The 72,089-nt window shown below is 33.0% G+C and overlaps 6 protein-coding genes across 14 annotated transcripts in view; 2 read left to right on the top strand and 4 right to left on the bottom strand.

Annotated features, from left to right (window-relative positions):
- LOC130967820 (uncharacterized) overlaps positions 1-2,712 on the bottom strand; it is a 3,963-nt gene extending 1,251 nt beyond the window's left edge. Inside the window, exons 1-2 of the mRNA XM_057892841.1 lie at positions 1,572-2,712; positions 1-359 (exon numbers count right to left, since the gene is read on the bottom strand). The exon at positions 1-359 is cut by the window's left edge and continues 175 nt beyond it. Of these exons, the coding sequence (XP_057748824.1) occupies positions 1-359; positions 1,572-2,417 (1,205 nt within the window). The 5' untranslated portion in view covers positions 2,418-2,712. The remainder of the gene's footprint in view (positions 360-1,571) is intronic.
- A 16,671-nt stretch (positions 2,713-19,383) lies between these two features.
- Positions 19,384-23,902, bottom strand: LOC130965641 (putative zinc finger protein CONSTANS-LIKE 11). Its single transcript, XM_057890405.1, has 9 exons — positions 23,847-23,902; positions 22,689-23,522; positions 22,231-22,269; positions 21,902-22,120; positions 21,471-21,772; positions 21,110-21,292; positions 20,608-20,693; positions 20,288-20,416; positions 19,384-20,171 (listed from the first exon to the last, which is right to left on the bottom strand). The coding sequence occupies exons 2-6, from the start codon at positions 23,337-23,339 to the stop codon at positions 21,166-21,168; spliced, it is 1,338 nt and encodes a 445-aa protein (XP_057746388.1). The 5' UTR covers positions 23,340-23,522; positions 23,847-23,902; the 3' UTR covers positions 19,384-20,171; positions 20,288-20,416; positions 20,608-20,693; positions 21,110-21,165.
- Positions 23,903-37,049: 13,147 nt separating this feature from the next.
- LOC130969134 (uncharacterized) lies at positions 37,050-52,529 on the bottom strand. Of its 8 annotated transcripts, none has more exons than XM_057894732.1 (11): positions 52,288-52,529; positions 51,242-51,476; positions 50,449-50,667; positions 39,725-39,950; positions 38,658-38,801; positions 38,445-38,560; positions 38,281-38,372; positions 38,141-38,162; positions 37,985-38,053; positions 37,411-37,479; positions 37,050-37,325 (listed from the first exon to the last, which is right to left on the bottom strand). In XM_057894732.1, the coding sequence occupies exons 3-11, from the start codon at positions 50,551-50,553 to the stop codon at positions 37,245-37,247; spliced, it is 924 nt and encodes a 307-aa protein (XP_057750715.1). In that variant the 5' UTR covers positions 50,554-50,667; positions 51,242-51,476; positions 52,288-52,529; the 3' UTR covers positions 37,050-37,244. The 8 variants fall into 8 exon arrangements, with proteins under 8 accessions (XP_057750715.1, XP_057750716.1, XP_057750719.1 ...); XM_057894733.1 differs by having other exon boundaries at positions 51,242-51,471; XM_057894736.1 differs by lacking the exon at positions 50,449-50,667.
- Positions 50,839-60,939, bottom strand: LOC130965640 (uncharacterized). Its single transcript, XM_057890404.1, has 6 exons — positions 59,668-60,939; positions 58,676-59,565; positions 57,223-58,477; positions 52,288-52,542; positions 51,242-51,476; positions 50,839-50,900 (listed from the first exon to the last, which is right to left on the bottom strand). Exons 1-6 carry the CDS (start codon positions 60,937-60,939, stop codon positions 50,839-50,841), a joined length of 3,969 nt encoding a protein of 1,322 aa, XP_057746387.1.
- A 4,304-nt stretch (positions 60,940-65,243) lies between these two features.
- On the top strand, positions 65,244-68,641 carry LOC130965247 (peroxisome biogenesis protein 22-like). Its single transcript, XM_057889985.1, has 8 exons — positions 65,244-65,582; positions 66,353-66,589; positions 66,678-66,725; positions 67,170-67,226; positions 67,313-67,414; positions 67,594-67,659; positions 67,933-68,034; positions 68,187-68,641. The coding sequence occupies exons 1-8, from the start codon at positions 65,490-65,492 to the stop codon at positions 68,289-68,291; spliced, it is 810 nt and encodes a 269-aa protein (XP_057745968.1). The 5' UTR covers positions 65,244-65,489; the 3' UTR covers positions 68,292-68,641.
- Positions 68,642-70,390: 1,749 nt separating this feature from the next.
- LOC130969310 (zinc finger CCCH domain-containing protein 13) overlaps positions 70,391-72,089 on the top strand; it is a 7,628-nt gene continuing 5,929 nt past the window's right edge. For both annotated transcript variants that reach the window (XM_057894976.1, XM_057894975.1), the window contains exons 1-2: positions 70,391-70,502; positions 70,671-70,958. In XM_057894976.1, the coding sequence (XP_057750959.1) occupies positions 70,832-70,958 (127 nt within the window). In that variant the 5' untranslated portion in view covers positions 70,391-70,502; positions 70,671-70,831. The remainder of the gene's footprint in view (positions 70,503-70,670; positions 70,959-72,089) is intronic.

Here is a 72,089-nt window from a genome sequence, read left to right as displayed (position 1 = left end):
TCTCTAGGGTAGTCTCTCGTGTTGAACATAAATTTACCAACAACTTTGCTACCCCTCTTCCACGGCACAAAAGTCCTCTGCACTTGAAGAAGATCGGGGAGAAATTCATTTCCTTCAAAAACTTGGATGGCAAAACCCCATGAAACCGAGAAAGTTAAAGACTTTGAACGATCATAGCACACAGTTTGCTGCAAAATCCTTGCAGGGTCTACGGCTGCAGCTGCCATAAGATGTTCAAGGGCTTGTGTTCTGTTCATGTTGGGAAAGAGAGGTTCCACTGCCTCCAAGTGATGAAGGGACAGCAATGGAGATAATGGATGTGCAGCTAGAATCCCAAACAAATCACCCCGCATATCTAACTGGTATTAAAAGAAGCACGTAAAAGTTATTTCAATAGAGATACAGAAAGGTAACCAGAATTAAAACCATAAAATAGCCTAGGATGTTTGCTTGAAATAGTAATACAGAATTAGTAAGATAAAATCACAAGCCAGATCTTTAACCCAAAAAAAATAAAAAATACAAGCCAGATCAATATAATTATTAATATTATCTGTTCCTTATTTCATGTCCATGGAAGACAAAATTACAGTTTTAGTGTTACAAAGAATAAGTATGAAGAAGGCAAACAACAAATAAACCAGCAAAATTGAACACAAGGTATGTTTAAAAGGACAACACGATGCACAAGCAACCTAACCTGATAATTACATTCTCAGCTTACATAATTACATTTCAGGTTACATAATTCTTAATTCATAACAAGTTTCAACATTCAAGAAGGAATACCGTCGGAAGTGAAACAGATATGGGCATTTCAGTACGTACTAAAGCTCTAGCAGAAAGAAAAACCACATCTAATAGATAACAAGCCTACTCCCCCAACCCCCATTTTTCTTCTTTTATCCCATTTTCATTTTCCAATTTCTTCATTCCACCTTCCCAGCCTAATCAAAGAAGCATACTGTAACAAGATTATGAGTGTTGATTAGGAAAAACCAGGGAAATGAAGGGTTTGAAGTGTAAGCACTTAAGTCCATTTTACACTTCAAGCCCTTTCCTTCCTCTTCCCTTCAAAATAAAAAATCACAAGCATAGCTTAAGAGAGTAGAAAACACCCCACATTGATAGGTTTCTAACGATTAGCCTTGATATCTATATATCCAAATCTAATCACTCTACAAATCATGCACTATTAAAAATAGAGTATTCTTTCAACGGTCGTGCGCTTATAATTAATGTGTTACACTCCACCTCATATTTCGTTTCACCTACTCGTATATGGTTCTTCTCACTACACATCTTACAAATAGTACAATATAACATTTCTCACTACATAGACCAGCCAATTCCACATTAGTCTACCATCAACCACATCAACAATTAACCATCAACGCCTAAACCATCTTACACTTAACATATATAGGATATAGCTTTCAAGTAACTAAAGAGCACTAATCAAGTAAGCAAAAAGAGTAGTAGTTTATTCTATTTCCATGTGATCAGCATCAGAGTAGTTAAAACAACAAAATCATAAAAACAATTACCCAGAAAAGAAAGTTTTTTGGTACCTGATGAAAGCCAGGTTCATGTGTTAATCCAATACCAAGCTCAGCAACACAAGAATAGATCCTAGCATCACTCCCATACAAGTGGCCATACCTCTTCAAGCAAGAATCCAAAACCCTAGCCAAAACCCTACCAAGCGCGTGGCTCACAGCGAAACCGCCACCACCGAACGCCATCTCAAACGAGTACTTCTCATTCTGCTCATAGCTCTCCGAATTGCTCCCAACATAGTACCACCGATCATGATCGTACTTCGACAATACACTCACTACATTCTCCACTAAGAACACTGTGTCGTCGTCGCCGAACACGAACCACCGCACCTCCTTCTCCCCCCTCTCCACTGCCTCTTTCACCACACGCGCCACCCGGATCGCCGACCGGAGCCCTCCCCGGAACGTGTACGGGAACCGTGAGGTATCGCCGTTGATCACCACCGACGGCAACGAAGAAGAGGACGAGGAGGAATCCGAAGCTGGCGGCGAATCGAGGAACGCGAGTGATCGCGTGGTGTTTGGAGAGTACCAGAGGCGGAGGTAGGGATGGCGGCGGGGCCAGGAAACGGAGGAGGAGGCGATCGCGAAGAGGATATGGCGGCGCGTGGTGGGCACGACAGTTGAGGAGCGCGTGGAGATTGTTGGTGGGACTCTTTGGGAGCAGAGGAGGAAGATCAAGTAAAGGTTGAGAAGGAGAGAGAAAGAGAAGAGTAAGGACTTGAAGGTGAGTGAGTCGCAAAACGACGTCGGTTTGGAAGCGGAAGAAGATGATGAAGGCATTGGGGTTTCTAATTCTGGAACCGAGGTTGAAACAGGCAAGTTACCTGTACTAGGTTTTCTTCGCTGAAACATATTGTTGATTCTTTTTCTAAAAATTTATTTATTGTTTATTTTTTTGTGGGGTTTTGAATTTTTTATTTAGATTTAATTAAGGTAAGAGGGATTTTGCGAGTAGCGTAATGATGAAGAAGAAGAGTTAAAGGGACAAAAGAAACCGCTGTTACGGTTACAGTTATTTTTTGGAAGTGAAAGTTGCTGGGACCGTGTGGAAGCAGCCAGCAGGTGTTTTCTGTGCTGAAAGGATACAACAGATTATAGAGAGATCTTTATACAGGAACAAGAACAGTGCTCTGAAAATGGAAGTGTGTTGTGATGTTACTACTTACTACATATACATAATTCGAAGTGAAGTGGGAGCTTTCGAAAATGAAGCCTTTGTTTCTGGATGGATCCTTTCTCATTCCTTACATATTGGCCAAGTCCAGCCCAACAAGAGTAGTTAGGCTTACAATAATACCAAAAACAAACCAAATTTAATTGGTTTAGTAGTTAATTTACTAATCTGTTTAAACCAATGTTAAGAAGTTTAAATCTCACTTGTACATATAGACATAGTAATTGATTGGCACCTTTAAATAAAGTGAAATAATAGACTAATGGGCCACAAAGATTGGTACTGAATGGGGTGAGATTTAATTTTTTTTGGAATAATGGACTAACGCCCCCACAAGAATTGGCAGTGAATGGATTAAAAGTGTGTTTTTTTTTTTGTATATAATTCATTTTTAATAATTTACCTTTAATATAATCACAAAAAAGATTTTTTATTATAATATTCATATTAAAACATTTTTTTAACTATATTTTTTGTCAAAATTAAAATTAACTTTAAAAAAGATATCAATTAATAAATATGTCTTTGTACTTTTAATTAGTTAAAAATAAAAAATTCTATTTAAGTGTGATAATTAATACTTAAGTTGCATATAATACAATAAAAAAATATAAAGTTAGTTATTAGATGCCAAAAAGTTAGAAAAACTAATAAATGAAATTAAAGTAACTAAATCACTCTCTCGTTATTAAGTACTAAAAATACGTCTCTTATATTAACGCAGGGTATATAAAAATAAATTTAATATTTAGTTTTGTAAAATAATTGTTGAGACATGAAATCTTTAAGTTGGTTATATGTTAACTGTCTAATAAAATGTTTGAAATTGATAATTATTCTAATAAAGTAAAAATTGAGTTTAATAAAATAATTTTATAAGATTAATTTAATCAAAACAATAATTTTATATAGAGAGTCATATTCAATAAAATAATTTTTATATATTTATCTAATATGAGGGACAAATTTAACAATTTAATAGGAGCAAATAAATAATAATAGGACAATCCCAGATAGTAGCATATGTATAGATCCGGCGTTGGTAATAATATTGACAAAAAATAAAAAAGTATAATAACAACAATATTTTCATATAATTGTTATAATTAGTTGATAAGGATTTTTTGTGGAAATATTGAATTAATAAAATTATTAAAAAATAACTTTAAAAAATAGTCATTTTGTAGGGACTAAATGTTCTATTAAACCTCTCAATTTAAAACATAACTTTTAAGTTGTGTATTGTAAAGCATTATTTGATTTCGCTAAAATTCAGAACCGTAAAACCTAAATTTCAAAAAATATTAAATCTAAATTATAAACCTTAAACCATAAATTATAAACCCTAAACTCTAAAATATTAATTGTAATCCATAACACATGAACCTTATATTTTTAAACTCTAAATTCTGAATTTTAAACCATAAATTCTAAATCTTAGACTTTAATTTCTAAAATTTAAAACGTGAACCGTAAAGTCTAACATATCAACCTTTAAATTTAAATCGTAAATCTTAAACCATAAAATTTAAACTATTAACCCTAAATACTAAATAATAAATTCTAAACTCTAAAATATGATCTCTAAACTATAAAATATGAACTCTTAAACCCTAAACCATAAAAATCCTAAAGAGTAAAATCTAAATCATAAATCCCAATAAACCAGTAAATCATAAATTTTGAACCAAAATGATAAATTTTAACCCTAAGTGTAAAACACTCATTCCTAAATTATAAAGCATAAATTGTAAATCAAAAACCATAACCTTTAAAATAAAGAAAATAAAATCAAGTTTTTAAGATACATATCTTAAACCCTAATATATATGTAAGAACCGCGATTAATTAACTGTTTAATGAAATAATTAAATTGTCCAAAATAGGATCCAAAAAATTTAGAATGTTAATTAGAAATTTTAAATATGATTTTTGAACTCAGTAGATTTTTCTAAGTTGGAAGATATATTTTTCTGCGAAAAATTGCATAAAAATACGAACCGATAAATTAACCGGTAGTACTGATCTAAATCTGTCCGGTACTGTGCGAGAATAATAAAAACAGTGAAAAACTTAGAAAAATAAATTAAAGTTAAAAACCGGACACTAATTTTAAAGGTTTGGCCTAATTTTGGACTAAACAAACCAAAAACACTAATGGGTTGGATCAAGTCAAGTTAGACCCAAACCCAACATATATAAGTGTGTTAATGAAACCATTCACCCTCATAAACACAAAACATAGCAGCTGAAGTGAGGTTGAGGAAGAGAGAAAATCCTCCATAGTCAGTATTCATCTTCAACTTTCCAAGGTCATAATTTGAGCTACGGAACTCCGATCGTTGCACCGTTTGCGGCCACGCGATTAGAACGAAGAGTTCTACAAAATCCATCCAAAAGATTGGTGAGAAAATCTCATTTTTTTCCTCAGCCTTTCCTTCCAAAAATTCAAAAATTTAGTGTTTAGATTTTTGAAATTTTGATATTTTGATGTGTTTAGGATCAATCTAACTTGAGGAGATTATTGGGTTGTGATCCTATGATATTTGGAGAAGGTAAGAACACTAACCCTCTTGTGAATTTTGATATTTTGAGTTTAGGGGTTAATTGTAATGATATATGTGGTTTAGATTAAATAATTGTTGGTGTAAAAATCAAAGTGGAAGTTGAGCTTGTGGTGTTGGAACTTTGGGAGCTAACTCTTGTGATTGAAAACTTGTTTGGATTCAAATTTGGTGTTTTGCACATATTGAAAATCGGTCAAGGTATGGTTTCAATTTTTTATATGTAATTTACAATATTTCTGAATACTTAGCCTAGTTGACCATAGGATAAGTTTGAATTGTTGATGAATTATAATGATTTTTTTGGTGATTGTAATGAAATTGATGAATTATGAAAATTGTGATAAACTATATTGTGGTTATTGATGAATGGTATTGAATCCTGTGGTTGAGGATGAATGATGCTAATTGTGATGATTGGTAGTGATAGGATAATAATCAAAGAGTGTATTGGTTGAGAAGTGGTTCTAGTATGATGGATTTGGTATAATTGGGGTTGTGAATTTTGAGGATAATGTAAGGTAAGAAGAAGTTTGGTAATAGTGGTAGGTTGACATGAAAATGATAAGTTCCAATGAGAAATGATATATGTTGTGGTTTGGAATTGGTTTGGTTCAAAGTCTTGAAAATTAGAGAATCTTGTAGAATTTTGTGAAACTTGATTTTTGATAAACTTTGATGGATCATATATTGAGCTACGGTTTTTGAAATTGAATAATTTTTGTATCAAATTAAAGATAATTCAAAAAGTTTTTTAAAATAGTATAGATTTCGTAGAAATCGGAATTTTGTAGAAGAAGATATGATCGTTGGATGTTGGTGTTAGGAATTTGAATTCTGTGATGTTGTAGAATTTGTGATTTCTGGTTTGTGTGCACACCTACACTGCTATGTGCGCGCTCTGAACAGTGGCTATATTTTAACTTGTGCGTATGCACAGTCTTGTACGCACATACACCCTGTAAATTTTTTAAAACGTACATACGTACACACCGGTGCACACGCACACACATGGAGATGCCTACTGTTGGGAGCGTTAGCGCACACGCTGGGAAGTGCGTTGTGTTGGGGGCGTTCACACATTTTTGTGCGTGCACTCAACAAAGAAAATTTTGCCTTCTGTGCGTATGCACACTTTGAAAAATTCTTCTGGGAGTGTGTACGCACAACTCTATGCATACGCACACTTCCCTATTTTTCAATAAAAACCTCGTTTTTAACTATTTTACTTTCACGGCAAGCTTGTAAACTTCGGTAACACTTATTTAAGATTCTTTAACTTGAATTTAGGCTTGGAGAAATAGAGAATACCATAAGTAGGTTAACTAGACAAATTCAGGTAAAAATTTTAGAAGATGGAGCCTTAGGTTTCTGGAGTATTGAGGAAGGATCTGTTGAGTGAAATGACGGAGTATGGCAATGACAATTGAGGTAATGAGTTATGAAAATTATGAATTGATGATGGTTGAGATGAGTCAGGGACTCGGAGTGGAATGATGGATTACTGATGTACTGAAAAATGATTTATGAAAACCATTGCTATATTATTTCATACTGAGATTGTTGAGATGCTATGCGCCTGGCAAGGACGGTTGGTTAATCCCGCTTACATTGAGATGAGGTCCATGGCAAGAGTATCCCATTCGCATCCCTTTAGAATCACTAGAGTGTGCAGGTACTATATCATGGACCATGTTCCAGACACGATATCTTGGGGGTTCCCATTCTGAGACCGAAGGGCGACATCTCCATGGAGATGTATTAGATTGGCAGTTGAACCGACGATGTGATATCACAGCTAAATAGGACAGACATTTATCATGTCCATCTTCTATCTGTTTGCTTGCTTTGCCGACTTGAATTGCTAGCCTAATTGTATAACATGATTAATTGCTTCTTGAATTTCCTGATATACATGCTATACTTGTGCTTTACTTGCATTGTTATTACTTGTGTTTTCTACTGGGATTGAGGAGGTTCGGAAGGCGGTGGCGATGGAATCGCATGGCGGTTAGACTGGTGAAGGCTGTGGGACAGCGGCGAATTGATAGTTAGAAATCCCTTAAGATAGTTTATCTCGTTTCATAAAGGATTTAAAGTTATGGTTTTAATTTTAGTTATGCTTTAAGTTGAATCTTGTGTGGATATGAAGTTCTAGGATTGCCTCTGGCGTCCCAGAATCTTATATCTTACATTACTGGACACTGTTACCATATTGAGAACCTCCGGTTCTCATTTCATACTTTGTTATTATTTTTCAAATGCAGGTCGCAACTCACCTCGATGAGTTACTTGATGGTGACAGAGCGGAGGATCTTTATCATGTTTTGGAGTCTTTTGGCTATTCTGCTTTTAAGTTCTCTCACTTTTGTATTTATATTTGTCTTAGAGGCTTACTTTGAAAGAGATATTTTGTATATGCTGTTTTAACTCACAAAATTCTGTATGTTTGTATAACACTAGTCGGCATAAACTCCGCAGGTTGATGCTAGTTCTTTATGACTATTATATCCTCTTATATATTTATATTTTTTTTATCTTATATCTTTATCTTGTGCCTTAAGTTTGTAGTTTCGTATGAACGTTTTGCGCTTTTGTAACTCTATTTTTGAGCATATTCCTTCATCGGGCTTCTAGAATTATTATTCCTTCTATATATATTTATGTATAAGCCTTAGGATTGTCGTGACCTCTGATTAACATTTGCTTTACGACATGAGGTAAGGTTAGGGTAATTAGGGTGTTATAGTATATGTGTTAAATAACAATATATAGAAGCTAATATGTACTGGTAGTGTTGTCGCGATTTACAAGTATGAGTGATGGGACTGTAGCTTCTATTTGTCTCTACCCTTCCCACTCTATATATAACTTATAAACTTTATATTACTAATTTGATAAATCGTGAGATATTCTTTCATTAGAATCAAAATAAATTTATTTTTGCCAAAATTGATAAACTCCCTCTATCATCTTTATTTATCTTTTTCTATCTCTTTTCTCTGTCATTCTGTAATCTCGCTACCTTTCTGTTTTAAAAAAAAATAAAATTAATCAGATAATATAATTTAAATAAATGCATAAAATTATAAAGAATAAATTAAATTTATAATTACATATTATCAAAAAATAATCTCATAATATCATTCACATAAAACATATTTATTTTTAGCTTTTTTTATCTAATCTCCATGACGAACCATAAAAAAAATTCACTCAACTCTATTATATGCTTTACTCATATCCAATTTAATCACAATTTCACATTACAATTCACACCTCTTAGTTTTGAGGTAGTATATACATTCATAAGCTATTAAAATATTGTCAGAAATTAATCTACTTTTTAAAAATGCACTCTGATTTAAACTTATTAAATTATTCATAAACTCCTGAAATCTATGTATTAGAATTTTAGAAATAATTTTATAAAAGACTAAGGATAAGCTAATAAGTCTGACCTGTGATATATCTTTAGCATCCATGATCTTAGGGATCAAACAAATCTGTGTGTGGTTAAACGTCTTGAGAATTTTATTTCCACCAAAGAAGCTACGAATTGCCTTAAAAATATCACCACTCATAATGTCCAAATAAAACTGGAAAAACTGTGTTGTGAAGCCATTCTCATCTGAAGCACTTTGAGGACAAATGTTAAAAATGGATCTCTTGATTTTTTCCATAGAGATTGGTCCCATTAGCCTTCGATTTATAAAAGCCATAATCGAAGGACTGAAATCAGTGAATGTCACCAGGTTCTAATGAATTAGCAGATAAAAATATTTCTTTAAAATAATTTTCAGCCACCAGAACAATATTCTGTGAATCAGAAGTCATTCTTCTACTTTTTATAACTTCTACTCCATATGAGATTTTAATCTGTCTAAAACTTCACGTCTACAAATATTTTGTATTATTAGTATATAAAAATTAAATTTTATTTCTAAATTTTGAGACAAAAATTATATCTCATCTAACATAAAATTATTAATTTTTTGCACAAATTCACAATGAAAGCATGTAGAAATAATATTTTTCCATTTCAAACAGAGCATTTGAGTCATGAAACACGAAAAATTCCTTGATTTTTCATTTGGGTTAGTCATGCTATACTGCTAGTAGCTTCCATTTTTCTTGTGATTGTTCCTTTTTTTTGTGTCTTTTTAAAGCAATCATTGCATTTCTTCACATGGCTTAGCCATCCAACACATAAATTTTTCTTCTCCAACCATACCAAATCAAAAAAACAAATCAACATTTTGATTTATGAAATTTTAATTTATTTTATGTAGGCCAACAAAAATAACCATTTTTAAGTTTATGACTAAATTGTTATCAAAAATTAATATAATTGAATTATTATGTAAAAATAATTGTACTATATATGTGAATTTTTTTCGTAAAAAATAAATATATTTTAAAGAAAAATTCACATGTTATATAAGGATAAAGTATTATTTTAATTTTTAAATTTTGGAATAAATTTTAATTTCATCCATAATATTTAAAATATTATATTTTTATTTTAAATGATTTATTTCGTCCTATTTTAGTTATCTAATTAAAATTATTTTTTTTCTTCAAAAAATACAAATTTTTCCTCTATTAATTATTTGGGTAAATTACTAAAATCGCTCTCAATTTTTTGAAACACTAACAAAAGCACCCCATATTTTTTATAACCACAAAAATATCTTTAAAATATTATAAAGCACAACAAAAATAACAAAAAGAATATATATTTTTATAATAAGTGACAAATAACTTTTACATTTGACAAACCACTTATGTATTTTATTCAAAATTTTGGAAGAATATTCGAATAACTATTTAAAAAGTACATTTAGAAAATGAATAAAAAATTGTTTTTAGAGTTTTTTCATTCTTTCTTGGTCATTAATAAAAATAATTCACAAAAAATCGAAGGAGATTTCAATATTTTTTTTCTAAAGATAGACAATATTCATTTTATCATATAAAATGAGTATAGTGTTATGGTCTAATCTATACTTGGACAACAAATACTAAAAAAGAACTTTTTCATAATGCCCTTACATCAAAACATAATAACCTAACGGAGAAAAGGGAAAGTCAATATAAAATTACATTGCTGAACTAAAGAAAAGCTAGTGAAAGAAATAGAAAGATAGAGATTAGATTGCATATCTGAAACTAAGGATAAAATAAGAAATTAGTGGAGTTTGTACATTTGATATTCAGAGTGAAATTCATTAGCTAGAGCATACATTTTTTGAGGGGGAACGTCCTTTCCTTAGAAGACTTTAGCATTTTTTTTCTCTCCAAATTGCCCAAGTTAGCATCACCGCCAACACCAATTTCTTCTTTTCTTGCGATTGTCGTCGTGCAAGCTCGCTCAGTTCCGACCACCACCGCCACGGTTCTTTGTTGTTATTAACTGTTGATGCCGCGTTGAGGTTAAATAATTGCCAAGTCTGATTTGCAAATGGGCAGAGCACTAAGCAATGAAGAGCTGTCTCTCCTTCTCCTCCATACCTAGAGCACATGTCCTGTACATTATAGAATCTAATATGGATACGCTGTCGAACCGGAGTCCCATTGTGAAGTAGCCTCCAGGTGAAGATCTTTACCTTCAGGGGGCACTGCAGATCCTGGACCGAGTTCTAAATGTTCTTTTGGCTACAGACTTTAGGGATGGAGCTGGTCAATTGGAGGATAGATGAAAAAGAAAGCTATTTAGTACCCCGATGCTATTGAGTAGTGGCCTGATTTCTCATTTTTTCAGGTAATCCTATCCTCTCCTTCATTAATTTCTATTTGCAAAATGCTTGTTGCAATATCTGGACTAAAGATTGATCGAATTAATTGTGCATTTCATGTTCTGTTTTGTTTGAGTAGCTGATTCACCCATATAATATCTGAGGTTACATTTTGTTGTTAGTAACCTGAGATAGGCCTAAAATTCCTGATCCAAGGGACTTCAAAAATTTTAACTGAACCTTCGCTCCTTGTCCGTCACATTAAACTTTTTTCAATCACTTTCCTTCCCTCCAATAAACTTCTCCAAGCCCAAGAGGGGCATGATCCAATGTCTGCTTTAAGAAAAGATGAATATTTAGAGTAGCTGCCTTTGTATATCTTTCTAACTAATGATTCCTATTTCGTTGCTATTCTCCAACTTTGCTTGACTAGCATAGCTAAGTTAAAAGTTTTAAGATCCTTGATGCCTAACCCTCCATGCTTCTTGTCTCTAAAAATTATATCCTATTTAATCCATCACTGTTTTTGCTCGATTCTCCTCTAACCCCACCAGAAATTCATAATTTTTCATTGGATATTATCAATTAGGGAGTCTAGTAACTTGAAACAACTCAGAGTGTAGAGAGGAATAACTGTCGCAACAGTTTTGATAAGAACCTCCTTTCTACTGACGGAGAGTAATAATCGTTTCCAGTTTTGTAGCCTGTGTTTCACTTTATCTTTAATATAACTAAAAACACTCATCTTGAATCTGTTAATTATTACTGACAGTCCCAGATATTTATTCTGGTTCCTTACATGTGAAATTTGTAAAATATGGGCTAATTCATCTCTTACATGAGGGGGGTGTTCTTACTAAAGAAGGTGGAACATCTGTGAAAATTAATCTACTGCTTACTAAGGTGTTCGTAGGTGTTCAGTACCTGGAATAGTCTCTGACAAGCCTCTTCATTCGCTTTACAAAAGAGTATAGAATCATCTGTAAAAAGTAGATGGTTGACTGTAGGGCATCTGCTATTGATCCTCAATTCTGAGATCTCGCGCCTCTATTCTCCTCTGTGGAGTAGATAGGATAAACCTTCTGTGCAAATAAGAAATAGTTAGAGGGAGAGGGAATCGCCTTGACGCAATCCCTGCATGATTTAAAGAAACCATGAGATTGTCCTTCCACAGTAACAGAGTAGGATACAGTAGTGACACACTCTTTAATCCAGTCAATTTACTATTTACAGAATCCTAGCTTTTCCATCACATCCCATACAAAACTCCATTTGACCCTATCACTTCACTGCCACCTCGTGATCACCACAAGTTTTATTCTTCAAAAAAGGCACGAGCTTATGAGCTATTAGGGTATTGTCACTAATCTGCCTTCCTTTGATGAATACGCTCTGATTCTCGCTAATCACCTTATTCAACACTCCTTGCATCCTGTGAACTAGTATCTTTGAGATGATTTTATAGAAAATACTACACAAACTAATGGGTCTAGTTTTGGCCATATTTTTTGCATGTTGAACCTTTGGTATCAAACAAATATGCGTGTGGTTAAAACTTCACAACATCTTTTCTCCTGTAAAGAAAATCATAACTGCCTCCGTTACATCCCTTTTAATGATCTCCTAGTAATGTTGAAAGAATTTACCTGTGAAAATGGGAAAGGTTGCTATTTTAACCTCTTTTTCCGTAACTCTCCGCATTAGTCTTTTGTTAATCGTGACATCGACCCTTACCTCCATGTCTTCTATACTCTCCATAGATGAACTTGGGTTAGAGGTAGAAGAGTTCAGTGAAGTACTGTTGTGCAATCTGAGCTATTCCTTCCTGATCGGGTTTATAATTATCCGAGTCATCTAGCAACTTTTGAATCTTGCTTTTCCTAGTTTTATTACAAAATTTTGCTTGAAAAATTTTGTATTTTGGTCCCCCATTTCAGCCATTAAACCATTGACTTCTCCTGCCAATACCGCTCTCCCTTCTTATACACATCTGTTAGATCAGCCTTTAGATTTAGAATCTGTCTTCTATCCCACTATTCCTTTTCTCCTTCTCCTATTCTAACTTATTTTTAAGATCAGTAATGAGCGTCTTCGAGTTGCTTCTACTGCTTTTCGACCACTCTACAAGCATATGGCGACATCTTTTCAGTTTGTAAAATAGTTTGTATATAGGTGATCTATTTATTTGGGTTTGCCATGCCTCTTTAACAATGTTTGATACCTCCTCGCTACCACACCACATCTCTTAGAATCGAAATCTCCTTTTAGTTCTTCTTTCTTCGTTGTCCAAATGTAATAGAAGTGGATAATGATCTGATCCGGTATCCTCCAAGTGGGTGACCATTGCTTTTCGGGTACTTTAACTTCAAATGTGCTGAGGTCAACCATCTATCCAGTTTTTCTTTAACAAAATTCTCATCAAATTGTTTGTTGCTCCAAGTAAATTTGCTTCCAATATACCCCAAGTCCACCAACTCACCTTCATTAATAAAATTATTGAAAGCCTCAATAGATCTTCTCGTCTTCATACGATCCCTTTCTTTGTCGTGGTACTCTGAGATAGCATTAAAATCTCCTATCACCATAGAATATTGACCCAAATAGCGAATAATCTCCAAAATCTTGCCAAACTGCTCCTTCCTCTGATTCTCCTCACAATGAAGATGAATAGCCATCACCTCCCATTGCTTTTGGAGTCTGCGGCCAGTCCATGAGAATTGAATCATAAATTCTTTTTTGTGCCGAACCGTAATATCTGACTCTTCCTTCCATGCCAACACCAATCCTCCTGCCAATCCCCTAGGATCCACACAAGAAAAGTTCACAAAATCCAACTTCCTACAAACTTCTGACATAGTCAAGGTATTATTTTTTGTTTCGCACAATAAACAATACCTTAGGGGAATGAGATTTACAAATCCCTTGTATAATGTGAACTGTCAAGGATTTTTCTAAATCCTGATAGTTCCATATCAACATTTTTATAGTCCTCCGAGTGTCCTTTCAAGGATAGCATCCTCCCTCTCAACAGTCGTAATAATAAATTTTTGGCACATTTTCTTTGAAATTACCATCTCCGTTCCTTTTTGGGCCTTCCTCTTTTTTTCCTATCACATTGATCTTTTTCTTCTAGTGAGATTTTTCAAGTTTGGCTTCCATTTATTTTGTTGTCCTCCTCCTTTGGAGTGCCTTGGTAACATCCAGGTTGAGCAGCACTTTAACAATCCTACTTTCCTTGCCTCTCACTTGAAATGTGTTAACATCTAAGACTTCTCCCATTGCTCTTCCAATTTTTTCACCTACCTCCTTTGTTTTGTATAGTATTCCAATGATTTCCAAATTTGAATCCACACCAGAATTTGAGAGAATTCTGCATCATTAAGTGTCTCCTCTTCCTTCCACCTCTTTAGATTTAGGATATAATTTTTGAAAAGCCATGTCCCCCTCTTTCGATTCGAATAAGCTCTTTTTTGTTAGAGAAAAAAAAACAGGAAGAGGTTTCCTCCATGATCCATCACCCTAAATTCCTCTGGTTGCCTCCAAATAGCCTGCATTGCTGCCTCCATAGTCCCTCCTAAAAAAGCCCGATCAACCAGCAACCTATCCACCAAACTTCTTGAGCATCTCTCTACCCCTGCTCGAATTTCTTCACCAAACGCAACGATTTCCTCCTCTTCCTCCCAACTCCTTCTTCCTCTGTCTCGATTGTGAGCAGTCGACACTGCCATTAGGATCTCAATGACGCTTGTAGAATTCAAATGAATTCAGATGGACGTTTGTGTTTTTTGTAAATTAGGATTTCTCTCGCTTAAACTCTCGCAGAGCACTATAAAACTCTGGCAGAGCACCATCAATCCCTAAATTATTAGACCAACTTGATTAACCTTAATTATTCAAATGAGTTGAAGATTTCGGTAGTTTACCCTTATTATCTTCTTTTTTTTCTTATTATTGTGTCATTTTTACTGCCAAATTACTACGACTAGCATCATGACCATTTCAATTTCAATTATAATTTTTGTCGTTACTCAAAAGAAAATCATAATGGAAAAAATGATATTTTTAAAAGAAAAATGTTAATTTTATCTAAAAAATTAAAATAGAACAAAATAAGATATTTAGAAAAAAATTAAACATTTTAAAAATTAAAGACAAAATTAAAATTTAATCAAAATATTAAGGATTAAAACAGTAATTTACTCCTATATGCAACAATTAAAAGAATCAGAAAAATGTAATTTATCTCTCTAAACTTTTGCTCATTATGTGTAATTTATCTATTAAACTTTTAAAAGATGCAACTAATTATTCTCTTAAATTTATAAAATATTACCAAAAAAAAAACTTCAAATAAGTGTTCTTCAAAATTATTCTTCCATTAAAGGGTGATTTATTTATAAAACACAATTTACAGTAATAAATTAACAACTTCATATATAGTTTTAAGTTATACATTTTAAGATTCTAAAGTACGTATACATAGACTGCAGTGTGAAGATGAAGTAAAATTTGTTTAGAAAATGAATGAATAAAAGAGCTTTCCCTAACTCTCAACAATGAATAATATGTTCAACGGTTGAATGACATTCTTCATAACAATAACCATAACATAATATAGTTGCCTCTTTAGTGGTTGTGTGGTGAGTCATATTGAACGGTTGGAATGATGCTATTACACTTTTCTTCGAAAGTCACCAAATGCACCAAACCAATCATATCTTGTCTTGTTTCTTTAGAGTCACCATTCACCAACCTACATGTATGTGGCAAGTGTATAGTATCCCCAAATCCCCTAAGTTTTGAACCATACATGTGTATTAATAATGTGTCATTCCCTCAACTCAAAAGAATAATTTTGTGGACAAAGACATTTTATTTTATGCCTCTTGTTTCCTTGTGCATAGCAAATTCACGTTTCATATGCCTTTGAATCCAACCGTGTCACAAAAGAGTGTCATAGAAACTAGTACTACACAAAAATTTCTACCTTTAAATTATACCCTTTTATTAAATTAAATCCAATCATGTTCCATTTCACGTGGTCATGTATATATTTATATATAAAAGTTAAAACAAATGGACATTGGTCGATCACAAATTTAAAGTTAATTCTAAGCCATACAATCAACCTTTCTTCATTAGGAATTAGTGTGCACATATATATGCCTCAATGACAATGCAGCACCTTCAATTGAATGAAGCATCTATCTTCTTAATCATAGTTTATTAATTAACATTTTTGTTTTTAAAATATATATATTCCATTTTTTGTCAAAATCTAGTGGAGTCAAAAAATTCCCTCTTTTTCTTCTTGCGTCACTAAATTGAGTAATTGACCATTTGACCCTTTTGGAGCATATGATTGGAAAAGGACAAATTAATAGTGTAAGAATGTGATTACGTGAGGTATTGGCATTCATGTCCTTATCCACAAGAAATTAAATATTGGTCTAGGGAACATGTATGTGCTTCAAGCAATCAAATCCATAGATGAATTTCTATTCTTTCTATAAAAGGTCATTCATTCCTCTATATATTTATACCATTTATTCAAAAAAAAAAACTTCTAGGTACTAAATACTACTACTAAAGATTAATTTTTGTTCTCAAGAATAATGTGCAAAGGTGCAGAAGAAAAAAAGCATGGTGGTGGTTTTTGTAGGAGCTTCACACATGAAGAGGGTGCATCATCACAACATCATCATCATCATGATGGTGGTTCAAAATCTTGTGAGCTATGTGGATTTCAAGCTTCATTGTATTGCCAAGCTGATGATGCTTATTTGTGTAGAGAGTGTGACAAATGGGTTCATAAGGCAAATTTCTTGGCACTTAGACACATAAGGTGTTTTTTTGCAACACGTGTCACAATCTTACAAGGAGATGTCTCATTGGAGCTTCAATGGAGGTCATTCTTCCAGCCACATTAATTGAGAACCTTTCTAACAACAACAATAGCAGGGATTGTTCAAGAACACAAGACACCCCTTTCAAGTTTCTCTAATTTTCATGCATCCCTTTTCTTTTTATGTAATCTTAGTTTTCTTGGCTTGTTTCCCCTGGATGATATGTAGAATAGTGAAATATCATCATTTCATTTCAGGCGTTCTTGGTGGACCTATTGAAAATGGGGAAGTTCTATAAGATTTTTATCAATATCTATATTATATGAAAAAAAAAATTGATAACACAATTTGTTTGAGAAATATTTTGCATATTCATATCAAGTTTTGTACATCAAATTTACACATATATCTCTGTTATTAAATGAAATATATATATAATGAAAATTATAGATTTATTAGCTTATTCAATAATAAAAAAATATATGTTAACTCAGCGATAGATCCAAAAATTTTAAGTCAATGCAGCAAACATATAATGGATAAGAATAACAAAAAAATTTATATAAACATATTGAAGTATATAGAATTAAATAATATTAAATATTAAATACTCTCTAATCTTTTATTATCTATATTAGTTTTTTTTTAACTAAAGATAAGGAAATTCAAAGCCACGACCTCTAAGTGAGTATAGAAAGACTATGCCATTTGAATTATACCTCGTTGGCTATTATCCATATTAGTTAATATTTAATATTAATTATCTTCTGACCAATAAATTTTTTATTCAAAGTCTTCAACTAGGTTTTAAATGATTTTATTCAATTTTTTTTTTTGGTGACTAATTTTATTCAATTTATGTTAATCATTAAAATACATATATAATTTACTAGCAAATATTAAATTCGAGTAAAAAAATTCAAAAATATTAATATCAACTAAATAAATTTATTAATTGAATAGTATTAATTAAGTTGATTTAATATATAAGATCTTGCTAACATGTGTTCTGATAGCAATTTTAATAATACCATAAAAAAATATTTTTTTAAAAAGTAATTAAGAAGATAAATTTTTTATATTTTCAATCATTAAATATATCAAAAATAAAAAAAAACTATTATATGCTTAAAATATAAAATAATTAATTTCATTTAATAAAATATTTTTTTGATATAAATTAAATAATTTTTATGTTAATACAAAAACAAATATAATTTAAAAATGAGAGCATATATATATATATATACATTTTGAAAATGTTACTTGCCCCCCATTCCCCTCCCCCCCCCCCCCCCCCCCCAAAGAATTCCGTCCATGTCAACTCAATGTAGGAATTTATTTATAATACATAAAAAAATTAAAGTAATGCTATATTAAGAGTTTGACACATAATTTTCTATATTATTGTCACGTTGATCGTCCTAATAACAAGATTAGCAATCTCTCTATAGTTTACTCTATACATATTGCCACACCAATAAAGGCTATGAAAAAGACATATAATTAAATTAATAGTGTTTGAAACGTAGTAAAAAATAGTCCAAAGTTATTGCCTTATTTTTATTCTTTGATTATTGCTTATTTTTATATTTTTAATTATTATTGAAATAATTAAATAATATAGACGTAACAAATATATAATTAGAGATATTATATATAAATTATAAATGTTAAGTTAAATAATATAACAATCCAAATAGTTTGTTTGAAATTCTTTTTGGGTTGAAATACAGGAAGAGATTGCAAAATTTAGTAACAAGTAAAAATACAAATTTGATCTTTGATAAGATTTTTTTTTTTTTGGGAAGAAAAATTAAAAGGTTACATGAAAATAAAGAGATACATTGCAACTCAAAATTTTACATTTGCTGAAGAGAACATTAATGTAAAGGCCTTTTTAAAAATATATATTACCTTTTATTTCAAACATGTAATCTAAAAAAAATGTGATATTTTTATAATTAATAATTATAAACATATGCATACTTGCCTATGTTTAAAGTCATGTTAGATCCCAAAGGTTTTGTTGTTTATTTTAAAATTTATTTATTCTAATTTTATGAATTTCGTAAGAACTTTAGCTACATATTATATGAAACTTCCTTTAAATATTTAAGTTTCATTTATTTTGAAATAAAATGTGTTAAACTACTAGCACGATTACTATATTAATTTTAGATTAATACAATCTGCAAATATCTTAATTAAAATGAACTTTATACCAATTTTTAAAATATCATTTCTAAATTATTTCATAAAAATTAAACTCATTTTAGTCCTACTCATAACGTGGGTCTACATTTAGTAAAGAATGAACGCAAAAAATATATCTTTATCTAATTCAACTTAATATTTGATTTGCGGTATTAGATTTTCCTAAAACTTGTTCAAATATGCTATGTATACTCTCATATATATTAACCATGGTAGAACATATATCATAATAAAAAAATAAATAAATGCATCTTATTATATAAATAGTTTGGGCTGCAATGCTTTCAAAGATTACATGCTACAATAACTTAGAGTAACTGCTAGGTTACAAATATTGTCAAAAACATGAATGAAACTTGTTAAAACTAGAAATTAGTAGAAATAAAAAATGTTTACACTCCTACTTAAATAATCATCTAAAGAATGAATTTGACTGAATGACAATATAAAATCTTTTTACATTTTCAATACATCAAAATGAAATCATGTATATATAGTGGATATTGTTTGAAATCATCTCATATGGTTGTTCCTCTAGAGATGATGATAAAGCTTTACCTGCACTATTGCCATGCAGCAATATTTGCATACATCTATACATAAAAAAGAAGGAAGAAGGGTAGTGGGAAACAGCCTCTCTCAACCCTAAACTTCAACCAAGTAATGGAACAGGAGTGGTCATTCAGAGTCACCAATGCCAGAAAATGAAATTTCCTTCAAGCCACAGGAGCAATGTTTTGAACTTGAAGATAATTAAGAAAGTAACATTTCCGCCAACTCAACAATAGTTGTCTCAAATTTTGAATCAATACTTGGCATTTTCACTATTCTAACGAACAATGGATTAAGAATACTCCTTCTTTCTGTTCCGTTCTCTTGTATCTGTCACTATCATTATTCTGTACATCTTGAAATCAATGTATGTAGATACAATTTGTACACCAGTTTCTCTTTTATTCCTTGATGGTATTCAAATACCATATAAAAGCCCCCTATAAAACAGGGAAAAAAGGTAGGTGGACCCTGAAGAGTTAAATTTCAAATATGGATCACCATGCATATCTCCTCTGAAAACAAGAAAAACAAGTATTGAAGCTTGTAAATAATAAAAATTAAGAGCAGTAAAATCTTAAATCCAAATGTCAACTTAAGAGACAATTAAGGTTCTTTTGAAACACATTACCTCAAAACACACCATAGAAGCGGGAAATAAAATTGGCTATCTCCAACTCTAAGTTTTATGCAACAAAGGGTCTTTTTCTATTTTTGGTCATGGAGCAGTAGCAAATGGTATGCACATTAGGAACTAGATCTGGCAGGATTCAAAATTTCAAACACTCAATTAAAATTGTTTGATTTAAAAGCTTTGATTTCACTAATTCAATTGACAAAGGTAGAACAGATATTTGGTAGAGGTACTCAAGGATTCAATTAAATCCTTGTGCAATTTGAAAAGTGGTATTAAAACTGTTATCTATGAAAAAGAGTTGTATTTGTTCTTACCCTTTGGGTGCCTGAAGTTTGAGGCAACTTGAATCTGTCAAACTTTCTGCTCCTCTATGCAACATATCTGTTACCTCTTACACTTCCTACAAATAATTAAATTCAATATCTTGTTACATATACTATATGTCCTCTTTTGCAATTTCCAGATGCAAAAGCATTTTCTTATATACTATCTTCTTTCCAAAATATCCATCACTTTCAAAATTTGGCGCATCAACAATTCAATATATCTTGATACAATTTATATCAAGAAACATTGAGTTTAAAATATACCAAAATTTTTCCATCTATTTACTAATAATGCCTTGATTATGAATCCTACCAAAAAAGGTCTAATATATCTGAAACAATCACTTAAGTAATCAAGTTTGGGGTTGAATAATTATCTAGCTACATCAAAATTTAAAGCACTATCTCACAATCATTAGATTAACAAATCTCATATTGATTAAACATTTGAGAACAAAAATCCAATGTGTCTACAAAACATTCATTTTACCTTAACATTAGCAGGACATATTTGCAGGAAAGGACAGTGCTACAGATATAACATGTTTAGAGGCTCCTTGTCTTCTTAGGATCGTAATCATATGCTTCGCCTGCTTTCACAAATCTACCTTTCACACGTTTTCTCGAATCAGCCCTTGCTTTGCGAGATTCATATCTTATTTGCTTACCAAACCTGCACCAGAAGAAATAAGAAACTCCATCAGTAAGCGTGCAACTTTACTTTCTTAGAGACTCATCTAGCATAAGGGACTCAAATCAAATTTTACAGGTCATGTTGTTTAAATAAAGTCAATACTGTTAATTTTGTACCATAAATTATACAAATGAAGAGTTGAAGATAGATAAGATACCTTAGATTTTTCTTTTTCTCATTTAATCTCAATTTTGCTTTCTCCCGAGCTTGCTGGCATGTACCCTTTGAGATTGGTTCCATAGACAAATCACCCATCGGGAACATCGATGACAAACCAGAATCTTGATAATCTGTAGCACCGATTTCACTCTCGCCGTTAGGAAGTGGAAGTGACATGCTTGAATAGAGTTGACCACCCTTTGAGAATCCCAGATTGCTGTTTTCATTGCAGCTAGGAGGCATAAGCACACAATTCTCATTGCTGTTGATTCCATACATCTCGCTAGCTGATCCACCAGCCTAAAACAAAACAAAACAAAACATCACACCCGACGAAAAGTCAGTTTTGCTCGAACAACTCCATCGCTATTAAACCACACAAAGTTTTTTCACATTCTAGTTACAATAGAAAATAAGTTTGCTTGTAACCTCTATTGTACTCTCAAAAAGAGCATTAGATTCTGTTGCTGATATGTTATTTCCCATTAATTCACAGTCCATTCCTCCATTAACAACTTGGTATGTTGTATCAATTTGAGAATAGTCAAATATTTCATCAGTATTTTCAAAGTTAAATTGAAAATTATCCATGTTGAGACCATCACCATCATGGATTCCTAGATCGTTCAAATTCGGACATTCCTGCAGCTAGAGTTAAGGGAGAGTTATAAGAAAAAAGAATTATTAAAAATTGGATTGTCTAAAATTTTAGTTAATAATAACAGCAGAGTATTGTTAAGAGAACTGATCCAACATACAAAGTACGTTACTACTTCTTGCAGTGCAAATTCTAACCACTTCTCTCATTATTCTAGTACTTGCTATCCTGTGACATAATGAAATAAACTATTTGCATGTCAATCAATTGAGCATTATCATTGCATATACTTATAACCAAATAAACAAGTAAATAAGAATATACAATTAAATAAAGAGTAAATGAGTTTTTGTCCTTATAAAATTAGAAATTATGATTTTGGCTAAAAAATGTCTGGAAGTAAGTCATGGAAAATTATGAACTGATCAAACCATAAGTGCGAAATTGATTTGTACATCAAACAATATGGATGACAGCAGAGAATAATTTCATTTACTTTTGAAAATTTTCCAATCAAAACCAAACCACACACAAATTTTATAAAAGTCAAGATCATAAATTGCAAATTTCACAGGATCCAAATACAGCCATTAGATAATAAAATAGTAGAGGTAGTACCTTTGGAAGGTTTGGAAGGAGGATTGCTTGGTCACCAGAGTATGGCATTGACATGTAGTTTGCATTTGATGGAGGAATGCCGGAACTCAAAGATTGCTCCATCCAAGGCTCAAATTTGACACATGGTTCTGTTTCCTTCAACTTTTCATTAACAAAACCGAAATTGCCATCATTGTTAATAGTGTTAACAAGCTGCTCCAAACACTTGCTATTGCAGCTTTCACTTCTAGGCAATGATGTGTCAATTGATCCGCTGCCGCCACCATTATGGTCCAAACCACTTGAACAGGAATAATCATCGAGAACAAAGGAGAACAAGCCAGGCAAATCAGTGAAATTGGGACAACCTTTGTAACAATTCAAGGATTGAAGCCTGTGTCCCAAAATTGAACACCCATTTTGGTTCAATTCACAACAACCTTGGCAAAATGACAACTTTTCCTCAATGCAATGAACAATTGCTGCTTCGGAATTGCACCTGTCACATAAGAGAGAACGAAGGTGCCTCATAGATAAACAATTTGCACTGTGTACGGACACATCACAATCCATGCACAAACGTGCAGAATCTGATTTGCAATAAACAATGGCTCTTGCAACCCCACAGCACTCACATAGTGTTTCAAATTCCATGATCCTCTCAAATCTCATGCTTTATATGAATAATACAAATTAAATTAAGTGATTAATGCTAATTACAGTGGGCTCCAACATTGCACATGCTATATGAAATCATGAATTCTCTCTAACTGATCAATCAATGCTACTGAATTAAGCTCCAATGGTATTGATTCAGCTTTGTCCTTGTTGTAGCTTCTAACCCTTCATTTGAACCTAAGGGGAAAAACATCAAACACCTTAACGTCACAAAAAAACAAACTGCAAATAGAAAACAAAATCTGCGCAATTTCATTGTTAGCTTTGAATTTTATTGGTTCAATATGATGTTGTCATCATAGTGACATGAATTCACTAATTAAGAGAGGAATTCGCGTACTAATTCACCATTTAAATCTGTCATAGCCCATAAATATTTAAATGTGGCGTATCGCGTACTCGTTCCCGTGCAGGAACGTAGTGCATTTCATGTAACTATGGTCATGACATTTTAATCGTTAGCGATAAATTAATGAGAATGTGAGTGAGATTTACACTTACAAATCCAGAAACTGCTGAAATAAAGATTCAGCCAATAGCAAGGAACGCAGAAGATGAGCAAAGTGAGAGAGATAGATTGGTTGTTATTTATACACGTTCATAATTTTTCGTAGCTTTTGCAATTGTGTTACACGTGACCAAAAAATGATTGGCTAGTGAAGGTGACGTGTTACGTGACGTGTAGATTTTTTAAGGTAGAAATGTTCAGCCTCCTAATTAGGAAGGAGAAGCAGATTTTCATGCAATTATTGTGGAGAAATCAGAGAACATAGGATTATTGAACTAGCACGTGTTCTGTGTGGCTCAAGTAACTATAGTACAAGTGTGTGTTACTGTGAGATATATAAATAAATTTAATTAAGAAAATTAAATTATTTTATGTTGGAATTACTATGTAGGGTAATGTTAAATGCTATTTTTCATCCTGAATTTTCTGAGAAGTGGACGAAATACTAAATCTTGTTCTATATTTGGAGATTCAGATTCAGATTTTTTTTATTAAGCCTTGTGTGTAATTTTCTCCGTACTAAAGTGCAGTACACTTTTACTAAAAACACCTAATAGAAAGAACATTGATTTCAGTCTTACCCTCCAAAAGAAACATGTTTCATTGCGCATATAACACGTTCTTATAACTATAAACTAGCATCACGTTCTTATAACTACAAAGTAGCATCACGTTCTTTGAACAGAACGATTTCAAAAAAGAAAATAATAATAATAATAATAATAATAATAATAATAATAATAATAATAATAATAATAATAATAATAAATACATTCTATTTTCCTGTTTGAAAAATAAATTCCTTTTATATTCTCAGCTGGAGTATAATATGCTTCGGCTTGTCTGGTATAATGGCATAATATATTGTCCCAACTTAGCAGAGTGCACTTGTGATTTTTTTTTTTTTTTAATTTTAGAATTTAGTGTTAAAGCCAGTAAAGGACCCAGAAAAATTTATTGGTGAGGGCAAAAATATATAAAGATAAAATTTAGATAAAAATATATTTATAATTTGAAACCAAAACTATATATATATATATATATATATATATATATATATATATTATATATATATTAAAAAATTAGAAATATACATCAATACATACATATATACATACATAAATTAATTAATTCGTAAACAATATATTAATTTAAATTATGATGAAAAAATAATTTATAATTATTCTCTCTTTATTTTTGACAAAACTAAATGATATTTTTATATATGTATTCTTAAATAATTATTTAATTATTTATTATTTCTTATAATATTTAAAGTATAATATTATAGAAAAGACCATTTTAATAAAAAATATTAATATATAAAGAATATGTTTTTAGTGTTAACTAATATTTAAAAAATATTACTAATAACTAAAGTTACATTTAATTATAAAATTAAGTTTCAACATGATTATTAACTAATTTGCCTAATGAAGTATATTATAATTGTTTGTGGATTAATTAATTTATTTATTAAAAAAAAACATAATCTAATAAAAAGACAAATATATATATTTATTAATTACTTTATAAAATATTTGTGGGGGCAAGTGCCCTTGTCTCCACCACCTGGGTCGTCCTGCTTGACAAGTAGATTAATTTAAGTTAGTTATATAAAAAATTATCTAGCAACAATTTTTAACTTTTTAAAATTTAATTGAATTTTTTTGAAATAATTCTTGCAATCTAACGAAATTATAAAATTATTTTAGTGGATTAAATAACTTACGAAATAAAGTATATTTATAATATTTATCATTTAATGATATATTTAGTTTTTAATTTTGATACTAAAATTTTATTTCGAAATAAATCAACCGAATATTTTTTTGTTTCCTTAATTTTAAAAGAAAATCTATTTTGACAAACCAATCATATTTATTAAAATACAGGAGTTTTGAAAATGAAAATAGTTTACAAAAAATACAAATAGAAAATGAAAATCATAAATATTTTTACAAAATTAAGAAAAGGAAATACTTACGAGGAAATAGTAACAAACAAACAAACAAATAATAATAATAATAATAATAATAATAATAATAATAATAATAATAATAATAAAAAGATAAATAAATAATTAAACAAGTAAATGAAAATATATTATATTTTTGTTCTACTGACCTACCTATCTTCGATTAAAACATATTAAAAAGGCCTCAAAACCATCATAGTTTTGAAATTGAAAAATAAAAATAAAACATGTTTTATTTTATTTTTTTCCTTTTCTTAAATATAAAGAGCGTTGAATGTCACGATCTTGGACACAATCCAACGCTATCGTGCCAACACTCAGACTTACTCAACCTCTTAAGCTAAGAGCAAGTCAGTCTAATCATCAATATTTAGCAAGAAAGCTAAGAACACAAGAGAAATGAAGCTTTGGTGGAAAGAATACTTTATTACTCAAGTGTTTGTTACAAATGACTCACACATGACTCACACACCTATTTATAGCCATCCACCTCCTCAATAGATAGTTAGAATTAAATCTAATTAACGGTCTAGATTAATCATCTAGAACTTTCATTACAAATATCTATCATACCACAGCTTTCTAAATACTTCTAGATTATTCCATACTACTATTCATACTTCTATATACATCTACATTCTTCTAGAATAATAATCTATGACCTTTCAGAGTCTTCTAGAACCTTCTAGGGTATTCCGGGACCTTCTAGGATATTTTAGAACATTCTGGAACTATCTAGAGCATTCTCAAACACTCTAGAAAACTATACAAATATTGTTAAATTAAACTTTCTAAAATGTACTGTGACATTCTCCCCCACCTAATGCGCAGACGTCCTCGTTATGTTCTATTCATGATAGCGCTTTAAGTGTTCTGGGAATCACCACAGATCTTCACGAGCTTCCCAGCTAGCTTCGCTTATCGGGAGTCCTTTCCACTTGATCAAGTATTGGATACTTGGTGGTACTCCTCTTCGTCGCAAGATGCGATTAATTAAGATCTCTTCGATTTCTTTGTCAAAGGATCTAATCATCATGGGCGGAGCATGACTCGAGTCACCTATACTTCGCTCATCTTGGTCTTCGTGATATGGTTTAAGCATACTCACATGGAAGACCGGGTGGATCTTCATAGAGGGAGGGGGTTGTACTTTGTAAGCAACCTCCCCAACACGTCCAATGATCTCAAATGGCCCTTCGTATTTGCAGATTAGGCCCTTATGAACCTTGCAAAAGGCTTTGAATTGTTGTGGAAGAAGTTTAATCATTACCTTGTCTCCCACTTGATAGCTTGCATGCCTCCTCTTCTTATCTGCTCATTTCTTCATCCTCTTTGCAGATTTGTCGAGGTAAGAACAAGTGACATCTCCTTGTTCTTCCCATGACTTAATCATATGATAAACTCCTGAGCTCTTCCCCGAGTAAGAGGAAGAAAGAGAGTGTGGTGTAAGTGGCTGTTGTCCGATCACAATCTCGAATGGACTCTTACCTGTGGACTCGCTCCTTTGCAGATTGTATGAGAAATGAGCAATGTCGAGGAGTTTTGTCCAATCCTTCTGATTAATGCTTACAAAATGTCTCAAGTAACACTCGAGTAAGGCATTCACTCTCTCAATCTGCCCATCAATTTGAGGATGAAAGCTTCTTGAGAAATGAAGCTCCGACCCAAGGAGTTTGAATAGCTCTGTCCATAGACGTCCTGTGAAGCGTGGATCTCGATCACTAATGATACTCTTAGACAATCCCCAGTACTTCACCACATTCTTGAAGAATAGTCGTGATGCTTCCTCTGCAGTGCAGTCAATAGGGGCAGGTATAAAGGTAGCATACTTCGAAAGTCGATCCACTACCACAAAAATAGATCCAAACCCCTCAGACTTTGGTAAAAAGAGATGAAATCTAGAGAGACGCTTTCTCACAGTTGCTCTGATGGAGGCAGAGGTTTCAATAACCCACTTGATGTCTTGTTTTCAATCTTATCTTGTTTTCAGACAAGACATGTCTTCACATAGCTCTCCACTTCATCTCCCATTTGAGGCCAATAATAAGAAAATTTAATGAGTGCCAAGGTCTTTCGCTGACCTTGATGACCAGCCCACTTGGTGTCGTGGCATTCTCTCACTAACTTTCTTCTTAGATTTTTCCATTTAGGGACGTATAATCTTTTCCATTTGCTGTAGAGAAGGTCGTCTTCTAGCCAAAATTGTTTGGTCTTTAGCATTCTTTCTTTGTATTCGAAGTACCCCTTGGCCTTCGAGCGTCCCTCATGCCCTTGAACTCCTTTAAATTTGGGAGATCAATCTTTGTCGTCTCCCTTATAATAGTTGGTCGAGATTTGCCTCCTCGAACCAAACTCGAATTTTCTCAAATCGCTTCAAGAAATTCTCAAGCTTCTCTTCAATTTGGAGCCTGCTTTCTTTGAAAGCATCTAGTTCTCCCAACACATGAGTCTCGGGGGTCTCCTTGTCATATTCTATCTTTTGGAAGCGCTCATCGATAGAGGATAGAATATTCTCCAACATAGAAACTCTCTCTTCTAAGAAGTTAGAGTCCTTACCTCTAGACTCATTTGAAGAACGGACCTTCTTGCCTCCCCATTGAGAAGGAATAGCGTCCTTTCCTCTTTAAGACTCAAAATACTCCATGGTTACACTAGAAGCCATACCCACAAACCACTTGTGCTTTCTCTTGAACCTTGCTCTGATACCAAATTGTCACGGCCTTAGACACACTCCAATGCTACTGTGTCGAAACTCGGACTTACTCAACCTCTTGAGCTAAGACCAAGTCAGCCTAACCCTCAATATTTAGCAAGAAAGCTAAGAACAGAAGAGAAAGGAAACTTTGGTGAAAAGAACACTTTATTACTCAAGTGTTTGTTACAAATGACTCACACACCTATTTATAGCCATCCACCTCCTCAATGGATGGTTAGGATCAAATCTAATCAACGGTCTAGATTAATCATCTAGAACCTTCATTACAAATATCTATCATACCACAACTTTCTAAATACTTCTAGATTATTCCATACTATTATTCATACTTCTATATACATTTCCACGCTTCTAGAATACTCTATGACCTTCTAGAGTCTTCTAAAACCTTCTAAGGTATTTTGGGACCTTCTAGGATATTCTAGAACGTTTCAGAACTATCTAGAACATTCTCAAACACTCTAGAAAACTATACAAACACTGTTAAATTTAACCTTCTAAAATTTATCGTGACACGAAGCACATGAGGAGCGTTCAAGATGGATAAAGGATAAATACTAGATCCATGAAAACATCTTATATTCATATTCTAACTTCTAACCACACAAACACGCAAAGTCTCAAGTCACCTCAATATAACACTTTCATGTAAATTGTAAACCTCATTTGTCTTACAAAGCTAATGCCAGCTTCTAACCTGGCATAATCTCCTCCCATACTCATTCGCATCTCAAATGATAGTTTTAATTTCAGATTATTTTGGGTTTTATAAAAATATTTATAAGATCATTGGTCATAAATAATAATTTAAAATTAAAAATAAAATTTATTTTTCTAATATTTAATTTTAGTTTATTTAAAATTTTATATTATTTTTAATTATTTTATCAATATAATTATATAAGTGACACAATTTTATTATTTTTCCATCAAAGTGATACTATATTTATAAGGTGATACCGATTTCATTTCATAAATAAATTTCAATGCAGATTTCAATTCTAAATCAATTCACTTCTTAAAAATATAAAAAAGAATAATCTAAACACACTTCATTAGATGTTGAGTTAAGAAATTAATTAATATAATTGATGATGACAAACATTTGATTAGTGGGCTAATCACCCAATCAGTTTTGATTATTTTGGATAAGTGATGCAGGAAAAAAATAAGAGTTGCAGCAGCCCAACATTAAATAAAAGATATCTACTAGTGGGCTGAATGGTAAGTGAAAATAAAACAAGCCCAAGTCATTCATCTCAAGCTCAATTCTTCAAAGAAGTAAAGGCAAGGCACCAACGGCCTGAACTTTAGTAGAACCCGATCCAAGCCCGAATTGATTTCAATTCCCTCTCACTTGCTTTCCCAAACTCAACGTTCTTCTTTTCTCTGACCATGTCAAATCACAAACTCAGAAAAATGAGAAAGAGAAAGAAAAAGCTTCTTCCCTAAGGTGATCATCAAAGAAGCAAGAAAGAGAAAGTCCAAGCTTGAAACTCAGAAGTCTAATCAACCATTTCAAACCAAATCAAGCTTAGGTTAAAGGTAACCCATTTTCTTTTACATGCAACATACTTTCTTCTCTTCATCTTCAACTCTCTGCCACTCCGTTTTGAGCTATATGAAAAAGAGAATTTCTGTTCTTCTCTGTTGTAAATCCACGGTCCCAAACATGTCTTAGGAACCAAGTTGGTTTTCAAGGGCTCAGATTAAGTTGACCATTGGAAGACTTTTGTGGTTGCTGTTTTATGGCTTTTGGTCAAGATGAAGAAGTCAGAAGCAAAGTTTCTACTCTGATGTTTAATGAAAAAAAGTGAGTTTGTGGGTTGGTGAAACTCAAGGCTCAAGAAGTTGACCTAGGGTGAGTAACCAAGGAACATGCAAGGAGATAAAAAGAAGCTTTCTGCTCATTCAGAACCAAGGAGAGAAAACCAGAGTTTGAGAGTTGAGTTCTGCAAAGAAGTTCCTCTACTTGGATAATGCTTTCTTTCAAAAAAGCATTCGGCCAATACTGAAGAACTGTATCTGAGTTTTGCAAATCTGGTTTTGCACATAGCAAAGAGGCTACTGATGAAGTCCATCTTCTTCATGTTTAACAGATTGTAATGTACTTCTCTATGTTTATCTTTCTGTAATTTCTTGTGAGAAAAAGCATTGTGAAAAAGCTCAAGTAAAAGTCATGAGTGGAAAAAGGCTGAGTGATACACTTGAGAGAAAAGTCTAGAGTTATTTTTTTGATTTCTTTAGGTTGGTTAAGTGTCTTGTATCTTGTACCTATAAGGTATCCCTTTCTTAGTTGGGTTAGCACTAAGAGTGAATAGTTAGGTGTTAGCATAGCCAATGTCAAGTTAAGTTAGAACTTGAGTATGAAATTGGTGTATGTAATACTTTTAACTATAGTGGAAATTCCTCCATTATTGTAGAGGAGATTGGACGTAGGTTGCATAGTACAAGACAACTGAACCAGGATATATGCTGGTGTTAGCTTTTCTCTTCTCTGTTGTGTTCTGTTTTCTGATATTCATCAGACAAAAATAAATTGTCTCATAAATTTTCGCTGTTGAGTACAAATAGAATCAAAATTGAAAGTTTGATTTAAAAGGTCATAACAGCAACTTAAAAGGAAGGCATAGATTCAACCCCCTTCTCTAAGCCTACCACAACCTTCATTAGAGATACTCTTAACTCCCTTCGTTACCATGGCTAGCTTAGCACAACACTCGGGCCCTTTCTCTTATTGGGCAATGGACACAAGCCTAACAAGAGTTAAACTCCACAATGATTTTTAAATTCGTCGTTTATAATAAATTAATCTCTAAAATATTAATTGTATTATAAAAATATTTAAAATTAAAAAATTTCACTCCGTTAACTTTTAACCTCTTTTTCATCAATTTTTTTTTTTTGAAAAGAGGTTAGAAACTAATACAGTATGATTTTTTTAAAATTTTGAAAACGTTTAAGATGCAAGAAGTAGTATTTCAGAAATCAATTTGATGCAAATGATAAATTTTAAAGACCACTTTAAAATTTAATTCATCGAATAATTAAATCTTTCTTTTCTCTTATTCTCCGCGTCTTGATTAAAATTTTCCGGATCCCTACAATACTCCCATAGACATAGCCATTAATAACAACAGAAAGTGCATTTAAGTATCCATACTTTTTTGATAGGACATGCTTTTTGGTCTCAACCAAACATGTATTCTTCTTTTCACCTTTCATTCAGTCACCTGCTGACTTCAGGAACATACACAGAGGGGGATAAGAAATTTCTCCTTTTTTAGAATTTTAAGAAATTATACTTATATATGATATATGTGTTTAAGAAAACAAAAAATAGGATTAAATACAATTTTGGTTCTTAGTCAAAAATCAAAATCGTTTTTAATTTTTTTTAAAAAATAGTCCCTAATTTTAAATTTTGTTTAAAATCATCATTCCTTCCATTTTTGTACAAAATACCCTTCTTTTTCTTATTCATCGTCATTCTCAGTTCTCCAAGTTTCTCCCTCTTAACTGTCTCCAACACTCCAAACCCTAACACAGAGAAACAATATAGTAGCTCCCAACTTTTCCTTTATTGCAACTATTTCGGTTTCTTCCGCCCTGATCCCTAAGGCACCCGCTCTCGTTACCAGGCCACGCTTCTCCTCTCCGGTGCCCTACAATAAGGGTTCGACTATCGGAGAGCGTCAATAACAATAACGGCGATGACAACGACATGGTTTTCCTTAAGGATCTTAAGAAAAAAAAACGAAGCTAAGACACGAAGCTTCTTCCACAGGTGGCGACAGTGAGTTGTCTCGGGTTCTGATGAAGAACCTTCGAGCAAGACGAGTTTATTCTCTGCAATTAAGCGTTGGCGCCTGATCCAGTCTGGTGATGGCGGATATGTTTGCCAATAGGAGTGATGTTGATTCCAACTGCAGGGGAAGGGATTGCTAATTTAGGATATGGGGTGAAATCGAGTTTGGAGAATAGTGGTTCTGAGAGAGAGGGCTCGAAGCTAGTGGGAGAGATTGGTAATTTGGAGAAAGCATTTTGGTGTGAGGATTAGTGAAATAAATACTGATGCTGATAAATTAAAATGAAATGCAGATGAATTCTATTAGAATTGTACAGCTAAATAAATTGATTAACATTAGTAGTGTAGTGAAATTCTGTTAGAAAAAGAGTAGTAAAATTTTGTTAGAGAAATTCAATTATTTAATTTTTTACTTTTTTGTAATTATATATAGTGTACAATATTTTTTATATTGTTATGAATGTTCATTCAATTCAATCATTGAATATTCATCACTCTCTTTCTCTCTCTTCTTTTTCAATTCTCAATTTTTTCTCTTAATTTACTGTTACTCAGTTGCAATTCATTTTTTTAGCATCATATTTTGGTACCTTTTTACAATAAGAAGAAAGATGACATCAAATTAAAATTTGGAGAAAAGATAGAGATCAAAGGTAGGAAGGAACAAGATTAAGAGAGCAAGAATGGTGGATTTGCCATTGCAGACTTTGCCTTTGCCTCTTCTCCTCAACCATCTTCAGCCACACCACTATAACACAGAGCAGAGAACGGAAAAAGGAAAAAACAAGAAAAAAAGAGAAAAACGATAATGAGAAAGAAAAGAAAGAAAAGGAAAGAGTCACTTAAAAAGAGAAAAAAGAGAAAGAAGATGGTGATATGATGGTGATGGAGATGTTGGAAAAAGATGTTTTTGTTTCAAGGATGATTCTAATAAAACTCAATGTTATAAATGATATTGAACGAAAAAATTTTAGGGAGGATTTTGATTTTTAACCTAATTCATAGAGACAAAAAATTTTATGTAATTTAATAGTTTTATATTTATTATTTTTTATTATATAATAAATTTATATTTAAATTATTTAGTTTATTAATATTTTTTATTGAACCAATTTATTTTATACACTTAAATATTTATACTTTTTAAATTAATTTTTATATGTTCATCTTTATATTTATTTTTTTTAAATTATTTGTTCTTTTAATATTAATATATACAACATTCATATTATGTAAAATATTAATAATAACTTATATAATTATATTTTGGTAATTATATTGTGTATTTTAGATGTTTTTTTTTAATATTTATTTTTCTCTTAAATTTATATTGTTAAAAGAAAAAAAAGGTTTTACCTCACTTTTTTATCGTAATTTAGTTCAACTATCATTTTATTTTAATATTTGTATCTCGTATTCATCAAGGATATTGTGAAATTTTTTAATTTATCAATATGTGTATTAGTGAATGTATTTACATTTTTACGCTTTTGTACTTTCATTATATATTTCGTGAGTTAAATCCTAAAATGGTCTTTAAGATTGACATCGTACACTAAAATTGTCCTGAAATTCCAATTGCATCAATTACGCTCCCTGAAATTGACACAAATGCACCACGTTAATCCTTGACCTATTTTTCATTAACGACCTATAGACTGTTAGTGACATGTGTCACTCTATAATTTAGCCATGTGTAATGGTATGATAATGTGTTGACCAGTAACACGTGACATGTTGATGTGGATGGTTGTACCACATGTCGCAGTGCTATTTGGCCACGTGTCTGTTTGTGCCACGTATTGCAACAATATTCGTCCATGTGTCATCCATTATGTCATTATTGTAGATGCACCAAATTAGTCCCTCACTTTGCGTTGCGTGACTCATTTTAATCCCTGAAATCTGGCAAAAGTTTCAAAAATATTCCTAAATTTTATTTTGTTTCAATTTTGTCCCAAAAATTTTCAATTTGCATCAAATATACCATCGACGGCTAAATTTTCAAAGTATTTAAGATCAATCTAACAATAATGTATGAAAATTATGCTTGATTTATTTGTGTTGATGGTTCTTCTTATGAAATTGTTGTTGAATTAGTTTTAAATTTTTTGAAAAATTAGGAGTGGGGGTATATTTGATGTGAATCCAAAACTTCTTAGAGAAAATTAAAACAAAATAAAACTTAAGCATATTTTTTAAATTTTTGTCAAATTTTATGGACAAAAAAATATACTTTACCCAATTTTAAATTATTTAAAAAAAATTAGGTGAAATAAAAACATAAAAATCAAACCAACACAACACTATCTAGAACATTATTTCATCAAGTCATGACTTAGTTTTGCACATATTTTAGATATATTTAAAATTTTAAATTATAAATTTTTTAATTTAAAAACTTTAAATCATTTTTTTTTCAAAATCATATATATAAACATAATTAACCATACGAGTACGCTTATTTATATTGAATTAAACTAAATCGTTAATTTAAATTATTTAAAAAAAACTAGATGAAATGAAAAAAATAAAATCAAATGAGATCCTAAACATATTTCGGCTGAATTTATTTTTGACTTTATTTCGGGTGTACATTATCCTAGATATGTATATAGAAAAAGTGTAGGGGCCAGTAATTTTTGTGTTTTCTGATCCGCATTTAACTATTAAAAGAAAAGTGAGTGATTTCTTATCATTAAATGTAATCTCACACCATTAAAAACATTATTAATAGCCAATTTGATAATTACAAAATACCAAAATTGCTGCCCTAGCATTCGATATAATATATTTCGGGTGCGAGATATTGTTTTTTCACTTGTAACCCATTTTGGATACATATTACCCAAACTCTGTTGAATTATTTTTATCCCGTGTATTTAAGATGTGTAATGAAAGTGTAAAAACGTAAATACATTCAGTAATATACATATTAATAAATAAAATATTTATTTTATTTATAAATAAAAAAATTCAGTAACTTTTAAATAGTTAATAATTTATTATTTATTTTTAAGTTTTTAAATTTTTTTGAAAGAACTAATTTTAATTAATAAGATATGTGATAATTTTTTTAACTAGACATATTATAAATTATTGCTATTTTATAATTGTATAATATATTATTGATATTATTTTATCTTTTTTATATAACTGTGTCAAAAATAAAATTATAAAAAATAAATATAAGATTTTTTTATATATTAATAAACTATTTAAAAAACTAATTCAATAATTACATATTATATCTAAATTATTTTTATATAATAAAAAATATAATACAAATTTAAAAATTTTATTTAAAATTTGGCTCTTCATATTAAAAAATTTGGAACCGTCCCTGCCTATTGTCTACTTCACACAGATAATATCAAATGTCATCTACTTCAATAAAAATATCAAAATTATTTTTTTATTTAGCGATACTCTAAAAGATCATTTATAAGAAAAAGTAATGAAATAAAATGAATAGCAATATTGTTAAATAAAAATAACGCTTTTATAATATATCAAAATTAAATCATATAATCTACAGTCCAATAATTAAAAGATATTTTTATATGAAACAATTATAAATTTTTTCTTGGCGTATATACCCATTTGAGTTTTTAATTTCGTTTGTCTTGATCAAACACTAGTTTGCTTCTTAGTTTTCATACATATTCCATATCAAATTATCACTAGAACAATATTAAAATTTATTATTTTTTATTATCACTTGACGAACAATAATTTATTTTCATATTTACATGTGTTTATATTCAAAAAACATATAATTTACACTTATATTTATCAAAATTTACATATATAAATTAGTATAATTTGTATTTACATTCTTTAAAATTTGTATACATAATTTTAGACTAATACTTGACAATAATAATTTGTCTTTATATTTATATGTATTTACATATAAAAAATATATAATTTATACATATATTTATTAAAATTTATATACATAAATTAATATAAATTAATTTATATTTTTTAAAATTTAAATATATAAACAATAATTTAATATTTGTATTAACTAAATAATAACCAAAATTATTAAAAATTGATAGCGGCTAGAATTTTTCTTATCACTAAATAGCTCATAAATATTTACACCTCACCGTTTTCTCTAATCCAAAAATTGGCATCGCTCTCCCCATGCTTTGAACATAGTAATAGAGTTATAGGGAAATACATCTTAAAGATAACGCATCAGATATTCCATAAATAAATGCAATTGAAAAATAAATAATTTAACAAATTGAGAGATAATCATCGTTCTTGACCATAAAAAATTTATACATTATTGACAATATTTAAATAGACTTTCTAATTTCTATACAGTAATTTTTACTCTATTTAAAACTTTTGGAAAGTTTTAACCAATCATTAAAGTGGAGTTTTAACCATTATACTAAATATTTTTTTTATAAGAATAATCCTAAAGGCTAAATGCTACTGATTTGTTTGACAGTCTACTTTAATATACATGTATATCAAAAATACTATTTGAATACTAAAATTAATCACTAAAATCAACTACCATATATAATTTAACTTAATTTTAATGTATTTTTGTGTGTGTATATATTTATATATATTAAAAAAAAACCACACCTTGAAGTAAGAGCAAAATGAAATAAAATCAGGAGTGTTGTGAAATCATGAAATGAGTTTCTCATCTTATTTAAACTATTCAAATAAAAATGTAATTCCACTCCATTCAATTACTTTCTATTATCTATTAATCAAAACACAGTCAAGGTTAAAATTGCCATGCTCATTTTATGTATATTCAAAAAATTGCCAGAATACCAACAAATTCCTACGTATAACGAGTAACGACAGATAAGACAGTCAAGCTTCAACGATGTTAGCAATGAAACTACAAATCAACCTTGACTAATTTCTTTCTCCTTTGCTTTGCATGTATCTTCTGCATTCTTGATAAATTTTTTGGTCAAATCATCAACCTGTAGGCAGGAAATATCAGAAACCATACTACTAAAACCATGAATCTGTGTCTCTTCACAACAACAATAAGCATATATAACTTACCTCTTTCTCCAATCTTTTTATGTCATCCTTTGGGAGGCTTGAATACAATTTCTTAATTGCATCCATTGCCTGTAAAATTAACCATATCAATAAACACAATTGCAACAAATTCTAGTACAATACCAGAATAATAATGCAAAATGATCACCTTATTAACCGGGAAAGAAAACATAACCCAGAATGTTAGGCTGAAGCCCTATTCCGTACTTTTGATATCACCATTTCTTTTTCTTTTTCTTTTTTAAAGAAAAATATAATAAACATATCCAGTCCACTCTCATACATACATTATATAACTAGGTACATAAAATTGTGGAATTTCAAGTTTTCAACATTAGTATAACCCGGTTCATCCGACACTGCAAATCAAACTTCTAAGCTTTAGAGAATGTATGAATGCCAAATAAAGCATGATGAATTCAAGTTTAAAGTGGGCCAAGTGATTCAGGTACAACGGAGAACTCTCAATACTTAACGCAGCCCTTTTCCTTAATACTTATCACTTCACTTATGCAAGTAACTGAAAATAATACAAAATACCAATCAAGAAATAGCAAAGCTTTCTATGCCACACCTTTTGTCGTGCTCTTCTAATACTTTGTCGAGCATCTTCACAAGATTTAGCAACCAACTTAGTCATGGCCTGAAACAAATGTCCAACAATAGGATATAGCAACATGTCATGTAATAAGGCGTGCAAAGCAAAAGGAATTAAGTATTATGACCTTACCTGCATGTGCTCTTTGGTCAATCTGGTCATTCAGGGGCCGAGAGGTGAATTAGTCAATTTGTTATGAGCATATTCTTTAATAGCCACTAAAATTTCCTCAGAGGCAGGAGAAACTAAATGTAAATGGACTAAGTGCTTACGGTGGGATAACGGCAATTAATCTCTCACCATCTGCTTTAGGATTTAACCCCAATGGTGATGAAACAATGGCATTCTCTAATTGTTTAAGTGTCTGCAAAGTAACATTACTTCAGTATTTAGCACCTTGCAAAAATAAAACAAACATCTTCAAAGATATAAGTACCTCTGGATCATAGGGATTAACAGATAATGTTTTTGGATCCATGACTGAAACAACAGCAATCCGATTCAAAGGCATCTTAATACCACCAGTTTCTACAATAATGTGGTCCAGCATTCCTGTGGAGACATTTTCATGATTTGTGTGTACTGTGTCAACTATTTTATCACATACACGGAGATGTTTTATAAACTACCAATACAACCAATAGTATACCTGGAGAGGCCCTTCCAGTTCGTAGTTTGCTTAGTTCAGTTGATAGCGCAGCCATTGCAGCCTCCATCTGTGACATAGCACTTGCCTTGATATTAGGCCCAACATTTGGTGGAACTTCAATGGTACTGACACCGGCTTCATCCTCTAAAATGTATGGACCAATGACCATGAGCATTCAAGAAAGTAAATAATGAGCATTAAATTATGCTTGACAGTTGACATAATATATCTAGCAAGATGAATATGCAGCAGCGGATGAATATGTTTTAAGTCAAAATTATCACATACCAACTCCAAAATCACAGCCTTAAGATAGGTGATTTTTTTTATGAAAGAAGAATTTCATTAAGATGCAGAGAAGGATAATACAAACTGGGGATAAGAGTTCCTCTATACACTCATTTTCCTTTGGCATCTACAAGAGGGGAGGGCAAAAACAAAATACTGGATGTTTATTAGCTCCATCCTTTGAAACCCATATTTGCTTCACAATCTTCTTAGGTGCAACTTGCGAAGGTAGCTTGGAGGTGTGAACAAAAATGTCTCCAAAAGATGATGTAGAAGGATAACATTTCCTCTAGGGTGCTTCACACTACAAAAGACACTGCTTAGATTTCTTTTGAAAAAGAGGACAAATCCCTAGAAATGTTGTTAGGTTTTTCCCCTCCTTGAACCCAAGACACCATCCTTTTCTTCCCCAGAGATATCTTTATCAGAATGATCCCGTTTAACAAGCCTCCGCCGTTCACTTGATCAACATCAAGGTTCTCATAATCATCACAATTTGACAACATTTAAGAAGGATCTATTCCCAAACACAAGATAGGATATGACCCACCCACTTACAGAAATCTAATCCTTTGTTTACCTTTATCTAGGACCAAACTAACATGAGTCCAGTACAGACTGCATGCACCCTAAGTGTTTGTTCTGAGCTTGAACTTTCATTTAAAAGCTTATAAAATAAATAATGACAAACCAAGGCCCATCGTAGCTAGAAGTCAAAAAGTGAACTGCACAATATAAAAACTGGTTCATAGGTTAGCAGAGATGTAGTGAAGACATACTTAACCTCCTTCCTTTAGCAAAGGATCTGCGACTTTCTATGATAAAATTAGCTGCTGGAACTGATAAATCTCTATTGTTATCAAAGATCTGAGTGTTAATTGGTGATCTGATAATGTGAGTGGCATCAAAACCCTGAAGAGCAGAGCTCCGAAGCATAAAAAAGTTCCTACAGGACAACGTACGTCTAACGTATCCAGACATCATCAGTCTTCTTCTTTCTACAATCTGCACCTCACACAAGCTGAGGTTAACCAACATGAGTACAGGAATGAGGAGTCTACAAACATCATGATCCTACACTAAAAAACTTCCAAAAAGTGCCAGTAATCTAGTAACTTTTATTATTTCATCGAAGAAAGAACTAAAACAAAAATCTTGATATTGGTCTCAGCATCTAATATAAACATCTTATATCGCAACCATGAGTTTCATCATTTCAACCAAACCAGGGAATAAGACAATCCAATTGATGGGTTGCATAAAATTATCAATAACTAAAAGCTTAAGATGGAACCAAACAAACAACTAAATCTATCCAGGTTTTTACTCTTCTCTAGATCGTTAAACAAAGAAAAAGCATGTGATAATATGTGATCTAACACAACTCTGAATAATAATTTGAAATGAAAATTTTGATTGTTGTAGACCTATGTTATTTGCAGAGTTACCTATGATAGTAGTCAATCCCATGGGACCCTAATGGGATTGAGGCAACCCACCCCATCCCAGCGCGCATCTGAGACGAGATCAGATGAGATATCGGTTTTTTCCAAGGTTCTCAAAATCGAACCAGTTATTGAACCGCTCTAGCTACTAATTCACTGGTTTACTGGTTCAACCAGTTCAACTGTGATTCAACCAAAATAACCGTTTTATAATAAAATAATAAATAAAATCAAGCTCATTCACAACTGTTTTATTTGCAAAACAAGGCCATTCACAACATGAACTAATACTAGAAAGAAAATGAAAGCTTTCATGGCCAACTAGACAGAATTGCTTGCATATTTAGAAAGGAGTAATCACCTAAATTTTGGTTCAAAAGAAACAATTTAGTTTTCAAAAGTATATACATTATTCTATCTGACATATCTCTAAAAGAAAAGAAAAGAATAAACTACTCTACTTACTAGTTACTACCATATGTCACAAAATTTGATGCCTTCTATCTACCAATATGCAACAATAACTAACAAAGGCTATCGGATCAAAGGCATACAGATCACTACGACTTAGTGAGGAATATGAAAGAATATATTCACACATCAACAAACAGAATTACGAGCATCAACAAACAAAATTTCGACATCCAATTTAAAAAAGAAACTAAAAAGTTAATTCCTAAAGTGGGTCACAAGATTTACATCCTTAATCATCACAGGGCCAACCTAAGAGAGAAGGTCCAAGCATGGTGGTAGAATCTCTTTGGAAGCAGGGCTTGAGCCATACTAAACCAATAGGAGCAGTTTTAACATGGCAATTTTTCATCTTCCACTCAATGAACAATGTATTAAATAAACAACAGCAAAACACAATATAACAATCAAAAGGTCAAGAACACCACCAAAACAATAATTTATCAAATTAACAAGTTAATAAGATCAATTAAAACTGAAAATCAAAATAACAAGAACAATTAAAATTTTAAACTACAGCAAACCAACAAAAAAATACCCTGGGATGGGGCAGTTCTGAAATTCAAACAGTACAGGGAGAGGGAGGAGCTTTAAAACGCGACGGAGATGGCTGAACGGAGGCGGAAGAACGGCGGAACGGTGGCTGAAAGGCGGCGGAACAGAGGCTGAACAGAGGCTCGAACACGCGGCGTAGAGGGCTGAACAGAGGGCTAAGCAGCTCGCACACGGGCAGAACAAGGGTTGGCCAAAAAGGAGGCGGACGCGCGGCGAACAAGGGCGACGAGATGGAGGGCTGCTTCGGTGCTTCCTCCAAGCTGCGTTCGAGTTCTCTTCTCTGCGTTCTTCAGTGTGTTCGTTCAGAGGCCAGAGAGACGGAAGTGAGGGAGTGAGGGAGTGAGGGAGGAGCTCGATGAGAGGAAGGAGGAGAGTGGCTGAGTGAGACTGTGAGAGAGGAGAGGCCAAGAGGGTGCTGCGCCTTTTGGACTTTTGGTTAAGGGTTAGGGTTCCTCAACCAACGGCGTCGTTTTGAGCATAGGTCAGAAACCGGTCAGGTTCCGGTTCGGTTCGACCGATCTGTTCCTGACCAGTTCGACAGTTCAACGGCGGTTTTTGAATTTCCTATTTACAACACACGTGGAATTAATGATATTTTTTACTTGAAAGAAGTATCCTTTTTTCTATTCTTTACAATAGAACAAACTCTTCCAAAAAATTATACGATATAGATTTTAAAAATATTTCAAGAATCAACATAAAATCCTATACAACTATATTATACAATTGATTTATAAATTGTATGCAATCTATAAAAGTCATCACAGAAAAGCGTTTCTATCATGTGAAGACTGTCGTTAGAGACTAACTATGCTTTGCTAGAATTTTTGACCTAAAAGAGTCTTGGTATCGTTACGGTTAATGATAAATTATAATTTTATACTTTATCTTGTATTGAATTTGGTATATTTTATCAACTTTTTTCACATTTATTCATTAAAATAGCATAATTTTATGAATTCATCCTAATTGTGCTTAATAATTAAAAACATGTTTTTTAGGCTTTTAATTTACTAAATTTAATTCACTTTGATTCCATTCGATACCTTGATGTGTTTGTTTAGTCATTTCAGGCTTAGGAGGCAAGGATTGGATCAAAGAAGTGAAGAAAAAACATGCAAAAATACTCATTCATGAAGAAATGAAATTTTGGAAATCTGCCGAAACTTGAAATTTCGCCATATTCCGCGTACGCGTGACACGATCACACGAAGCACGTGACTTCATTAAAGAAAACGTGGCTAGCGATTTCTGGACTCACTCAAACCTAAATCCAATTCATTTCTGAAGTATTTCATGTAATTCTCAATGAGGAACATAGTGGGAGCAATTAGATTTAGTTTAGAATCATATTTTAAGGTATTTTTTAAATAGAGAAACTCTCTCTTTTCTCTAAAATTATGTTAGATTTAGGTTAATTTCATCTTAGATTTAGGTTTTGATCTTACTTTGATTTAATTTTTCTTGCAATTTCTTATTACTACATTCTTATCCTTTTAGTTTTATTGTTATTTCCTTTATTTTGTTGATTTATGCTTATGAACTCTTGTTAATCTTGGTTTCTATTAATTCAATTTGATGTCTTTATGTTAATTGATATTTAATTTAGTTGTTATTATTATTATTTTGCATTTGGTAGCTTTAGATTTTACTATTATTGCAATTTGTGATATTTTTTCTTTTATGTATATTAAGTGTTTGATGAAATGCCTCTTTTAATTTGAGGGTAGATTTTTATACTCTTGACTTGGATTGGTAACTTGGAGGCTCTTGAATTATCAAAATCTAATGTTGATTGGTAATTGAAGGTCGCTAGTTGGCTTGAATTCCACTAAAGCTAATATTTGATTAGGACTTGTGGACTAGAGTCAATATTGATCACTTGACTTTCCTTCAATTGTTAGAAGATAACTAAGTGAGAGAAACTATATTTACCATCACAATTGAGGATGATAATGAGGATCGGAATTTCAATTTTCAACCCTTGTTAATACCTTTCTTAGTTGTTAGCTTTACTTTCTTGCTCATCAATCTAAAAAATTCCAAAAATACCTCATAACCAATAATATGCACACTTCCCTGCAATTCCTTGAGAGACGACCCGAAGTTTAAATACTCTCAATTTTTATTGGTTTGACTTAAGTGACAAACAAAATTAAACTTTGATTGATGGTTGATTGTTGGTTTGGATCTATACTTCAACAGAAATATTTTGTGAAAATTCCTTACCGATGATTTCCCTCCGTCAGTCAACGTGTTCAACCATAACCAATGTGAGTCATATACTCTCACCACAGCCATATTGTCACACAAAAAATCTAGGTTATGTAGAGCCATGCAAAGCATAGCACAAGGGAGTGATGAGGAGAATGAGGGGGTGATACAATTGGAAGAGGAAGACATTAGGAAAGGGATACAAACATGCATCAATAGTCTTATTGGAAGACTTTTTGCGGAAAAATCTTTTTCAGCTGGAACTACGGAGAATGCTCTGCGGGTGATATGGGGACGTCTAGAGGGCTTTCGCGTGATTGCGATTGGTTACAACCAATTTCAATTTTTCTTTAAAAGAAAGGTAGATGCCATGAGAATTGAAAAGGGAGATCCTTGGTTGTTTAAAGATTTTGCGTTGCATGTTCAACGCTGGATGGAGGAGGTAAAGATAGAAGATCAAGTGTTCACAAGCCTACCAGTGTGGATCAAATTCTGGGGCTTGCTAGAAAGCTACAAAACCATGGAAGTGGCTCGGAAATTAGGTGAAGGGATAGGTAAGGTGAAGGAGGTAGATTTCTTTGATGTCCGTGGAAGAGAATTAAGGATTATAAAAGCAAAAGTGGAGGTTGACCAACTCGAAGGGTGAAGGACATATTGCAAGTGGCTGGTCAGATAAACAAATCCTGCTGGAGGTGGTTATCCGATATGAAAGGCTAGGATTTGTGTGCACTTATTGTGCCAAAACAAGGTATGATCATAAAACTTTCTTACAATTCATGGAGGATTCGAAGCTGAACATTGTAAAAAAGGACAGGATTGGTGAATGGCTGAAGGCCGATCAAATTGGTGCAAGGGTGGAAAATAAAGAGAGCGGTAGAAACTTGGGAGAGGAAGGAAGCCAACAAGGCAGCAACTGCCGGAGAAAGAAACCCACACCAAATTGCTTAATCAAAAGCCTTAGGAGACTTAAGGTGAAAGGGAAAGCTAAAGGAAGTGATCTTGGGAGGGGCTCTAAGATGAATGATGATTGGAATGCAAAAGAAAATGTGTCGCTTGAAGAAAATTCTCTTGTTTTCTTTGACAACCAAAGGAGCCCAGATTTTCAGAATCAAAATGATAGGAAGGTTGAAAGGATTGCTGGTTTATTGTCAGAAACTTGGTCGAACAACACCATAATAGTAGAGTCGTCTGGCCGGTTCAATAAACTCAAAAGCATGGCTAGAAAAGGTTCTGATGGAGTACGAGCTATTAGTGGGTTAAAAGAAGAGCGCTAGAAAGAGTTGCAGGTGAAGATCAACAGAATTTGCTTGAAAAGATAAATAACTTATACTTGGAGATGGTAGAGGGTGCCAGCTGTTCATTGGCACCCAAATCACCATGAGAATTCTCACGTGGAACTATCGGAGTTTGAGGAGACCCTTGACAGTTCACAACTTGAAAAGGATTTGTCAATCCCACTCCCCTGAGGTGATTTTTCTATGGGAAACAAAAAATCAACCTCGATTGGTGGAAAGGAAGATCAAGTCATGTGGGTACAGTAGCTGAAAAATTGTAGAACCATCTGAGCTGGCTGGAGGAATAGTTTTGGTATGGAAAGAGCACATTGAGGTGAGAATTGAAGCACATACTGAATACTTTGTGGAGGCAATTGTTAAGGATAATTGTCACAACCTAGAATGGAGATTGTTTGGTGTATATAGCATAAATGAAGTAATAAGAGTGGGACAGTTCCAGGAGTTAACTTCACTAATTCAACATTCTTATGGAAGAGTGGTAATTTTAGGAGATTTTAATGCTATTAGGAATCAGTGAGAAAAGGAGGGTGGGAATCCTCGATTTGAGGTCTCAATTGAAAATTTTAACTCTTTTATTGATGATAATATTCTATTTGATTTGGGGATGTTGGGCTGTCCTTACACGTGGACCAATAAAAGAGGAGGAGACGAACTCATTAGAGAGAGGTTGGATCGTGTGATGGTCGGTATGCAGTGGAGAGAATACAGGTTGGCTATGGTGAGAAGACTATCTGAGAATGGATCCGATCATTCTCCCCTTTTGCTAGATTCTGACCCACTCGCATGAAAAAGTAAAAGGCAGTTTAAATTTCAGAAGCGATGGTGTGAGAAGGAGGAGGCTAGGCAGCTGATTTTTGGAGGTTGGGGGATGGAAATTCAGGGGTCGCCCATGTTTATATTGGCACAAAAGCTCAAATTATGCAGAAACATATTGGTTATTTGGCAGTAGCAACATAAGTCAAATTCCAAAAGAGAAATTGAGGAGCTAACTTTCAAACTAGAGGAGTAGAGAGCCAAGGGTACCTATGGAGGTCCTGAAATAAACGCATTGGAAAATAGATTGGAAGAAGCTTATAAAGCAGAGGAAAGTTACTAGAGAGAGAAGTCGAGATGCAATTGGCTCAAGGATGGGGATCATAATACAAAATTCTTTCACCAAAAGTTCCAAGCTAGAAATCGGAAGAATAAATCTGGGGACTAGTTGGAGCGGATGGTACTTTAGCCACTAATTCGGAAAACATTGCCAAGGTAGCTGAGGACTATTTTAAACAGCTTTTTTCCTCGGCAAAAAGTGTTAATCCAAGTATGATTTTTGAGGATTTCAATCCTTCGATTACAGCTCACATGAACCGAAAGTTGCTGAGATCGGTTAATATTGAGGAAACCAAGAGGGCAGTATTTAGTGTTTGTGCCCGGAGCTCCCCGGGGAGCGATGGATTCACGGTGAAGTTCTTCCAATTCTATTGGGATATTGTTGGCAGAGATGTGTTTAAAGCAACTTGCAATTTTTTTGGTAGGGGAAGAATCCTGAAAAGTTTTAACCACATTCAAATTTGCTTAATCCCTAAGATTCTAGATGCTAGAGATATGACACAGGTCAGGCCTATTAGTCTTTCATCAGTTTTTTATAAGATTATTTCTAAAATACTGGTGCATAAATGACGATCTTTCATGAATAATGAAGTGAGTGTGAATCAAAGTGCATTTGTAAAGGACAAGCTCATTTCTGATAATATACTAATAGCTTATAAATGCATGCATCACCTAAAAACTAAAAGGATTCTTCCTATGGGTAATTAAATTAGATATGAGTAAAGCCTATGATCAAGTTGAATGGAGCTTCCTATGGTTTATTATGACAAAGATGGGTTTTTATGATAGATGGATTTCTTAGATTCGAGAGTTGGTCACAACTGTTTCTTACTCGGTTCTTGTGAAAGGTCAACATTTTGGTTATTTTAAACCAACCTTTATCACCCTATCTATTTCTTTTTTGCGCAGAAGGACATTCCTTCTTGCTAACACAAGGCACAGCAAAACAGGATTATTCAAGGCATCAGGATTCATAGAAGGTGTCCAACTATTAACCATCTTCTCTTTGCAGACGACTATATTTTATTCAGTAAGGCATCTCTAAAATCATGCAATGCTATATTAGGACTCCTAGAAACGTATGAAAGAATTAGTGGACAGAAAGTCAATCTTAACTTTTGTACTTTTTTTCAACCAGAACACTGCAGTCCCCTTACGATTACAACTAGCTAACAGACTTGGTATTCAGCATATATGGATACAAGATAAGTATCTGGGTCTCCCATCCATCATTCAATGATCCAAAAAGGCTACTATTGAAGCTATTAAAAATAAAATTAAGAAAAAGTTACAAGCTTGGAAGAGGAATTTATTGTCAGCAAGAAGAAGATATGTGCTTATTAAGGCAGTGAGGGAAGCAATTCATGTGTATACTTTATCATGTTTCAAACTCCCAGAAATACTTCTGGATGAAATACATAGGATGTTTACGCAATTTTGGTTGGGAAAACGAGGAATAGAGAAGAAGATGGCATGAATCAGCTAGGACAAAATGACCAGACAAAAGAGAGAAGGTGGTTTTGGCCTCAAGGATCTAAAGGCTCAGAATTTGGCACTTCTAGGTAAACAGTTTTGGCGGATAAATACCAATCCTAATTCTTTATTGTCTTGCATTTTAAAGGCTAAATATTTTCGGTATACATCACCATTGACAGCAGAAAAAGGTGTACATTCTTCTTGGAGCTGGCAGAGCTTACTAGAAGGAAGGAAGATAATGGAGAAGGGGCTTAGATGGAGTATAGGAATTGGTGAATCAGTTCGTATTTGGAAATGATAAAAGTTGGAACCTGGAGCTGATAAACGAAATTTTTTCCCCTAACATAACTGCTTGAATTTGTGCCATTCCTTTTAATGGAGATGGAATTGACAAGATCACTTGGGCCTAGAACATAAATGCGCAATATGATGTGGCCTCTGGATATCAAATTGCATATGCTTTCTCTCATAGCCCAATCGAGCAATTTTCGCAGGCAATGCATAACCCAGCAATCTGGCGAAGACTATGGAGCCTGAAAATTCCACACAAGATTTAGCTATTTTTATGGAGGTCTATCCATAAAAACTCCCTGTTCTTAAATTGCTATATTAATAATTTTCAACAACTTTACCGGCTTGTCCAAGATGTGGTGTGGAAGAAGAGACCTTCTGTCACTATCTTATACGTTGCAATGCTGCGAATGAGGTTTGGGATTTGTCTACATTGACATCGACAGCATTGAACTAACCCATGAGTTCCTTTGAAGAGTGGTGGAAACAGATGATAGTTTCAAATAGAATCAGAAGAGAAGGTGCCCGAAAACTGATATTGTGTGCTATTATGTGTAGGAGTTTATAGAAATCAAGAAATCGAGAGATCTTCGAAGAAACAAAAATAACGCCTCAGGAGACCTTCAACCTAGCAATGAGACTTCAGCAAGAACTTTGGCCCAATTAAAATGTCTACCGTTATTACTTCCCTTATCTTTACTAAATGATTTTGTGTTTTTCTTCAAGTAATTTTCTTTTCTTTAAATAGTCCAGAGCTATGTCTTATGGGAGAACCCCATCTCTTGTTTTTTGTCCCATTTTGAACAGTATATTTTCTATCCATTATATGAAGTACAATAACAATATCTTTGAAAAAAAAATCTATAAACACCATCACATTTATCATCGTTGTCAACTATAGCAATTGTAAACCAACCATCATCAACTTAAATTCATTATATTTTTATGGTTAAGGAGACATTCAAGTAAAATAAAAATACTATCAAAATCTAATTAAGTAACTCTAAAATCAATAATAAGTAATCAAAGTTCTCTCTCAATACACCTCTACTCGCCAAAGCCTTCACTTCAACTATCAATCCTGAAAGTCCAGTTCACTCATTTGCTGCCCTCAAAGCACCAATAAAATCCTATGTAGGAGGAGCAATTTGAAGTTCTTTCACAGAAATGAGAGGATTTCTTTCTTTGAGTTAAAATCAAACATTACTCATCATTAAAGCAGTTTCTTTCAGAATATAAATATACATAAAACTGAGAATAAAGCAAATCAACCATGTAAAACTTCTATAACATTGTTCCACACAATCTCTTCCAAACTGTTACGGGGCGGATTGCCCTCACACCATAGACCAAAACCATAAAATTCAACAAACAAATGTATCCCAAAACCAATGACATTGGCTTGACAATTTTCAAGGTTACTTTTTGCCCGATCAATGTTGCATCTGTAAGAAAAACGAACTACCTCATAATTTCCTACATCATGGTTGCCAATTCCCATGAAACTGTACCTATTCAGGGAACTATGCATCTTTTTTAATATATAATTAAAGCAAATCAAAGAGACATGAATTTTAATCTCTCATATTTCAAATCAAAGATTAATATTCATGTCGGTTTCATTATTAGGAATTTTCTAAATAAATTAAAAAAATAATAAGAAGAAGGAGGTGGTCAACATATCTGGAGGGAGAGAGGAGGCAGCTCCAGCAACCTGTTACGTTACTTCGAATGGAATCTTAGCCCGCCTCACTTTCTTAACAGGGAGCGGCGACGATAGCAGTGCAGCAGTGGCTGCAGCAGCAATGGCGGGAGTGACGAAAACGGCGACGATAGAACGACCAACGCAACGCAAGGAGTTCACGCAGTCTTTGAACGTTGTTGGTGGTGGCCAACGCTGGTGGAGGGGCTAACGGAGGTGGTTTATGAGAGAGAGAGAGAGAGGGAGCGACGGAGAGAGAGAGGAGAAGGTTAGAGAGAGAGAGTAGTTCAAAAATGAGGGGGGAGAAGGTTCGCGGTTTAAATTTAGGGCAAGATTATCGTCGGATTTACCGGCGCATAAATCCGACGGTAATGCTTTGTGGATGACCAAAACGCAACGTTGCACTAATTCGAATTACCGGCGGATAACTGCCGATAAATCCGACAGTAATGATCGCGCCAATTTTTCTTTTTTTTCCCCTCCAATAATTACCGACGAATTTACCATCGGAAAACCGAATCCGACGGTAATCTTTTTATCCGACGGTAATCTTTTTATCCGACGAATTTATTGCCAAATCCGCCGCTAAATCCGCTGTTAATGTCCGCCACTAAATCCATTGTTAAAGTCCAACACTAAATCCAATGGTAAATCTTGTAGTGTATTATCTAATCAATTCACAGAACCTATCCAACCAGAGTAGAGATGGCAAAACTCCCTGAAACGCGGAGATCCCGCAGGGACTGCCGCAAATGGGGACCCGAAGACGGCGAATTTTTTCCGTGTGGATGGGAACGGGGGTTAAAATTCCCCCGAGGCAGACGTGGGTACCCGAGCAGGATCCCCGCCCTGTTTTGCTAATCCCCAAATTATTAAATTTACTTAAATACCTGTAATAATTTATTTCTAATATAAATTTTTTTAGTCATTTCACATACCATATATATATTGAAAAACCTAACCTTAATTTCAAAAGTGTCTTCCCTTCTCTCCATAACACTAACACTGCGTCGTCCCACTCTCCAGTCACCCCAGAAGGCCAGAAATCGCAAATCCCAATTTCCCATAGCGTCACAACCATACCCCTCGCCACTCCTGCTCAGTGCTCATCGTGTCATCACCCCCTCGCCGTCTCATTGTCTCTGATCGTGGTGTCCTTTTCCCTTTTCACCGCTGCATGACTGTGTCCTTATATGTTGTAATAATATTTCTTTTTTTTTTTATTAGAACTTTCATATAATAATCAATATAGGAAGAAGGGGAATGGGACCCCGCAGAGAATGGGGATCCACTAGGAATGGGGATAGGGGAAATATTCTCCCACGTCAGGGGTTGGAGCGGGGAGGAGGAATCTAAGGGCGGGGACAGAGAGTGGGAAGGTATTTCCCGCCTCCACCTTGCTCCGTTGCCATCCCTAAACCAGAGCATATTCCAATTAATCATTGTCTAAATCTATATACATATCTCTAAAAAAACAACAACGATCAACATAGAATAAATCAAGAGTAAATAGCCATTTTGGCACCCAAAAGATTCTGATCTTAACAAAAATGGACCCTAATATTTTCTTTTAACAAAATGAATCCCAAAATATATATTCCGTTTGACAAAATGACCCAAATGTTAAGTCAACCGTTAATTTATTCAGTCAATTGTTAAATTTTTATGAAATTACTAAATTACCCTTGTTTTGTTAAATGACAAATATATTTTCATTCCCTCTCTCCTCTCTCTCCAAATATATGATGACCTTACCGAGGTTGTAGAAGTGGCTGTCGGAGAGCTTCTTGGTGTGGCAGATAAGCTCGGATTTGAGGTGGGACTCGCCAATGCGGAGGCAATCCTTTACTTTCAGGACAATGGCTTCCACCAGGTTTGTGTTCTGCTGCATATATCCATTCTTCACTGCGAAGAATTTGGGGTGTGTAAAAACTACGCTCTCAAACTTTATGAAGGATTGGGAGGCGAGGAGGAGGCGAAAAGGTCTTTGCTGCCACAGTAGAAAAAGGAAACATTGGAGTGACGGGTGAAGGACTCCTTTAAGTACACATGGATGAAAATATTAGCTGTTGACTTGATGTTAGTGACATTTTGTCAAACGAATCACATATTTGGGGGTTCATTTTGTCAAAAGAAAATATTAAGAGTCTGTTTTGTCAAAATCAGAATATTTTAGGTGCCAAAATGGCTATTCACTCATAAATCAATATAGAATAAACAGTAACATCAACCCCTAGATAACTTTTTCGTTCATTGTATAATGATGTATTAGAACTTATAACATTGAAAATAGAAGAGCAACTTTTCTAGAATCAAATGAAGCTGCACGCTTATATCTTCTCCAACTGTTACTTGGTAAATCATGTGACTTCTCACTGACTGGTTTATCTGTTAATTGAGATATGAAAGTTCAAAAATATACAGAAATCACCTGTCTAGTCGGTGTTGGACAATACAAGCACACAAACACACTTGGTGGCTTAAACATCACAAAAAGGACTAAGATAAAATCATGGAAACTATGTGTTACCAAACTATGAAGGCTTCTCAATGTGATTAATCAGGAAATGCATAAGGATTATAAGCAACTTATACTTTTCCTCATGTTCAGATCAACCAAGTGTAATTATCAGAGTCTTTAATATGTTTGATTAAATGCAAATGGAATGATGCAAAACCAACCTATCCATATTTACCACCTTGCAAAAGTTAAATATATGGTTAATCAATACTCTATAGTACATGTCAGTATCATCCAGATCCAATCAGTCAAAAACACGTTTCAATAATAAAAAGCTCACCTCAACAGAGAAGAGAAGCCACGGGCTCACAGCTGACGGCACGCAGAGAAGCGAGCTCACGCCGAAGCACAGCAGTGAAGGCAACCCACTGCGGAGGAGGACGACACGAGGAGCACGGCGAGAGGCTCGGCAACGAGGCGGCGATAGTGCAGTGGCGGTGAAAGCTCTGTGAGCTGCGGCTAACGTTCTGCCGTTCAGTTCAATTGAGAGAGAGAGAGAGAGAGAGAGAGTGAAAGTGAAGCTCTGCCTCCCTTCCTTTGATCAATTAGTGAAATAGGTTTTTTTTTTTTTAATTACAAATTCGAACCGGTCCAGGTTTTTCAAACCTGCCAGCTCACCGATTTTCACAAAAATCGGCCGGTTCAAACTGATTTTCACCAATTCTATTCCCTTATCCGGTCCATTGTCCAATCCAGTCCGATTTTGAGATTGGGTCACCGATTTTTTAGTCCGATCACCTGAATCGGTCCGGTTTTTATGTTTATGGTGCCAACTAGGTGCCCGATTCTCTATTGAATTTTGATCTAATTATTCAAAACACGGTTAAATTCGATCTAAAAATAATCATAATTTAATTTATGCATTCGTTGGAGTTAAAATTTCTACAATATCAAAAGAAAAAAAAAAGTTAAAATTTCAAGCCGAATAAACACCAACCTATTAATTAATGACTCCATGACATAAGAAAAATTAATTTTTAGTAGGATAACTTAAACGTATTTTGATTTCGTTATACATCTAAGCGTTTTTATTAATCTAGTCTAATTAAGTTGTGCAAAATTTAACAAAAATTATTCACACAATATATATGTGAATTATATATCTTTTTTTATTTTTTCTTTTTCACATGTTTCTTACTCATTATCACTTTTTAATTGCTATTATTGTTGTTGCGTTTTTTTCTCTTCTATTTTCTGTTGTTGGTGGTGGTTATTACAACATTTTTTTAATTTTTTTTTATTTTTATTCTTGTTAAAAGGGTGAAACAAAAGAAAAATGATGAAAATGTAAAATAATAATGAGAAGACGAAAAGAAAAAAAAGAATATGATGATGAACAAAAAGATTCTTAATTGTGACACCGAAAAAAGAGAAAAAGAAATCAAACAAAAAAATTCTTAACTTTGACACTAAAATTTTTTATAACTGCAATATAGGTTTTTATTAAAAGGTAAAACAAAAAGAATTACGAAAATGTAAAATAAGGAGGAAGAAGAGTTTTGAATTGTGTAGAATTTATTAAAAAGATAATACCAAAATTTTTTAACCGTAACGTAAGTTCTTGTTAATTAAGAGGGTGACAAGAAGAATTATGAGAATGTAAAATAAGAAATATGAGGAGGAGGAGGAGTTGTTGTTTTGAATTATGCAAATTTTATTAAAAAAATAGTACCAAATCTTTTTAATCATGATACCGTAAGTTTCTTAATTTTGACACTAAAATTACTTATCCATGACACAAAAATTTTTTAACTAAATAAAATTTATCAGAAATTTTGCTAACTTGTGATCCTTTGAAAATTTTGTGTTATTCACCAAAAATGTCTATGTTATTTTCAACTAAATAATGTGCTTTCTTATTATTGAATTCATCATATATAAGAGATCTAGTTAATTTTATGTCATTTACAATAAATTGATGTATTTTTTGTTACAAAATATATTTAAATGTATTTTGTTAGTTGAGTAAGTGATGATTTTAGACTTATAGTTTTTTAAAGATTTCTTGTGTGATTTATTAAAATTTCAGTGTCATGTCAACAAATTTCTTGTGTCACAAACTAAAAATTATTGTCACTTTTATTATCATCAAATTAATTGTGTGTGTTTTGTTGATTTTTAGCAAATCGATGGTGGTTCGATATCTAGTAGTTTGGGAGCGAAACATACTCCTCTTTGCAGATATCAGTTTTCTAAAAGTGCATCAAAGTGTCTTCGATTAGATGGGAATTGGTAATAAAGATGAATTTAAAAATTATAAATCAAAGAAATAAATGAAAAAAAATAAATTTTTCGAAAAGAAAATATGCTGGAAACGTTAAAGTTTGCATAAAAATTAAAAAGAAAGCAGTAAAATGCCTTCGATTGGATCAAAGGTCTTTGACTTAGAAATTAAACAATGTAAAAATGTAAATTAAACATTGAAGATAAATATATTTGGAAGATAAACTTGCTTGAGAAAATAAAGTTTACAAGAAAGTAAATTGAAAGAGGAAAAATAAACATGGAAGGAACCCTATAGAAAAGTATTTCGATCGCAGACTCAGAAATTTGCTGGGATGTGAGTGTGCTTGAGTGTTTTTCTAAAGCAAAGTTTCAACCTTTATTCCCTAAGAATTCCTAGTATTTATAATCTATTTTTAGTAACTGACAATTAATTACAATTAATTATAAAATCACAACTTTGAATGCATTCTCCGTGGTAACCGCCTAAACGTTTCCCATGATTTTCTCGTGTGATAGAAGCATCTAACTTCTCCACTACCATAATTACTCGAATCACTTATTCGAATAACTTATTTCGATTACCTTACTCGAGTACCTTGTTCAATTTGACTTGCTCAATTTATCGAAAGGCCTTAAAATCGAATTTGTGTCGAGAACCTCCGTATAATGCTTGCACGTGTGTCTTTTCAAAAACTGCTTATGTCTTCGACCGCTTTACCACTTCGAACCTTTTACCTTCATCGAAAATATTTTTTCGATCAACAGTGTGATACTGAATTAAGAAGAATATGATGATGATGATGATGATAATGAAGGAGGAGGATGAGGAAAAAGAAAAAAGAGAAGAAGAAATCAAAAAAAAAAAGAATGAAAAATAAAGAGGAAAAGGAGGAAGAAGAAAAGATGGAAAAGGTGGATGAAAAGATAGCGATAATAATGATGATGATAACAATTATGACACTACATATATTAATGATTATTATATGTGATAAATTATTTTTTTATTTTTTAAAAATAATTTATATATAAATCAACTAATCTTTATAACATACTATCTATTACATAATTTTTCTCCTCTCTTAATATGGATAAATTAATGAATTTAATATACAAAATATAATTTATATTATTTAACATACGAAATAAGTAACTTAAGCCATTATCTAAGACAATAAATATAATAGTACAAATATCTACATATTTATTAGTATTAAAAAATTATACAAATAATATAAACATGAATTTTTTGGTAGAAAAGCAATAATAAAAGTTATTAATTAAGTTAATTACACAATAAAAAATTATGAATAATTTTTTAAATAATAATAAAAAATAAGATCACTATTTTCATATACTACAAAATTTATAAAAAAAATTTGACAATAAATTAATACTCAATAAATTATACATTAGCTCTGTTAAAAAAAATTAAATTATATGTTAGATATTATTATTTGTTTACTAATATATATTATATATATAATATCAATTATTAAGTTATAATTAATTTCTAACTCAATATTTGGTAATTAAAATTTAAATTATTAAAATTATTAAATGCTAAATATTTTGTACCTAATTAATTTTATTTTTTTATTAAAATCTTAAAAAATGTGAGTTGTTAATCAATTCTAAATTTTTTTCATTAATTAGAATTAATTTTAAAATAAAAAAATATTTTGTACATCATATCATAAGATAATGTAGTCATTCATTTTTTTAATGGTAATTATTGTCAAATAAAATATATAAAAATGAAAAAAAAAATATATTTATCAATCTAGAAATAATAATTTATTTTTCAATAGAATAAATTATATATTGAATTACAAAAGTTATTATAGTTTCTTTTTACACAAACTAATACTCAACAACGGTGTTTTGGTAATATTACCAAGAAATATTAATCAATCTAATAGCTTTTGTAATGACATAAGTTTATAAGTTTAGAAACTTGAAAATCATGTCATAAAATATAAAATTTTAACCGGTAACAACGTTGATCATATTGTTTGACTTCCTAAATGAATATGATACCAATAAATAAAACTGTCACAGGTCGAGAACTAATTCTCCACGGATTGAAGCTCCATTTATTAAGGGTCAGCCGCTAGCTAATGAGTTATTACATACAGAAGGTGGAATTCGAAACTTTAATACTTACTTAGGTAGAAGAGTGAGATGACCACTCAACCAACCAAATCAGTTAAGACAAATACTAATTATTTTTAATATTTTTAACATTAAAAATAATTAAAATTTAATTTTAATTATAACTTTGTAAAATATTTACAGTAATAATTATTATATATATTTTTTGTTTAATTTCTTTTAATAAAAAAATTTATATATTTTTATTAATTCTTCTGTACAGTGTACACAGAAATATACACTAGTTGATATAATTTTCGACAATAAAATATTCTGGTAGTGAATTACAAAAGACATACTATATATAAGTTTCTTTTCCCTGTCTTCTTCGGCCAGATCAAACTCGGCGTTCCTTGCGTTTATATTGTGTTGGGCATTGTATAGCTCGGTTCTCAATGTGGGAACTCCGACTTCCACGGGGATTAATGCTTCTGACCTATAGACTAATTTGAAGGGTGTTTTGCTCGTGGTGGTTTGTACTGTTGTGTTGTAGCTCCATAATATTTTTAGGATTAGCTCTGCCCATTCTCCCTTTGCATTATCGAACTTTTTCTTTATTGCCTGCAATATAACTTGGTTAGCAGCTTCGGCTTGCCCATTGGTTTGTGGGTGTTCGACCGAGCTAAAATGATGCTGAATATTAAAGTTTTTAGAAATAAGCCGAGCTTATTATCTGTAAATTGTCTATCATTGTCTGATATTATTTTTCTTGGTATACCAAATCGGCATATGATTTTTTCCATATAAAAGATCATACCTTTTCGGCTGTTATTCTTGCTAATGGCCGTGCTTCTATCCATTTTGAGAAATAGTCTATTGATACTAAAAGAAATTTTACCTGACCTGGTGCTATTGGAAATGGGCCGAGAATATCGAGCCCCCATCTGTGGAAAGGCCAGCTTACCTCCATGCTGTGTAATACTTCGGCAGGCTTTGTAGAGATGGTTGCATGCTTTTGACATTTGTCACATGTCTTGACTTTTGTTATGCAATCCCTTTTCATGGTCGGCCAATAGTATCCTGTTCGGACGATCTTTGTGGCGAGAGCTCGTTCTCCGATGTGGTTCCCACATACGCCCTCATGAACTTCGTCCATCACCTCTTTTGCCTCATCTTTATTTAAGCATTTTAGCAATGGTTGTGAGTAACTACGCCTGTATAGTTCTCCTGCTATGTTTGTGTAGAGACTTGCTTTTCGTCTGAAGTGTTGCGGGTTGAGTTTGTCTCTGGGTATGATATCTGCATTGATGTACTCAAGGAAAGGTGTTCTCCAGTCACGGAGGTGATTAATGCTTGTTATAGATAATAGTTCAATGCTGGGTTTTTTAAGTGTGAGTTGTGATAATGCTGATGTCTGTGTGTCCGCCCTAGTGGCGGCAAGTTTGGATAATATGTCTGCTCTAACATTCTTTTCTCTATGCACATGTAGTATAATGAACGAACTAAACTTTGAAATGAGATCCTTTGCTATGAGCCAATATCGCTCTAGCAAGGGATCTTTTACCTGAAACTCTCCTCGGATTTGTTGGACCACCAAGAGGGAATCGCAATGTGCTATCAGGCTTTGTACTTGGAGGTTCAGGGCGAGCTTGAGTCCTGCTATGAGGGCCTCATACTCAGCCTGATTGTTGCTTGCCGGGAAGTGGATCTGGAGGGATTGCTCGGCTACCACCTTGTCCCCTTCTTTTAGGATTATCCCAGCTCCGCTCCCTCCTCGGCTGGACGCCCCATCAACATGTAACTCCCAGGGTTTATTGTGCTCGTCCGGGGTCAGTTCTGATATGAAGTCTGCGAGGATCTGTGCTTTCAATGCCGACCTTGGTTGAAATTGGATATCGAACTCCGAGAGCTCGATAGACCATTTGGTTAGACATCCGGCCAGTTCTGGTTTTGTCAGTATTTGTCTTAATGGTTGGTTCGTCCTCACTATTATTGTGTGGCTTTGGAAGTAGTGCCTGAGTCTTCTTGCTGTTATTACTAGTGCTAAAGCTAGCTGTTCTATTCTCGGATACCTTTGTTTCGTTGGTTGCATGACTCTACTGACGAAGTATACTGGCTGTTGTATTTTTCCTGTCTCAATGACAAGAGCCGAGCTGATAGAATAATTAGAAACAGACAAAGATAAGTATAAAGATTTACCAACTTCTGGTCTTTACAGCACAGGTGGTGATGATAGAATGGTTTTGAGCTCGGCGAACGCGTTCTCGCACTCTTCTGTCCATTAAAATTTCTTATTCTTTGATATTATTTGGAAGAAATGGTATGATCGGCTTGACACTACTGGCAAGAACCGAGATAGTGCCGCTACCTTTCCTGCCAATTGTTGTACCTCTTTTATTGTTTTAGGGCTCGCCATGTTAAGTATTGCCTCACATTTTTCAGGGTTTGCTTCAATTCCTCGTGAGATCAGCATGAATCCAAGGAACTTGTCTTCTTGTACCCCGAAGGCACATTTCTCTGGGTTGAGTCTTATATTGTATGCTCGGATCTGTTCAAATATCTCCCTGAGGTCGTCGCAGTGTGACTTTTCTTGAGTGGTCTTTGCGACCTTATCATCCACATAGAATTCCATGTTCCGACCTATTTGATGACGGAACACTTTGTCCATCAGTCGTTGGTAGGTTGCACCTGCATTCTTTAGACCAAATGGCATTACTCTATAACAAAAATTTCCATGTTCAGTTATAAATGCTGTCTTGCTTTGGTCTTCTGGATGCATGAGGATCTGGTTGTGACCAGAATATGCATCCATGAAGCTCAAGCTTTTGAAACTTGATGCATTGTCTACGAGTTTATCAATGCATGGTAAAGGATAAGCATCTTTAGGGCATGCCTTGTTTAAATTTGTAAAGTCGACGCACATGCGCCATTTACCTGAGTTTTTTCTTACCATTACCACGTTTGAGAGCCATGTGGTGAAGCAGATTTCTTTGATGAAGTTAGCTTTAAGGAGCTTTCTGGTTTCTTCTAGAACTGCCTTTGATTTTTCTGCCTCGAGATTCTTCTTCTTTTGAGTTATAGGTCGGCTTGTTCTGTTGGTGGCGAGCTTGTGGCAGATAATGTTTGGATTGATACCTGGCATGTCCGCTGGGGTCCAGGCAAATAAGTCGGCGTTGTCTTGTAGCACTTTTATGAGCTCCAATCTTTCTTTTCCTTGTAATGCTTGACCGATGTAGGTAACCTGTTCCGGTGTTGATGTCAGCGGAACTTTCTGGAGCTCATCTGTTGGTTGAGGCCTTTCTTAGGTGTCCCCTCGGGGGTCAAGCTCGGCTAGGGATAGTACCTCGTTTGTGCTGTGAATTGCCTTGACTTCTTGTTGATATCTCTGTCTTGTTTCTGACCCCTTCAGACTTGTGATGTAACATTGCCTAGCTTGTTGGCGGTTTGAGCAGAGTGTCGCTATCTTGTCGTCTTGTGCCTGAAACTTAACACATAGGTGATAAGTGGATACCACTGCCTTGAACATGTTCAGAGCAGGTCTTCTGAGAATAATGTTGTAAGGACTGGGGCAGTCAACTATGAAATATTGTACATCAAGGGTTTGTGACAACGGGGTTTCTCCCATTGTAGTTTTTAGCCATATGTAACCTTTAATCAAGACCCTTTCTCCGGAGAATCCGACTAATTCTCCAGACGAGGGTTGCACGAGTTTTTTAGATATTTTCATTTTCAGAAAAGTAGAGTAAAAGAGAACATTTGCACTACTACCTGGGTCCAAGAGGACTTTTCTTACCAATAGTTCGCCGGTTTGGATAGAGATTACCACTGGATCATCTAAGTTCGGTGCGGCCGAGCATATATCTGTCTGGTTGAAAATGATTTCAAGGTCGGGCTCATACTCAGTTCTCAGCTGTACTGTTCCTTCAATTGCTAGCATCGTGCGGTAGCTTTGTTTTTGTACTGAGCTTGTCTCGCCTCCCCCAGCAAATTCTCCGGATATGCAGTTTATGATCCCTTTTGGTGGGATATTGTTTGACCATTTGTTGTCTTCCTTGTTGCCCGAAGTTTGTTGACGCTCTTCTCGGTCCCTGCCATTTTCTTTATGCTTCCTTCCTTCGATATATTTGTCCAGGAGGCCTTGCCGAGCTAATCTCTCTAACATATCCTTTGCTATCACGCATTCGTCAGTTGTATGTCCGTATTTTTTATGGAAAGCACAATTTTTGCTTCTGTCTACAAATCGCTGGTCTTGATAGTTCCCTGCTCTTGCTGGAAGTTTTATGATTTTAGCATTAAGTATCTCTTTAATTAACTTTTTCCTTTTTGTGTTGAACCTGGTGTAGTTGTCAAATTTTGGGGTGAGCTTAAATGGCTTCCTAGAGTCTTTGTTATTTGCCGACCTTGTGGTTCTGTCTTCTTCCTTCCTAGGTTGCCTTCTTTCCGTCCTTTCGAATTTGCAGAGCTCCTCAATCTCCATCTGTCCGGCTGCCCTTTCCTGGAATTCTTCTAACGTCTTCGGCTTAGTGACCGCGATTGTTTCCCTGAATTTTCCAGGCTGAAGACCGGCCTTAAGGGCATGTAGGTGGACGACAGGGTCCAGATCTGGTATCTTCATGGTTGCTTATGCAAATCTGGTCATGTAGTCTTTCAAGTTTTCTTGTGGACCTTGACGGACGGTGCCGAGGTAGTCTGATCCGTGTACGTATATCCGTGCTGCTGCGAAATAGTCGATGAAGGATTTCGCCAGCTCCTCAAACGAGGAGATTGATCCTGCAGGTAATTTTGAGAACCAGAGTAATGTGGCGTCGTCAAGGTAAGTAGGGAAAGCTCTGCAAAGTACGGGCTCATTGTTAGGGCCGTTAAAAAACATCATGGATTATAATTTCTTAATGTGAGCCCGGGGATCACCAATCCCCTTATATGGCTCGAGAGAGGAAGGTAGTGTGAAGTTCTTCGACATCTGATAATTGGTGATTTCTTCAGAGAAAGGATTGTCTAAGGTCAGCTTCTCCTTTGGCGGGTTAACGCTTAACATGTATGCGCTGCCTTTGACTGAGCCCTTGGAACCATTTTCCTCATTTTTGTTGGTGCTGTTTTGAGTAGATAGTTCCGCAAGTCTTCTGACTTCAGCTTGTAGCTCGGCCATCTGGGCTAAAAGGTCAGCTTGAGTGAGTTGGTTGACTCTGTTATCGGCCATGCAGGAAGATTGAGGAACCCTGCGTCAAAGAGAAACACAAAATGCAAATATTGAAGAAAATAGTGGGGTTAGAGTAACTCTCGGGCCCCACCGTGGGCTCCAAATGTTCCGTTCTGGGCGAGCCGAGGCTGATGGCTTCTCGAACAGTCACTCGATCCCTGAATTGAGTAATACGTTGTTCGGGAATTGTTGCAAGTAAACCTCGATGCTCTGGAACACGGCGGCGGGAGCACCTGTAAAAAGGACTCCGACGCTCAAATAAGTATGTGAATAATGAGAGACGAAAGTAATAAACTGAAAAGAGTTATGTGACCTATCCTTTTCGGGATGATGTGGTGTGGCTTTATAGACGAGTGATGTATCATCCTCGTACGTTTGTTCCGATATCTTTAGCTTGGGTAGTGTTTTCTGTTATAACGTATAGGAGATAATGCTTGACTTGTGGGAGGTTTAGTCAAGTTCGTGGTTTTAGTCCTGGTTGTTTGCTTCCAGATTTTTAGGTTGGTTATTGATTCTGATATCGTTCCCGAGCTTAGCGGGACCCCATCCCTCCAGGAAATAAAAGGTAGTTACATCCACTAAGCTAACTTACCTATTACTAATATATATGCAAATTAAAATACATATTAATATCTTTCAGTAAATAATTTACTTTTATTTAATTTATTTTAATTTTAATTATAAGCTCACTCATTTTTAAGTTAATTATATTTTTATTTAATAATAATTATAAACTCACTTATTATTTTTTTATAATTATATAATATATATTAATATTATTTTTCAATAAATACTTGTAGTATATAATAGTATAATAGATATAAACTAATTAATAAATTATTAAAATTCGAAAATAATACTTATTTTAATATAAAAACAAAATAAATATGATGGAGTAAAATTAACAAAATTCTTATTGTTTCTGTTCCATATTGTTTAGAATAGCTAGATATTTTTAAAATATTAGTAAAAATATGTATTTTAAATTTTTAATTCTAAATTTTTTACTATATTTTGTTTTTTATTTACATAGGACTGGATTAACTGGTTCAACCAGTTACTTATCGGTTGAACTAATAATCCAATGACCTAATAATTTGACCGGTTTGATTACCGGTTCGGTTCTGACAACTATAGTTATATCTCTATGCACGGGAGGTAGATTTAAACATGATGATTCTTATCTTTATTTTGAATTGATTGTTTTGGTTATTTTTTTATATTTTTGAATTTGAGGAATAATTCAGACGAAAATAATGCTATTGATGAGAACACAAGAAATACGGTATTAATTCCTTTGTTTGATGATTATAGAAATCGTTTTATGATGCTTCAACTACTTATTGAAGAAGACACACATGAACTAATAGAATTACCTTTTAACGATAATGCAACCAAATGTTTGGTGCACTTTGAGACTGTTGCTGCCAGTTAAGAGCTATATCGAGGAGAAAGATAAAGAAGAGGACACCAACAGATTGGCCGGTCAAAAAGTTAATAATTGTTCTGTTTGTATAGAAGAGTTTAAGAACCGGGAGTTGATTCAACTTTTTGGAGTTTGTGCTCATGAGTTCCATTCAACTTGTATAAACTCTTGGTTGCAATCTGGAAAAACTAATTGTCCAATTTGTTGTGCAGATTTAGAATTTTAGATACATTTGTTCATTGATCAAAAGTAGTATAGTTGTTAGTAATCTTATTAATTAGTTCTAGTTCTTGGTGAGAATCAAACTCGATATTTTGTGAAAAGATAATGTTAGGTAACTAATAATTTCTTTAAACAATATGAACAACCACGAATTAAATTAAAATACATTATACTTTTAAATTATCCACATAAATTTTAATATTAAAATAATCATCCGTACACCTAATAAAATGAACATCTGATATATCTATTATTAATATTATTTGGTATTTTTATTGTCTATCTATATTTTTTCTTTGTAAAATGTTAGTTTATTTACATTCTTTATCCATTGAATTTGTCACATCAAACACGCAATGTTAAAAAATATTAGTTTATTGTATTTTTTACCAATTATATTTGAGATCTTTTTAAAATAAATAAAAAAGTATATTTAATCTTTCAATTAATTTTTTAATTTTTTACTGTTTTGAACATTATGTAATTATGTTGCAAATAGCTATAGCTCAAGCACTAACTATAAATAAGGGAAAAGCAACTATAACGGAGCCGCTGTAGGGATGGCAAAATTTCCCGAGACGCAGGGATCTCTGTGGGGATTGCCTCGAATGAGGATCTGATTATGGGAAACTTTTTCTGTGGGGATGGGATGAGGGACAAAATTTTTCCGAGGCAGGAACGGGGACTCGAGCGGGGATCCCCGCCCCATTCCCGCAAATCCCCGAAGTTCATAAATTTATTGAATTGTCCTTAATAGTTTAATTCTCATATATGTTTTTTAGTCACAGAAACACAAAATTCCTAATCCTCATTTGCATAATTCTTTTTCAATTCAGAAATCTCTAACGATGTCCATACTCTATCCAACCTCTCTGCAGCCACCCTCTCGCCGCTTTTCATTCTCACCGTATCGTCACACCTCACCATGCCATGATCATCACTGCGTCATGCTCTCTATTTGCGGCGTTCCTTTCCGTAATTTTGTCATCGTGTCCATTCTCCTTTCTGTTGCTGCGTCTCCCACCTTGTCCACTTCTCTATCCTCTAACTCGCCATTGCGTTCTCCCACTGCGTCATTTTGAAAGAAGTCACCATCTTATCGTTTAGATTTTTTTGTATAAAATCTTGTTATTTTTGTATAAAATAAATACTTACATCTCTATTCATATGAAAATTAATAATTAGTTAGAACTATCAGATAGATGGGGAATGAAGTCCCCGCATAGAATAGGGCCCTATAGAGAATGGGGATGAGGAGTAATATTCCCCACAGCGAAAACAGAAGTGGAGACGGAAAATAAATCTGGGGGCGGGAATGGGGAGCAAGGAGGCATCATCCGCCCCCGCCCTGCCCCATTGACATCCCTAAGCTGCTGGAACGCAATAAAACAATAACGTAGTTGTTGGCAGCGTAATAATGTGATAATGAGTTTAATGCTAGTATATCCATTGTATATGTATTATTATAACGTTTTAATTTTAATATTATATACTGGTATTATTCTATTTATATGGTTAATTAAATATTCGATTTAAAAAAATAATAATTTTAATTTTTTAAATTAAAAAATTACAATTTAAAATTTTAAAATTATTCAAAATATATACAAAACCTCTTTAATACGTTAATATAATATTTTGAATAATATTATGTTATTTTATTTTTATTTTTTATTTTATTTAATTTTATTCAAATAATTTAAAATTTTAAAATTATAAAATTTTTAATTTAAAATTTAGATAAATATAATTTAAATTAAAGATTAAATTCAATCCAATAAAAATAAATATACTTGTATTATTGTACTCATATAATTAATTATAAATATTATTTAATTAATTTATTAAATTTTTTAAATATAAATATAAATATTAGATGACTATCTAATAACTACAAGAATCATATATTTAACAAAAACAAGCTATATAATTATTCCTTGTTATATAATAGTCCTAAGTCTGTACCCAGTATATTAAATATTGTGTATATAGGTACATATTTTTGTAAATATTATATTTAAATAATTTATAAAAAAAAATCCATTAGATAGATAATAGTAGTCATTACATAGGTTGGCATCGTTGACGGCTAGACGCCCAAACGGGGGAAACGAAAGTTTAGAAGGGAAAAAAAAGAAAAAAAATTGTGGAGAAACGAATTGGGGTTTTCCGTTGAAGAAGCGTGAATGGCGATGGAGCAAGAAAGAAGGTCCTAGATTTTTATCTGATCCATATTCAATACAATTCTTTTTCCTGCAAGGTACCTACTCTCAGATCGAAGGGAAAAAGAGGTTCTTTCTTCTGAGGAGTTGTTTCTGCCATGGCGGAGAGCTCGAAGGAGGAGTTATTGGAGCTCATCAAGCGCCTCACTCTCAAGATTTCCGACCTCTTCTCCTCTTCCCTCAACAACCTTGTACTCTCTCTCTTTCTCTCTCTCTGATGATTCCACAAGATTCCATCTTTTTCTTTATAGTGTCCCCCCCCCCCCCCCAAAAACTTGTTGTGTGAATTTCGAGCTTTTCTTCTGTAATGATTGGGGATGGTACAATTCTTAGCTCAAATAGAGAGTTTTTAAGTTTCTCTGTTTAATTTTTTTTAATTGTTGATTTTTTTAAAAAAAATTCGGTTATTTCAGTTGAAAGTTTTGGAGGGACTAGGATTGCGAAACAGGAATGTCATTATGGGCACTTAAATACAGTCTTAGGGTTACAGTTTTCATTCATGTGTTTCTTGTCTGTATGAAAAATATGAAATTTTTGTAGCTTGTTTGACATTGATAATAGTAAATATTATAGTGCTGAATTTGAATTGCTTATTTGCTTGGGCTACCTTTTTTCTGAGTAATTGTAGTTGAAGTAACTGGTTTTTCAATTCATGGCTATGACTTTAGCGAACAATGACAATGTAGGACTTGAGTCTGTTCCTTTGTGTCTACAATGAGTGTGTATTTCTTAGTTGGATTATGTTTCTTACATTGATGCAGTGCTTTATTAATTTCTTATAGCAACTTACTCGGTTGGCGTTGTAATATGCGCTATGGAATAGCAGTGTATGTAGAACTTATCACCTCCTACTGGTTTAGTGAACCTCTCATTGTTGCCTTGACTGGTAGTGTAATATAGAGAAAAATTACTATCTTTGTGCAAACCTATTGGATTCTCATTTTGCTCAACTTGGTGTTAGGATACACACTCTATTGGTGCTGTTGCGGGCCTTGCTGTTGCAATTTTTTTCACCTGGAGGCTGTTGAGATCACCTTCTGTGTCTCAACGCAGGCAACAAAAACGACAAGTTTCTTCTTCCAGCACACCTGGAGTCAGTGCACATTCAAATGCTGTGGTGGTTCCTTCTGGGGTTTGTTCAACATCAGAGGATTCAAGGGCACAAAATGTTGTTGATGAGTTCTTTCAGCCAGTCAAAGTAAATGTCTTTGCCTTGTTTGAGTTTGGTTGCTTCATGTATAGTTGGTTCACTATTCTTAGCTTACTTTTTCTGCCATTTTTTCCAGCCATCGTTGGGCCAGATTGTGAGGCAGAGGTTGAGTGAAGGAAGAAAGGTAATTAAATGTACCCTGATTTTAGGTTTATATATAATATTTCACTAAAATTGCTTTTTGTGATCCCTAAGTTATGTGATAAATAACTTCAAAGGTTAGAAATTTCCTGAACATACTTTTTCTGGGAAGAAACACAAAATAGAATTATTGATCATAGTAATCTGTTGGGAGGAGTGTTTTTGCATTATCAATGCTTTTAATTACTAACGATGTATGTTGATAGATGCTATTAGTCTTTCTGTCATTTTTATGTATTTATTTATTTATTTTCCGGTTGTAAACACAAATAAGACTTGTTTCCCAATTGACTTTGAGCAACATAGGTACATGATGAAATGATGCAAATTTAGAATTACTGGATTTGTTAAACTTTAGACATTGCTTTTGTCATTTTTCCGTGTTTTGTAATGCTGAATGTTATGCTATATTTTGGGTTCTATGCAGGTTACTTGTCGTCTTCTTGGAGTGATCCTAGAGGAAACTAGTCCAGAGGAGCTTCAGGTGGTGAGATTGTTCCTTTTTTATACTTTTGTCTAAGACATTAATGTGAACCAAGATATCAGTGTGGTTCATTCTGTTCTTGACAGAAACAAGCAACTGTGAAGTCCTCTGTGCTGGAAGTATTGTTGGAAATAACAAAATTTTGTGATTTATATCTCATGGAAAGAGTCTTGGACGATGAAAGTGAGGTATGTCATTTATCAGTCTATATTTGGTGTCCATGTTTCTTGTCTGATTCCGATGAGCTTAATGAAATTGATTATCAACTGTTCACATTAGATGCAGTTTATACTATTGCTCAGCTGTTATGTTTCAGATCATCAAACCTTAATATACTTCTCTTCTTTTGGTGTAATTATTTCTGCAGAAGAGAGTTCTTGCTGCATTAGAAGATGCTGGGATATTTACTTCAGGTGGTTTAGTCAAAGACAAGGTATATAAATGTTGCATTGTAAAGTTTAAATGAAAGGTACTGTTGTAGTTAGAGGTAGAGATCTCGTAATACCTGAGGAGAGTAGATTAAAGTTTAAAGGTTTAAATTCAGACAAGATCTATGGTAAATTATTATATGGTTGTTTGATCCTTGTAGTAGTTCTTAATTCTGATAATGAGTGGTGTGATTGAAATTTGTCTTTGGTTTTTTTTTTTTTTTAAAATCTGGATGCTTCTCAATAACCATTTTTTAATCTCTGGTACCTGTAATCAGGTCCTCTTCTGTAGCACAGAGAATGGACGGTCATCGTTTGTTCGACAATTGGAACCAGATTGGCATGTTGACTCAAATCCTGAAATCATTTCTCAGCTAGCAGTATGTTACTGTTTAATCTCAACTATATTAAGCAATAATTGAGTTCGTGCTCTTGCAAGATAGCTGTTATGCCACCATATTATTTGTTTCTGGGCCTAAAATACCATCCTAATTCATATCATCTAATGATTAACACCTTGTGATGTTTGCAGAGATTCATCAAGTATCAACTTCATGTCGCTCCCTTTAGACCAGAACGAGCTGCTGCTAATGTGTTCTGTGCTCCGTCCTTGGAACATTTCTTTGGATCCATATGAAATTCAAACAACTAAAAATGAGATATGATTCATTAAAAAAAAAAAACAGATTAGTTTGTTTGTGTTTGCATCTTCGCTGCCATACATTTTTCCTGTTTGTTAGATATTTGAGAACTAGGTTAGATTTTCAAGATTAGTTTGTTTGTGTATCCCTGTATAATGATATAAGGAAGAAATTTCTTTCTTTATACTTTTTTCTTTTTTGCAAATTTGGTTTGAAATTGTGCATTGAAATGGATCACAGCCCATGCTCTTAGGTCTTTTAACTGTCAAGGGGCAAGTTTTCTTAAAGATTTTTGTATCTGATCATAGTTAAATGATATGCCACCAGGGACAATTGTTAATGACCATCCTCTAACATTTTGTTGTTACCGAACTTTTGTTCTTATTGTATTTGCTTCTCTTTCATGTTGTAGGCATGGCAATACTTTTTTGAGAATTGAGATGGTCCAACTTATGTATCTAGACATAATTTGATAAAGAGAGAGAGAGAGAGAGTGAGTATATTTAACATTTAGTTACTTCTAATATGAAGTTGGTTGGAGTTGTAGATATCTTTTCCCTCTTAGGTAATGTTTGGTTTGGGGATAAAATGTGGTTAGTCTTTTCAAGGAGAAAAGTTCTATGAAACAAGCTGTTTGGTTATTGAAGAACAAAAATACTTGTTGCCATGGAATTTTCCTGATGATGTTCACCAATCTTCTTGATATGGCATTGTCGTATTGATAGGTTAGCGGATATATTAATTGTTTGATACCAAGCAATTTGGTCTTTTAATGGACAAATATGATTTTATGGTTGCATGTTTTGTTTTACAGGTTAATTTGAAATTTCTGATTTTTCGAAAATCGAATTGATCTAGGGGTAGTTTTTCAAGGATCAATTTCTTTTTCTAAATTTGTTTTTAAAATTTTTTATTAGAAAAAGCAATTGTGTTTGGATAAAAAATATAATAAATACTTTTTTAATAGACTTCACTAAAATATTTTTTCAATTTTTTTTAAATATGTTGTTTGCTTAGAATAAAAGTTTTTTATAAACAAAATTATATTCTTTTTGAAACCTTTAATTTTATTTATAAATAATTCATGAACACAAAAATCTAATATCATATATTTCTTTATATTTATATATGTTATTTTACACTTTTTAAGAATAAAATAATTAATTATTAAAATAATCAAACTTATGATAGCAGAATAAATAAATTATTTAATGATTGATTTTGGTGTTTTTATAGTATGGTTGAATTTTTTTTAATTAATCCCTTTTAAATATTCCTATAACATAATTAGATTTATGCTTATGTAATTTTATTAAAATACCAATAGTTGATCTAATGTAATGAAATTAAAAGTTAAATTGTATCACTGCATATAATATTCCTAACAACATCAATCTAAATAAAATCAAAGTTAAATTTATAGTTTTAAGCAATTTATTAAGCAATTTATTTTTCTTTCAAACTTGAACCAAACCTAAGATTGAACACCAATGCTTATACGAAAAAACGTAATTGGCTATATTTATTAGGATGAATATTAAAATTATCATTTAAAAAAATATATAAAAGATAAAAAAATTTTATTTATTAAAAAATTAAAATTTTATTATTACTAATTTTATCATGTGTCTTTAGCTAATCTTTAAAAAAAATAAATAGTTTGGCACATTTCTAAAGGTCAATAACTAATTTATACTTTAGAAAATATTGGCCTACACTTTGATAAGTGTTAATTTTTTTTAGTTATTAAAAAAATTTTGATGTAATACTCAGTTATTAAATTTTATAATATTTTTTAAAATTTTGGAAGTAGAATAATATGCCTTAATTTTATGGTGTCTTTTAAAATTTTAATGGCATAAAGCTAAGAATATATTATTCTGTCTCCAAAATTTTAAAAATACCATAAAATTCAATATCTGAATGTTATACCAAAATTTTTCGAATATTTAAAAAAATAAACGTCCAGAAAGCCCTAACATGAAAAAGCTTCTACAAACTACAAAGTAGCACTGACCAAAAAATAAAAAAAGTGTCACAGAAGACGATTCGGGTCGGGTCACGCGGGAACTAAACAACCCAGCCAACACCAAAAGTCAAGTCTTCTGAAAAACAAAAACAAAACCATTCTACACTTTCAGTGTCACTCCTTCTCTGTTGTGACTTGTGACTTCACATTCCTCTTTCAGTTTCAAATTTCAACCAAGGTACCACTTTCTTGCCGAGTTTGTCTTTTCATTCTCCTCATCGATTTCTGCTCAACAAGAAAACACCGTTCCCTTTTCCTTAATACAGTATTTGTTGTTTGCTTCAATTTCTTTTAACGGATTCTTGTTTTTCTCGTTGATATTATTCGTTTTGTGGCATTTTCACAGCAAGAGGCATTGTGTTTGGGAAATTTGGAATTTAGGGTTACTTGTTCGCGCGGGAACTAAAACACTGATATTGATTGTTGTAATCGCATCTTTTGGCACAACACAACTCTTTTTCTTTTTGGTTCTTTTTTCGTGGGGTCTGATTAGAGCTGAAGAGGAAGATGGTTGAACGAAAGCAATTCAAGACAAGGTTATGTGTTCCTTATCAGAGAGGACGCTGCACGCGTCATAATTGCAACTTTGCGCATGGTAATGCTGAGTTGCGAAGGTTCTCTGCCACTTATAATGGTAAAACTTTTCATCTTTGAATTGCTTGTTTATTTTTATTTTTGTGTGGGACACTTTGATAGTATTACTTGAATTTATTCGGGTGAAATTGCCTTTCACATGTTAATAACTGATTGGGTTAGGTTAGGTTCCTTTTGTTTGTCGAGAATAATGTTTTGGTATAAGTTTCTTGAAGAAGTAAATGTGTAGCTGATTGATTTCAGTTCGTCTTGTTTCTCAGTATTTGTCAAATAATGTATGCTGTAGCTCCTTGGACGAAGGATGAAGCTTCTTTATACTGTGACTCTGCTTGTTTTTTATTTGAGTAGAAATTTATCAGACTAGGAAAGTCATGTATGAACAGAAAGGAGCTGCAGCACGAGGGTTTTTATGCTCAATGCAGTTAGCTGTTAGGTAGTTTAAAGTATTTTAGATATGGGCATATTATTTGAATTTATGCACATACAAATAAAGTGAACCTGAGCAGTTTGAGGATCTGTGTGCTGGACTGATTCTTATTGAAATTCAATAAAGAAACAATGGATAAGAGGACCATGATCGCATTGGTTAATCATTAAATGTTGTTTTGTTGCCATTTATCTTGCCTATGCCATAAAAAAAATTGAGAATATTATTTTTTGAAATGGTCAAATCCATCATTCTTCTTGGTTACTGTATTCTTGATTGTATATTGGCGCAGCCTATAGTTGCTAGTGTATCATCACAACCACTGCTTTTCTTAATTTGTTATCGTTCCAACTTCTTTCTCTTTTTTATTTTCAAATACGTGGTGCGTTTTCAACTAGTTAATTTGCACCTTCACATGAAAGTGGTAATACCAACTTACCCAAATGTCTATAGTCATGCACTTTGCGGAGGCGGTATATCTTCGATCAATCTTTTTCCATACAGCTTCTTTTCACTCTAATGTGGCTATTGGTGCCACTGTTGCTCTCACAGTATTTCCAGTCAAATATTTAATCATAGCCCTATTTGCTGCCTTGTTTTTTGACACACTATTCTTCAATTTGTTTAGCTGGATTCCATATTCTTAAAGGAGTGAGGATCTCAATACATATCTGACATACTGGACCTGATGTACTTTGATTCTCTGTCAGCAGAGCCAGAAGCTTAGATATGCAATAACAAGTA

This window comes from Arachis stenosperma, chromosome 3 (genome assembly GCF_014773155.1).
Source record: "Arachis stenosperma cultivar V10309 chromosome 3, arast.V10309.gnm1.PFL2, whole genome shotgun sequence".
NCBI classification, from domain to species: Eukaryota; Viridiplantae; Streptophyta; class Magnoliopsida; order Fabales; family Fabaceae; genus Arachis; species Arachis stenosperma.
Note: the sequence above shows the minus strand (reverse complement) of the source record. Positions and strands in the feature narration are given on the sequence as shown.

Bases quoted from the DNA above. Each gene is read 5' to 3' on its own strand.
- LOC130965641 (XM_057890405.1), bottom strand. From the start codon at position 23,339: ATGAGATTTGAGAGGATCATGGAATTTGAAACACTATGTGAGTGCTGT. The intron at 22,121-22,230 runs GTATGTTGGATC...CCTTAACTCTAG, and splicing joins AAGAAGTAGTAACGTACTTT to CTGCAGGAATGTCCGAATTT. The intron at 21,293-21,470 runs GTATCTTATCTA...CTTCTGGTGCAG, and splicing joins GAGAAAAAGAAAAATCTAAG to GTTTGGTAAGCAAATAAGAT.
- LOC130969134 (XM_057894732.1), bottom strand. From the start codon at position 50,553: ATGGGAAATTGGGATTTGCGATTTCTGGCCTTCTGGGGTGACTGGAGA. The intron at 38,802-39,724 runs GTATGTCTTCAC...CATACATTTTAG, and splicing joins TGCTAAAGGAAGGAGGTTAA to AGGATGAAGCCGGTGTCAGT. The intron at 37,326-37,410 runs GTAAGTTATATA...TCCTGCCTACAG, and splicing joins TAAAAAGATTGGAGAAAGAG to GTTGATGATTTGACCAAAAA.
- LOC130965640 (XM_057890404.1), bottom strand. From the start codon at position 60,939: ATGAAGATACCAGATCTGGACCCTGTCGTCCACCTACATGCCCTTAAG. The intron at 58,478-58,675 runs GTTCTTGCCAGT...TTATTCTATCAG, and splicing joins AAGGTAGCGGCACTATCTCG to CTCGGCTCTTGTCATTGAGA. The intron at 51,477-52,287 runs GTGAGCTTTTTA...CTACTGTGGCAG, and splicing joins GGCTTCTCTTCTCTGTTGAG to CAAAGACCTTTTCGCCTCCT.
- LOC130965247 (XM_057889985.1), top strand. From the start codon at position 65,490: ATGGCGGAGAGCTCGAAGGAGGAGTTATTGGAGCTCATCAAGCGCCTC. The intron at 65,583-66,352 runs GTACTCTCTCTC...ACTTGGTGTTAG, and splicing joins CCTCTTCCCTCAACAACCTT to GATACACACTCTATTGGTGC. The intron at 68,035-68,186 runs GTATGTTACTGT...TGATGTTTGCAG, and splicing joins AAATCATTTCTCAGCTAGCA to AGATTCATCAAGTATCAACT.